The 72,089-nt window shown below is 38.2% G+C and overlaps 3 protein-coding genes, 1 long non-coding RNA gene and 1 other non-coding gene across 10 annotated transcripts; 4 read left to right on the forward strand and 1 right to left on the reverse strand.

Annotated features, from left to right (window-relative positions):
- The first annotated feature begins 33,710 nt into the window (after window positions 1–33,710).
- Window positions 33,711–34,697, forward strand: LOC114924437 (pentatricopeptide repeat-containing protein At3g09040, mitochondrial-like). Its single transcript, XM_072202015.1, has 2 exons — window positions 33,711–34,300; window positions 34,364–34,697. The coding sequence occupies exons 1-2, from the start codon at window positions 33,711–33,713 to the stop codon at window positions 34,695–34,697; spliced, it is 924 nt and encodes a 307-aa protein (XP_072058116.1).
- A 1,587-nt stretch (window positions 34,698–36,284) lies between these two features.
- Window positions 36,285–37,135, forward strand: LOC112709041 (pentatricopeptide repeat-containing protein At3g09040, mitochondrial-like). Its single transcript, XM_072202016.1, has 2 exons — window positions 36,285–36,785; window positions 36,845–37,135. Exons 1-2 carry the CDS (start codon window positions 36,285–36,287, stop codon window positions 37,133–37,135), a joined length of 792 nt encoding a protein of 263 aa, XP_072058117.1.
- Window positions 37,136–37,231: 96 nt separating this feature from the next.
- Window positions 37,232–38,329, forward strand: LOC140175100 (pentatricopeptide repeat-containing protein At3g09040, mitochondrial-like). Its single transcript, XM_072202017.1, has 2 exons — window positions 37,232–37,513; window positions 37,799–38,329. The coding sequence occupies exons 1-2, from the start codon at window positions 37,232–37,234 to the stop codon at window positions 38,327–38,329; spliced, it is 813 nt and encodes a 270-aa protein (XP_072058118.1).
- A 4,493-nt stretch (window positions 38,330–42,822) lies between these two features.
- LOC112710744 (uncharacterized) lies at window positions 42,823–50,846 on the forward strand. 6 transcript variants are annotated; one of them, XR_011865585.1, is made up of 6 exons: window positions 42,823–43,364; window positions 43,475–43,592; window positions 43,711–43,923; window positions 46,839–46,880; window positions 49,710–49,747; window positions 50,197–50,846. It is a non-coding gene; the product is annotated as an uncharacterized lncRNA (long non-coding RNA). The 6 variants fall into 6 exon arrangements; XR_011865586.1 differs by having other exon boundaries at window positions 50,189–50,218; XR_011865587.1 differs by lacking the exon at window positions 49,710–49,747.
- Window positions 50,847–71,284: 20,438 nt separating this feature from the next.
- LOC112714016 (small nucleolar RNA R71) lies at window positions 71,285–71,388 on the reverse strand. Its single transcript, XR_003158974.1, has one exon. It is a non-coding gene; the product is annotated as a small nucleolar RNA R71 (small nucleolar RNA).
- Between the last annotated feature and the right edge of the window lie 701 nt (window positions 71,389–72,089).

Here is a 72,089-nt window from a genome sequence, read left to right on the forward strand (position 1 = left end):
TTTAAAATGCAAAATCTAACTTCCCATTAACTGTATTTTCCACATATTCATGCATCCTAAATTTGAGTTCAGAACATATGCATTGATACCAACACTTACTTTTGGGGCATTTTGTCCCCTTTTTATTATTTGCTCTTTTCTTTTTCTTTTTCACTTTTTTTAATGCATATGATTAAAGTATTGAATGCAATAATATGTGCTCAACTATTATTTTACATATTTTCACTAAAATATACAACACCCAATTATTCAAACCAAATATTTTCAAACCCAACTTCCCCACACTTAAATCATGAGCACTTTTACTAGTCTAAGCTAACCAAGGATTCAAATTAAGGACATTATTGTTTTTCGCTTAGAGTTAGTAATGTGCTAAAGTAAAGAACAAATGGGTATATTAGGCTCAAATTGGTTTGCAAAGGATAATGAAAGGGGTAAGACCATATGGGTATGTAAGCTTAGTGAAACAAAGGCCTCAATCATATCAGTGCATGCATACATCAAACAATGGAAATATAAAATTAAGCAAGACAAAGATCACAATTTTAGAGAGAAAAACACACACCAAAAATAAAATATTGGTTGATAAAATGCAACCAATCAAATAGGCTCAAAATCTCACTGGTTTTGTGTGTTCGAGCTTTAAACTATGTTCCAAAATAAGATTTCTTCAAACAAGTTTTTCAAAAAGTTTTATTCAAATTAGTGAAATACTATAAAAGATTTCTTGAAAAAGAAAATATTACTTCAACCAAGTGGTAAAATATGCACAAAATAAAACAGACATATAATAAAACATGCAAATGCAACAATGAAAAACAAAAATTGGTGTTGAGAAGGGACTAACGAACCCGTGGAGATTGGTATCGACCTCCCCACACTTAAAGATTGCACCGTCCTCGGTGCATGCAAAGATGTGTAGGTGGCGGGGGTTGTGGTTCCTCAGCTAGTACTCTCTTGTTCCTTTCCTTGCCAATGGTATGGGAATAGCTTTCTCTTTACCTTTCTTGGTGGCCATCCTGAAAGGAAACGAGGAAAGATATTAGCATTCAAGGGTTATAGCAAGGAAAAGAATAGGAAATATGGTAATCAATGCACAGGTATGGATAATGATGTGAACACATGGTCATGACTACATGTGGCAAATCAACAATGGAAATATAGCAAGTGCATGTGAGGAAAATTGAATGCAAGGTGTTTATTGGCATGCCGGCAAAGGGCATGAGTAGCATAGGTCAAGCATTCAATGTCTAAATTAGATTACCAAGTCTCTCAAATTAATAATATGTTTGTAAAAACAATTATATTTAAATAATAAAGTAGAGAAGGGGTTATATGAAAAGCAGGCATTTAAAGTAGTAGATTTAAAAGAAATCTAAAAATAGTGCAAAATGCCATATGGGCATTTTCACAAACACAAAGCATGCATAGTAAATAAGGTATGGAAAATATTAATTTAGAACATGCAAGCACCCTTATAATAATATATAATTTGTTTAAATAAATCCCAAATAATCCATAAGCAAAATATGGGAAATAATGACCCAAATAAATTTCCAACACCAATTAAAAGAAAAAAAGAAAGAAAAAGAAAGGAAGGAAGGAAGAAATAAGAAGGGGAAGAAAAGATTTAGATTTTGGGAAGAAAAGAGAAGATATTTTGGCTGATCTGGATAAGCTGTGCGGCGCAGGCGACGCGAACGCGTGAGTGACGTGTTCGCGCGGTTGGCGCTATTGTCAAGTGACGCGGCCGCGTGGGGCACACGGTCGCGTGAGTGAATTCGTGCTACTAGCGCGAGGGTAGTCGCGCGCTCGCGCAACTTTCTGTTTGAAACTCATTTTGCCAATATTTTGGGTAACGCGGCCGCGTGGGTGACGCGATCGCGTGATAGGCCATATTATGGGGATTGACGCGGACGCGTGGGGCACGCGTTCTCGTGGCAGGGCTTGTGCTACTAGCACGAGTCCAGCCCAATTCTAGCGCAACTTTCGGCCATACACCCTTTTTACGTCGAATTTGTGGCACGCGTTCGCGTGGGTGACGCGAACGCGTGGGAGGCATTTTTCCCACATGACGCGGACGCGTCAGCGACGCGGTCACGTGGATCAATTTTTGCCGAAGGCACGCCTCTAGCCACGCTCTCGCATGACTCTCTATTCAATTTGTTTTCTTTCCAACGCACCTATGACGCGGATGCGTCGGCGACGCTGTCGCGTCGGGTGCGATATTTTTTTTATGCAGTATGCAGAAATGCAAAATGCAATGAATGTCATGCAAAAATTTCAGGTTCAATAAAAATTCAAAAACAGACTAAAAGTAAAACTAAAAAGAGAACGATCATACCATGGTGGGTTGTCTCCCACCTAGCACTTTTAGTTAAAGTCCTTAAGTTGGACATTTGGTGAGCTCCCTATTATGGTGGCTTGTGCTTGAATTCATCCAGGAATCTCCATCAATGTTTGCAAATCCAATATCCTCCGGGATCCCAAATCTTGTTTCTACACCCGTCTTCAAGTTGATTATCATGATTCCATCTGGGTGGTTCAGCTTTAGAATTGTCACTGAAGCGTCCAAACAACTTCCTAGACCCATTCAATTGAGCTTTACACCAACTTTTGCGTTTAAATTTTGAGCTTCCAACCATAATGAACCTTGCAGGACAGATCTTACCACTGACCATCTTCTTCTTACTCTTAATGCCACAAAGAGCTCTAAGTTGACCATCCGTCTCCAGTAGCCCGTATTCAAGTTGAATTAAAAAGCTAAGGGATATGAATTTTACCCACTTGAATGTTGTGAAGGATGATGGCAACTTCGGGGGAGGTGTTTCTAATGAACGTGCAAGCTCCACTCCCTTGTGCTCCTCTTCGACATCTGCCACTTCTTTGTAATCTTCAATATCAACCTCTTCCTTTTGGTGAATTTTTTCCAATTTAATCTCTTCTTCATTGTTCACCAAGGGCATGGGATGTTGTGCTTCTTCTTCTTTAATTTCCATGTCAAGTCCAATGGGAGAGGATTCAAATGTAGAGAAGAATTCATTAATGATTGAATCCATCTCTTGATCGTCTCCTTCAAAGTCTTCAACTATGATATGCTTTGGAGGTTGTACACCCTCCTCAACATCAGCTTCAAACGTCTTTGAAGGATGCTCTATAACTTGACTTTCCCATGGAGGTTCAGCATCTCCTAAGTCTTCAACCACTGCCTCCTCTTCTTCTTCAATAATTCCGGCTTTCTCCACTTGTTCCAATACCAAATCGTGCTGCTCCCTATCCACCGGAGTGCCCAATTTCTCCTTCCTGCTATGTTCTTCCGTAGATTTCCCACATGAAGCCATGGGGGTTCTTTGAATGTCCGAACGTCGGAAAGGTAATCGATTTCTTGCTTGATCCAGGTATTTAAGTATGAAGTCGTATTCATCCTTGATGATTTCCTGTTCAACCATTTCTTCACCTTCAAGTACAAAATCCTCCTTGTTGTCTTCTTTCACTAGTTCTTCAATCACACTGTCAACTTCAAGGGTCTCTACTACCTTCACCTTTAGTGCCTCCTCTAGCTCCTTATGAAGTATGGATTCACGAAGATGATCCTCTCTCTCTTGTTCCATGTCAATAGTATCAGTGGGATCATGTTGCTCTTGGATTGATGGATGTTGGCGCTCTTCCATGGATGGTGGTGATGGGATGGGTGGATTATTATGTGGTTGAGATGGAAGTACAGTGGAGCTTGAGGGTTGAATATTGGGTGTAGAGGGTTGGCCCATGCGGGATATAAGTGCTTGAAGAGTAGAGGTGAGACTAGTGATAGAGGCAAGTTTGCTTTCTATGGAGGTTTGGGGTGGATAGGAGGGTTCATTTGTTGGGAGAAAAGGTTCATAACACGGAAGTGGTTCCTCTTGATAAGGATATGGAGATGGCGTATATTGAGGTGGTGGTTCTGGGTATGGTTCATATGGTGGTTGGTGTGGTGAATAAGGATTGGGGTCATATGGAGGTGAATGGTGGAAAGGGGCTTGAGAGTGTGGTGGTTCAAAGTTATGTTGTAAGGATGGTCTCTGAGCATACATTGGGGCTTGTTGGTAACTACTAGGCGATCCACCATATCTATCAGCTTGGTATGCATTGCAGGATGGTCTTTGTCTGTGATATCTAGGAGGGTGTTGTTGCCTAAAGGGTTGATCAGATCCTCTTGGCTCCATCCATCATTGATTGCTTTGACCTTGATGCATATTCCTGTTATAGCTTCCATTCCTTACAACAAAATTAGAACTAGACTCAAAGCGAGAGGGGTGAGAATTCATAGTAGTTATCAGAAATAAGGGGGAAAAGAAGAAGCAAATAAACAAGTAAAAGAAAGATATTTACAATAACCAATAATAAGGCACACGTTTGCAATACCCCAGCAACGACGCCATTTTGAAGAACTGAAGATTGATGGTTCAGAAGTTATAGTAAACTCTCGTTGTAAGTATAGTTACTAAACCAGGCAATCAACCTTTCTTACAAACGTTTTCGTTGTCACAAGTAATAAACCCTTTTTAAAATTGTTAACCGAGTATTCAAATCTCGGGTCGTCTTCTCAAGGAATCACAGGGAGGTTTATTCTTATTATTGGTTACGGGTTTTGTAAATTGGGTTTTGAAAGTGGGGAACAAGTAAATTAAAGGACAAATAAAATAAATGATTAACTATAAAACAAACTTTTGGAAAGATATGAAAATTCGGAAGTCCTATCCTAGTTACTCCTATAAGAATGGAAATTAATCCCACTTAGTTAACCTTTGTGTAAGCAAGGGAAAATCAAGTGAACCAATTGGTTGGATTTCCCAAGTTCTAGCCAAATCCTAAGGAAAAACTAGAGTTAGTGGAATTCCAGTTAATTAGCCGACATAACAATCAATCATGAATAGTTGATAACTCAAGAGCTTCCAGTTAATCAATTTAAAGCCAATAATATAAAAAGCTAAAATTAAAATCATAAATATCTGGAATACCTCAAATAACATTCATTCAAAGCAGTCAAATTTAACATGAAAAATATTCATAAGCCAATTGGGCAACATAAATCAAACATAAATAAAAGCATTAAAGTATCTCAAAGTAGAAGAGAAATATAAAGTAAAAGAAATATTGAACCTGTGATGAAGAAGAAATAAATCCTAATTTCTAAAAATCCTAATCCTAAATCTTAAGAGAGAGGAGAGAGCCTCTCTCTCTCTAAAACTACATCTAAAATTCTGGAAAGTGAATTCTGAGTCTCCTCTTCATTCCTCCACTTTACAACCTTTAATCTGTGCTTTCTGGGCCGAAAACTGGGTCAAAAATAGCACAAAAATCGCTGGTTTCAAAGTTTGGTACGTACAGGTCGCGGGAAAGTGACGCGGAGGCGTCGTCCACGCGTTTGCGTGGATTAGGGTTCACAGATGCGACACGTCCGCGTGGAGCGCTCGTTCGCGTCGCCTACCTGTATGGCCACTATGGCAAATTATATATCAAATTGAAGCCCCGGATGTTAGCTTTCCAAATCAATTGAAATCGCATCATTTGGACCTCTGTAGCTTTAGTTATGAACATTTGAGTGCGAAGAAGTCAGGCTGGACAGCTTAGCAGTTTCTTCAACTTCTTGTATTCCTTCCACTTTTGCATGCTTTCTTTCCATCCTCTAAGCTATTCTTGCCCTGTAATCCTTGAAATCAATTAACACACATATCAAGGCATCGAATGATAATAAGAGAGGATTTAAATAAAAGAAAATAAAAGCCAAAGAAGCATGTTTTCAGTCATAGCACAAAATCAGGAAGGAAAATATAAAACATGCAAATCATATGAATAAGTGGGTAAAGAGTTGATAAAAACCACTCAATTGAGCACAAGATAAACCATGAAATAGTGGTTTATCAGTGACACACTTGTAATCACATATGGTCCCCTCCACCGAAATTTTAATTTCCCAGGAACAATCTGAGCCTAGAGTTAAATAGCAGAACCTTCTGTCCTGGCTCAAAGACTCTGGATGACAGCTTCTTGTCATGCCACCTTTTTGCTTTCTCCTTATAAATTTTTGCATTTTCGAAAGCATTGAGTCTGAATTCCTCTAGCTCATTCAACTGGAGAAATATTTTCTCTCTAGCTAACTTGGCATCAAGGTTTAGGAATCTGGTTGCCCAGTAGGCCTTTTGTTCCAGTTTCACTGGCAGGTGACAGGCTTTTCCATACAAAAGCTGGTATGGAGAGGTCCCTATAGGAGTTTTGAATGCAGTTCTGTATGCCCACAGAGCATCATCCAGACTCCTTGCCCAATCCTTTCTACGGGTATTTACAGTCCGTCCCAGGATTTGTTTTAGTTCTCTATTTGAGACTTCATCCTACCCATTTATCTGTGGATGATATAGAGTTGCCACTTTGTGGTTAATTTCATATCGGATCAGAGCAGAGTCAAGCTATTTATTACAGAAATGAGTCCCTCCATCACTGATTAGTATTCTAGGGACACCAAATCTGCTGAAGATATGCTTCTGGAGGAACTTCAGCACTATCTTAGTATCATTAGTGGGTGTTGCAATTGCCTCCACCCATTTAGATACATAGTCTACTACTACCAGAATATAAGTGTTTGAGTATGATGGCGGGAAAGGCCCCATGAAGTCAATACCCCATACATCAAACAACTCAATTTCTAAGATCCCTTACTGAGGCATGGCATAACCGTGAGGCAGATTACCAGCTCTTTGGCAACTGTCACAGCTACGTACAAACTTTCAGGAGTCTCTATAGAGAGTAGGCCAGTAGAAACCACATTGGAAGACTCTTGTGGCTGTCCGCTCACTTCCGAAATATTCTCCATATTGTGATCCATGGCAATGGCATAGGATCTTCTGTGCCTCTTCTCTGGGCACACACCTACGGATTATTCCGTCTGCACATCTCTTAAAGATATATGGTTCATCCCACAAGTAGTACTTTGCATCAGTAACTAGTTTTTTGTTTGCTGCCTGCTGTACTCTTTGGGTATGAATCTTACCGCTTTGTAGTTTGCAATGTCTGCAAACCACGGTACTTCCTGAATGGCAAAGCGTTACTCGTCTGGGAAGATTTTAGAGATCTCAGTAGAGGGGAGGGACGCACCTTCTACTGGTTCTATTCGGGACATGTGATCTGCTACTTGGTTCTCTATCCCTTTTCTGTCTCTTATTTCTATATCAAACTCTTACAGAAGCAACACCCATCTTATGAGCCTGGGTTTTGAATTCTGCTGTATGAGTAGATATTTGAGAGCAGCATGGTCAGTGTATACAATCACTTTTGATCCTACTAAATAGGATTTAAACTTGTCAATGGCATAAACCACTACAAGTAGCTCTTTTTCTGTGGTTGTGTAATTCTTTTGTACGTCATTTAGAACACGGCTGGCATAGTAAATGACGTGCAGAAGCTTGTTATGCCTTTGTCCTAATACTACACCAATAGCATGGTCACTGGCATCACACATTAATTCGAATGGTAATGTCTAGTCTGGTGCAGAAATGACAGGTGCTGTGACCAACTTAGCCTTCAGAGTCTCAAAGGCCTGCATACACTATGTGTCAACGACAAATGGTGTATCAGCAGTTAGCAGATTACTCAGAGGTTTTGCGATTTTTGAAAAATTCTTTATAAACCTCCTGGAGAATCCTGCATGTCCCAGAAAGCTTCTGATTTCCTTAACATTGGTAGGTGGTGGTAATTTTTCAATTACCTCTACCTTAGCTTGATCCACCTCTATTCCTTTGTTCGAAATTTTATGCCCAAGGACAATTCCTTCAGTCACCATAAAGTGACATTTTTTCCAGTTTAAAACCAGGTTAGTCTCTTAGCACCTTTTCAGAACAAGTGCTAGATGATCAAGACAAGAGCTGAATGAGTCTCTAAATGCTGAAAAGTCATCCATGAAGACTTCTAGAAATTTTTCTACCATATCAGAGAAAATAGAGAGCATGCATCTCTGAAAGGTTGCAGGTGCATTGCACAGACCAAATGGCATACTTCTCTACGCAAATACACCAGATGGACATGTGAATGCTATTTTCTCTTGATCCTGAGGATCTACTTCAATTTGGTTATAGCTTGAATAACCATTCAAAAAGCAGTAATAGTCATGTCCTACTAGTCTTTCTAGCATCTGGTCTATGAATGGTAAAGGAAAATGATCCTTTCTGGTGGCTGTATTGAGCCTTCTGTAGTCAATATACATAGCCACCCTGTAACTGTTCTTGTAGGAACCACTTCATTTTTTTCATTATGAATCACTGTCATACCTTCCTTCTTTGGGACAACTTGGACAGGGCTCACCCAGGGGCTATCGAAATAGGATAAATAATCTCAGCCTCTAGTAATTTAGTGATCTCTTTCTGCACCACTTCCTTCATGGCCGAATTTAGCCGCCTCTATGGTTGAACCACTGGCTTAGCATCATCCTCCAATAAGATCTTGTGCATGCATCTGGCTGGGCTAATGCCCTTAAGATCATTTATGGACCACCCAAGAGCTGTCTTGTGTGTCTTTAGCACATGAAGTAGTGCTTTCTCTTCCTGTGGTTCTAAAGGAGAGCTTATGATCACAGGAAAAGTTACATCCTCTCCCAGAAATGCATATTTCAGGGATGGTGGTAGTGGTTTGAGCTCGGGTTTAGGAGGCTTATCCTCTTCCTGAGGAGTTTTCAGGGGTTCTTCTGTTTTCTCTGGTTCTTCCAAATCAGGCTGAACATCTTTAAAGATGTCCTCTAGCTCTGATTTGAGACTCTCAGTCATATTGACTTCTTCCACCAGGGAGTCAATAATATCAACTCTCATGCAGTCTTTTGATGTGTCTGGATGCTGCATAGCTTTGACAACATTCAACTTAAACTCATCCTCATTGACTCTCAGGGTCACCTCCCCTTTTTGGACATCAATGAAGGTTCGTCTAGTTGCTAGGAAAGGTCTTCCTAGAATGAGAGTTGCACTCTTGTGCTCCTCCATTTTCAGCACTACAAAGTCAATGGAAAAGGCAAATGGCCAAACCTTGACAATCATGTCCTCAATTACCCTGATAGATATTTAATGGAGCCATCAGCAAGTTGGAGGCATATTCGGGTTGGTTTGACTTCTTCAGCCAAGCCAAGCTTTCTGATAGTGGATGCAGGTATTAGGTTGATACTTGCCCCAAGATCACATAGAGCTATCTTGGTACAAGTACCCTCTAATGTGCATGGTATCATAAAGCTTCCAGGATCTTTAAGCTTCTCTGGTAAGCTTTTCAGAATGACTGCACTACATTCTTCAGTGAGGAAAACTTTTTCAGTTTCTCTCCAATCCTTCTTATGACTTAAGATCTCTTTCATGAACTTAGCATAAGAGGGTATTTGCTTAAGTACCTCTGTAAACGAGATCTTTATTTCAAGAGTCCTGAGATAGTCTGCAAAGCGGGCAAATTGCTTATCCTTTTCCGCTTGGCGAAGTTTTTGAGGATAATGCATCTTGGCTTTATATTCCTCAACCTTAGATGCTGCAGGTTTATTTCCTACAGAGGTGGTTGGAGAAGCCTTCTTAGGAGGGTTACTATCAGCACTTACAGGTGTCTGATCTCACATTGGCATTTGAACGCCAAGATCAGGGGTTGGATGGACGTTTAACACCAATTTTCCACCCTTTTTCTGGCGTTTGAATGCCAGAATTATTCCTCTCTGGGCTCTTACTGTCCTCAGAGGGATTTTGGGCAGCGGTTTGCTCATCCTCTATCAGTTGTTCCTTCCTTGACTTTTTGCTGCTTTGAGTTGAGGTATTTAATGTCTTCCCACTCCTTAAATGAATAGCTTGGCACTCTTTTGTTATTTGTTTGGATAACTGTTGTTTTGTCTGATTCAATTATGTTTCCATATTCTGGTTAGCATCTTTGGTTTCTTGTAGCATCTCTTTGAATTCTGCTAGCTATTTTTGTTAGAAAACATAATTGCTGATTGAGTTCAGCAACTTGTTTTGGAGGACCAAGTTCAGTGGATACTGCCTTAGCTTCTTCTTTCATGGAGGACTCATTGCTTAAGTACGGATGCTGATTTCTAGCAATTGTATCAATGAGCTCTTGAGTCTCTTCAATTGTCTTTCTCATGTGTATAGATCTACCAGCTGAGTAGTCTAGAAATATTTGGGCTTTTTCTGTAAGCCCGTAATAGAATATGTCTAACTGCACCCATTCTGAAAACATTTCAGATGGGCACTTCCTTAGCATCTCTCTGTACCTCTCTCAGGCATCATAAAGAGATTCATCATCCTCTTGTTTAAAGCCTTGGATGTCCAGTTTTAGCTTTGTCATCCTTTTTGGAGGGAAATATTGATTCAGGAATTTGTTTGTCAACTGTTTCTATGTTCTTATGCTGGCTTTGGGTTGGTTATTTAACCACCTCTTAGCTTGGTCTTTTACAGCAAATAGAAACAGTAATAATATGTAGACATCCTGATCCACTTCCTTATCACGTACTGTATCAGCAATTTGTAAAAACTATGCCAGAAACTCAGTAGGTTCTTCCAGTGGAAGACCAGAATACTGGCAATTTTACTGCACCATGATAATGAGCTAAGGATTTAGCTTAAAAGTGTTAGCCCTTATAGGGGGTATACAAATATTACTCCCATATGAAGCAGTAGTGGGGTTAGCATACGACCCCATAGTCCTTCTGGACTGTTCATTTTCACTTAGGTCCATGATGGAGAAAGGGAGATGATGTGGATTGGAGATAGAAATATTATATTTATTATTTAATTTTTTTAGAAAACCTAAAATAAAAGAAGATAAAATAAAATAAATGAAAGATTTTGGGTGAGGATTTTCGAAAAATGAAGAGAGAGAAAGTGGTTAGGAAGTTTTAAAAAAGATACGATCTTAAAATTTTAAAGATTGAAACTTTCTTAACAAGAAAATACCAAACTTAAAATTTTTCAATCAATTTAGTGAACCAAGACAAGAGATTCGAAAATTGTATGTAAGAAAAAGAAAAAGATTTTGAAAAATTTTATGAAGGATTTTCGAAAAAAATAAAAAGAGAAAATTGAAAAAGAGTTTGTTTTGAAAAAGGTTTAAGAAGATAATTTTAAAAATTGAAATTTTGACTTGACTAACAAGAAACTACCAAATTTTAAAAATTTTGACTAAATCAACTCAAGGAATTCGAAAATTATGAGTGAATAAAGGAAAAGATATTTTTTATTTTTTTGAATTTAATGAGGAAAGAGAAAAATAATAAAAAGACAGAAGACTTAAAATTTTTTAGATCTAATGCTGCTTATTTTCGAAAATTTGAAGGGAAAACACCAAGGAACACCAAACTTAAAAATTTTAAGATCAAAACACAAAAAAAACTCAAGAATACTTTGAAGACTCACAAGAACAACAAGAACATAAAAAGAACACCAAGAACACTTTTTGAAAACTTTTTAAGGTAATAACAACACAAGAAACACCAAACTTAAAAATTTTTATACTATAGGCACTAATAATTCGAAAATACACAGGAAAAACAAGGAAAGACACCAAACAAGAATATTCAAAGATCAAACAAGGAAAATAAACAAGAACAACTCGAAAAATTGAAAGAAAATAACCACATGCAATTGACACCAAACTTAAAACATGAAACTAAACTCAAAGAAAATTAAAGATTAATAAAGAAAAATGATATTTTTGAAATTTTTTTTGAAAAGAAAATAAAAGACTCTAAACCAAAAAGACAAATTTTTCCTAATCTAAGTAACAAGATGAACCGTCAGTTGTCCAAACTCGAACAATCCCTGGTAACGGCGCCAAAAACTTGGTGCACGGAATTTGGATTCACACTTTTCACAACTCCGGTGCCACTAACCAGCAAGTGCACTGGGTCGTCCAAGTAATACCTTGCGTGAGTAAGGGTTGATCCCACAGAGATTGTCTGCTTGAAGCAATCTATGGTTATCTTGTAAACCTTAGTCAGGAGATTAATAATGAAAAGAGTTTTGTTTGTAAAAAGTAAAAGAACATGAAATGAATAATACTTGTTATGCAGTAATGGAGAACAGGTTGAGGTTTTGGAGATGCTCTGTCTTCTGAATCCCTGGTTTCCTACCGTTGTTTTCTTCACGCACGCAAGGCTCCTTCCATGGCAAGCTGTATGTTGGTGGATCACCGTTGTCAATGGCTACCATCCGTCCTCTCAGTGAAAATGGTCCAACTACGGGTTTCGTAGGGCTAATCACCTATTGGTTCTCACTCGTGCTGGAATAGGATCCATTGATCCTTTTGCACACTGTCACTGCGCCCAACATTTGTGAGTTTGAAGCTCGTAACAGTCACCACTTCCCAGATCCTACACAGAATACCACACACATGGTTTAGACTTTTCGGATCTCAAGAGTGCTGCCAATTGATTCTAGCTTATACCACGAAGACTCTGGTTTCACGGATTTGAACACTCTGTTGTCAAGAGAGGCAATCAAACTCGTGAACCAGGAACCCAAGAGATACACACTCAATCTAAGGTAGAACGAAAGTGGTTGTCAGTCATGCGTTCATCAGTTGAGAATGGTGATGAGTGTCACAGATCATCACATTCATCATGTTGAAGTGCGAATGAATATCTTAGAATAGAAACAAGCGTGATTGAATATAAAACAGAAATAATTGCATTAATCCATCGAGACTCATGGGGTTTAGAGACTCATGCCGTAGAAGATACAAATTCATATGTAAAATGTCATGAGGTACCAAATAAATCTCTAAAAGTAGTTTTTATACTCAACTAGTAATCTAGGTTTACAAAAAATGAGTAAACTAAGATAGATAGTGCAGAAATCCACTTTCGGGGCCCACTTGGTATGTGTTTGGGCTGAGCATTGAAGCTTTCACGTGCATATGCTATTCCTAGAGTTAAACGTCAGCTTTGGTGCCAATTTGGGCATTTAACTCCAACTTTTATGCCAGTTTTGGCGTTTAATGCCAGAAAAGGGTAAAAAGCTGGCATTTAAACGCCAGTTTGTGCTATCAAATCTCGGACAAAGTATAGACTATTATGCATTTCTGGAAAGCCCAAGATGTCTACTTTCCAACGCAATTGAGATCACACCAATTGGGTTTCTATAGCTCCATAAAATCTATTTCGTGTGTAGGAGGGTCAGAATCCAACAGCATCTGCAGTCCTTTTTCAGCCTCTGAATAAGATTTTTGCTCAGGTCCCTCAATTTCAGAAAGAAAATACCTGAAATCACAGAAAAATACACAAACTCATAGTTAAGTCCAGAAATGTGATTTTTGCATAAAAACTAATAAAAATATACTAAAAAGTAACTAACGCATACTAAAAACTACATGAAAATACCACCGTAAAGCATATAAAATATCCACTCATTAGACATGTATTATAAACGCTGGTTCATTAAAGATGCATGAAAAATCTATTCTAGCATGCCTTAATGGAGTGTGGTATCCATGAATGCTCTGATTTCAAGATATACTCTAAAAAATATAAAAGAAACTATTAATCTTCTTAGTGATATGCTGACATTGGGGCTCAAGACATCTGAAATTACATTTGCAAGCCTAATAGATGCTTGAAAGGGTTCTCAGGTAATTCCAAGGTTGCAGATCCACCATGCTATAGTTAAGAGGGGTCTTTTATGAGGTCGTGAGTTCTTAGGTACCTCTTTGTTGGGTATGTATATGGACTCACAAAGGATTGCAAATGCCAACTTACTTTTCTCAGAGTTTTTGAACCTTAAAATCATTGTTATGTGGACTGCTTTAATTTCTGACTACATAATTTGTGACTCACACTGATTTATTTGTTTTCTCACTACATGTACATTGGTGATTTAATATAATTAGGAGCCATATCTTATATATATTATAATTGAAGATGTGTCCTTCTATTTTATTCTTCTCTAATGTCTCATATTAAATCTTAAGAATAGGTACATCCAAGTTATGGAATAAATAATATAGCGAGGGAGTATGGGGCATACCAAATTTTGTGAACAAGGCCCCTACATGCTTATATTTATGCATGCAGAGTTTGTGACAAAGAGGAAGTGGAATCACTAGACAAAACTATTATAAATACTACCTAAGCATGGTAATGACTCAAAATTGAAAATATTATAGAGTACTTATAATAGGGTTACATTATCTAATAATTGCATTTGGAAATTGGAATAATCATTATGCCCTTTTTTGGAGTATTTTTGTGTTTTTATTTTAAGTGGGACTTAGAAAGACTGAATATGAATAAATTTTATAAATTTTTTTATAGTTTTTAGTCTAATTGCATTTGAAGTAACTTCCTTCTTCCAGTTCTTTGACCTTTAGGTTTGAAGTTATTAATTGTAATTAAAGCTTAAATTGTCTGGTGGAACTTTGAAGCTATTAGATGCACATTTCCAACATGTTTTTTAAAGCCTAAATTATTGTTCTAATTGCATTGGCGCCTATAAAACAGGGGATTAACTTTACTTCTATTGTAATTATTTTAGTACCATCCTTTTTTTATACTACTTAAAAAGATATTACTGAAATATAAGTGTCAGCGTCCTTAAAATTGTTGTCATTACCTAACCTATTGATTTGAAATAGTTACAAAGTTTATCTTTCCATGTTATTATTTTAGTCCTTAAGGAAGATTATAAAATTTGTCTTTTGCGTTATGATTTAAGTCTTTTAAAATAATAAAATTAACATATAGTGAATTAGTGACACAATATTTTATATGGACTAAAATTTGATTAGCCGCTAATTGTTTTCTTTAAATAGGGTCCTTACCCAATTTCTTTCTTTCATTTTCACAGCACGCAATACGCATCTATGCAATAGAAGCATTAACAAGGTACTTTTTGTTTGTTTGTCGATGCGTCTTGCAGTTGCACCTCAAGCCCAAGATTTCTTATTCTTAAGACCTTATTCACTAACCATTCAGCACTGCCCTTCCCCTTCTCCTCCTTCAATCTCACAAGTCTACGACGACCTTCTCTGCATTTGTTTCTGCTTACAATAAACTAAAACTAATCCCCATCACCATCACGACTATCATGTGTTCGACAATATTCCCAACCACAGCGACGGGAAAATGGCCAAAGTTGTTCATGCACACTACATTTCCTCTGATGGCTTCCTCGCAGGTGCTACCATCGATCTCTACACCACTGCCAGCAATGTCCCTGTCGCTAAGAGGCTCTTCCACCAGCTCCATCCCCGTCAGAGACATTTATTCGCTTATAATTCTATCATTTTCATGTACTCAAGGCATGGGTTATTCCAAAATACACTCTGTTGTTTCATTTCTATGATGCGTTTTGGATAGTTGCCTGACCAATTCACGCTCGCTATAGCTCTCTCTATTTGTTCAAAGCTCAGGAATGTTGAATTCGGCACGCTGCTTCACTCCTGCATGATCAAGGCAGGTTTTGTGTCCAATCCGTTCTGCCAGGGTGCTTTAATCGATCTCTATGCCAAATGCAGCTTTTTCTGCCATGCTAGTGCCAAATTTGACACCGCATTCCTCCTGGACACTGTTTCTTGGATGGCTTCTATTTTGGGATATGTTTGAGCTGGACTGCCGCAGGACGCTATCCAGGTATTTGACATAATGCAGCTAGCTTGCTGCTCTCCTAACCAGGTTATTTTTGTCACTGTTCTCAATGCTCTTGTGAATTTGGTTAAGCTGGATGTTGCTTGTAAATTGTTCCAAGACATGCACACTAGCAACTTTGTGGCATGGAATACGATGATCTCTGGTCATGATAAGAGGAGCCATCATAAAGAGGCCCTTGAGTTTTTTCTCAAAATTAGGAAGTGTGGTATAAAGTCCTCAAGGTCCATGATGACTGCGCATCATGTCATGTTTTTCTATGCTTTTTCATATCAAAATTATTTCATAATGCCCAATTATTGAGTATTTTTTGTGTTTAAGTTGTATATTGTTTTGATCTTTTGATTTGATGAATTTTGTAGAAAATGGTGGAAAAAGAAGCAAAAAGTACAAAATAAGCTCAAAAGAAGAGAAGAAGAAGTTTTGGGCGTGCCACTTGGTGCCTGGGCGTGGCACGCCAAGCTTAAGTTCTAGAGGAGTGCTTTTGATCCAGCACTATGGGCGTGGCACGCCAGGCCAATGAAACAGAGAAGAGTTACTTAACACAACACAATGGGCGTGCCACTTGGAGCTCTAGACGTGGCACGCCAAGCTTGGGAAGCCAAGATCTCAAAGAGGGTATGTCACTTGGTATTTTGGGCATGACACGTCAAGCTTAAGTTCCAGATGAGCAATTTTGAGCCCCACTATGGCGTGGCACGCCGTGGCATATGCCAACCTGACCTTCTCCATTTCAAATAAAGATATCTTAAGCTACACAACACCAAATGAAGTGATTCTAGTGCCATTAGAAAGTAGACATCTAGAGCTTTTCAACCATATATAACAATTTATCATGGACACTGGAATTGAGGAAGATATTGACCCCGAAATCACTAGGAGAAAAATACGTCCCTGCAGAGTTACCAGCCTGACCTCTTCATCTTAAAAGGAGCATAACTTGAGTTGTACAGGTTCCAATGATGTGATATTGGTGGCGTTGGAAAGCTGACATCAATAGATTTCCAACGATATATAATACTATATGGTGGATATGAAATATGAAGGTGAAAAAATCCATTATTTTAGCATTGCAAAACCTGGGCGTGGCACGCCAACTCGAGGGTGTGGCATGTCAATCCCTTTCCTAAAATGGGCATGGCACGCCATTTCTAATGGCCAGAGAGGAAGATTTATTGCATCATTGAAGGCGTGGCATGCCAAGAATGGGCATGGCGCACCAGTTTCACAACACAAGGGGCGTGGCACGCCGAGAATGGGCGTGGCACGCCGGGGTATTTGGCAGACTGACCTCTTCACCTTCAAATGGGCATAACTTGAGCTACAGAGATCCAAATGCGTTGATTCTAGTGGCGTTAGAAATATGACATTCAGGGATTTCTAATAATATATAATATTTGATAGTGGACATTCAATTTGAGGCCCAAACAACTCCATACTTTCAACGTTACAAAGTGAGTCACAATCCAAAGAGCAAATTCTATTGTGCGTGGCACTTGAACCCACATGCCAACTTTTTTCTGCAGCCCCAACCTTCAACCAAGCACACTCCAACTCTAATTCAAGCCACAATTATCAACCAATCAAGGCCACAAGAAGCATCTAGAATTATTCATTTTTATATCATTGTAATTTGCTTTCAATTTCATTTAAGTTTGTAATTTAGGAGAGCCTATATAAAGGCCTTAGTTTCATAGAATCAGGGGATGACCAATAATTCTGCTAGAGAGGGGACTTTGGACTCCCTCTTCTCACCTACACTTCTCTCCTCTTCCACTTTCTTACTTGTAAATATTTTAGTTATGAATCACTGACTCTTTCCATTGGGAAAGAGAGCTCTTTTGTTTTTCAATGGATTAAGTTGTTTTTATTCTTCTTCTTCTCTTCATCTCTCTTTGATTTACTAGAAGGAATTTCATTCTTCATGTTAGCATTCAATTAACTTGGGAAAGAAATTGAATGTATTTGGGTTTTATGTGAATCTTGGAAGACGAATCATAAAACCATGCTTGAAATTCTTTCTCACACTTGAGTAGATTTGGGTTTTGGGTTGGATATTGTGACATTTAATCTACCCACTACTTGGATTTATGAAGATGTGTGGTATAATCAAGGACCAAGCTTCATCTCTTCTCACGAGTAACTAGACCAAGGAATTGGCTATTGATTAAGATTGGGGAGATTGAGTTACCAAGGAGCTGGGACTCAATCACTCATGATTGCCAAAAGGTCAATAAGTTGCATGATTAAAGATGAGATGAAATCAATTAATCCGAAGAATACAATATCTCTTGATCCCAATGTTTATTTTATCTTTAGTTCTTATATTTACTTTATGGTCATTTATTTTCCAGCACTTTACTTTTTTGTACTTTACATTTATGCCATTTACTTTCTTGCACTTTATTGCTTTCCTTTACTTTTATGTCATTTACATTTCTTGTTGATTATCTCTCCTTAATGTTTGTCTAACTAGAATAATCAACTAACTATTACTTGCTTAATCTGTTAATCTCTGTGGGAATCGACCTCACTCATAGTGAGTTATTACTTGATGATAATTTGGTGCACTTGCCAAAGAACGGATTCATAATATGGGTAGTGAATTCCGGTCATCAAGTTTTATGGCACCGTTGTCGGGGATTAATTGTGATTAACAAACTACCGGTTGATTGATTTACTGGATTAGACATTTTTCTTTTGTCTTTGATTTCTTTTGTTTCTTTATTTTCTTGTGCTAACTAACTGTTTGTGATATTGCCTCACTAAAAATCCCTCATTTGTGACAAGGGAGATTCCAATTTCTTTTGGTGATTGTGTTAGTTACAGAGAATTTACAAGAAAGTATGGAGTATCCATCATATTTTGGTCAATCAACTTTCATGGAAAACTTTCTACCACCACAAAATGATTCATGTTATTATGCTAATGGTGGGTGGGAGTATCAAGAACATGAAATGGGGTGCTTCCCAGGCCACAAAATGGTCCATATTTTGATGAGTGTAATCACTACTCATGTTGTGGCTGGGAAGATCAAAATCAAAGAGATTTCACTTATTCATACCCCATTCATCAAGAGCCATCACCTCTTAATTATCCAACTTCACCTCCTAGTTTTACATATCCAAATTCTTCATCACTTGAGTATGCCTCAACACAAAATTCATTCCAAAACCCAAGCCAATCACCACAACCTACACAACCTTCCTTAGACACCCAAAGATTCTCAAAGATTGAAGCCCTCCTTGAAAGCCTTTGAGAGAATATAAAAATCATTAGAGAAATGGAAGAGAAGTGTACGGAATGTATAGAGGATTTCACCCAATGGTCTAGGATTTTTTTAAAAGAACACGAAATCTCTCTCAAGAACATTGGAATGCATTTAGACCAAATGATAGAAGAATTGGAAAAACAAGAAACATAGGCTACTAAAGGTGACAAATGAACATGCAAACTCAGTCCTAAAGGAAGCAATACAAAATCATGTAGAAGAAAGAGAGGAAGTCAATCAAGGGAGTCTACATTCCAATGAAACAAAGAGTTGCATAAAGGGTGAGTTCATTGAACCACCAGTTCAAGAAGCCCATGATGAAGAGGATACTCCCACCAGCACACAACAACTAAGGCTTGAAATCAAAGAAGTGAAGGCTATCAACAAAAGCACTAAAAAGAGGATGGTGACCAAGAAAAAAAAAGGACAATATCCAAGAAAAGGTCAACCAAAAGCAATCCCACCCCTACTCTAACAAGCAAGTCTACTCAAGCTAACAACAAAAGAAAGCTTACTAGGGAGAGGCACTCAAAACAAGGGCCATTGACTGGCCCCTCTTTCCTCTTGAGGTCATTCCTCTTAACCAATTGGAAGAAGAGGAAGAAAGCCATGATCAACATGTCAAACTAATGACATTAAAAGAACGCTTGTTGGGAGGCAACCCAACCGTAGGTAACATTTCCTTTCTTTGGTTTGTTTATTTTCAATAATTTGGCATATGATTGCATTCTAAGTTTGGTGTTACCATGCAACAATTTGATTTAGAATCTTCACTAAGTACTTGTATTATTCTAAAATGAAAGTGTCACACTAAGTTTGGTGTTACCACTTATGTTTCATGCAAAGTACCATGCAAGCACTACTTATTAATGCAATCACATTGTCTCTATTTTTACTTCTTGTGCCTTTATTCTATCCTTAGTTTGCTTGCTTAAACACATGCCTTACTTATAATTCATTGTTAAGACATTCATGACCCATCATAAACCCCATCACCACTATTTTATTTGTTGCTTGAGGACAAGAAATTATTCTAAGTTTGGTGTGGGAAGGGAAAGAATATGAGGCAAGTGACAACAGTGAAGATGAACTACAAGGTGGTAAAGCTCCTTTTCCTCTTATTTGTTTCCAGTATTTTAATTGCATGATTGTCTTCTATTTTCTTTGTATGCATGTGTGTTGTGAATAAGCATAGCTTGATTGCTGAATTGTAACATGTGCTATGACATTATGACTACCATCTTGAGTTTTGTGAGTTCTAAGTAATTAAGCATCATTAGCATAAACAAACAAGGTAATTAAAGAAGAAGTTAGCATGAGCTTATAAGTATTGGGAAGCTAGCATGACTAGTGTTGCTCAATTACATTTAAATTTGTTTAATTGAAGTTTTCATCTAGGACATTTTATGAAGCAAATGCAAATAAGGCAAGAAAAGAAAAGGGAAAGAATGAGAAAGCTGAAGGCTCTGAGTACCAATGACAATTCATTTGTCAAGTACTTGTGGTGTTTCTGTATTAAGCAAAAAGCTTGAAAACAAAACACTTAAGTCAAGGCTAGGCTCAAGTGCAAAGCACTCCCTCAAAGCTCAAGGCTCTGAGCATCAATGATTATAAAGTAAAGAAAAGGAACAAATGAGTTAAAGGAGTCCTCTAATTAAATGCTTGTGGTGCTTATGTATCAAGCAGTAATACTTTAAAACAAAGCATTTAGAGTTGTAGCTTTCAACAAATGGTGCAAAGCACTCAAGAAGATAAGCTGAGAAAAGAATGAAAAGCTTGTTTCAAGGAAGGAACATAAAGAAAAAGATTTCATAAAATGAGCTAGATAGAAGCATCAATCATTTGAATCTCTTTTGTGATTGTAGCATACATAAGAAACTAGCCAACCATGAACATAAAAATCGCTATTCTTCTCACCTTCGTTTGTCAAACTTTATTGCATGATTCTTGTTTGCTTGAGGACAAGCAAAGTTTAAGTTTGGTGTTGTGATGACTGCGCATCATGTCATGTTTTTCTATGCTTTTTCATATCAAAATTTAATTCATAATGTCCAATTATTGAGTATTTATTGTGCTTAAGTTGTATATTGCTTTAATATTTTGATTTGATGAATTTTGTAGAAAATGGTAGAAAAAGAAGTAAAAAGCACAAAATAAGCTCAAAAAAAGAGAAGAAGAAGTTTTGGGCGAGCCACTTGGTGACTGGTGTAACACCCTACCATACAGAGTCTTATGCTTAAGTCATAATTCAGAGATGGCAAGGTATTACGACCTCTAAAATAAAAATTTAGTATGTATAGTAGTATGAATGATTGATTATAACTAGGAGCCTTTGTAGAAAAAGGGGTAAACAAAAATCGCAACTCGAAAACGCAACACTCCGATCGATAACGTAACAAACGAGGATAACCAACGCGAGATTATATATATACAAAGGAGTGTCAAGAACAGGAATATCAAGACTCAAAATCCGGCTGCGAAGATAACCGGTCCGAGCATAGCAATATATACATATGATAAAATAAGGAAAACCCCAAAGGAAACCCAAAGGGACACAAAAACAGAAACCTAATCTCCAAAATCTCCCATAAGAGGAGTCATCACAGTTTGTATTATTTAATAGAGATAAAAGTATCTAAGCAAAACATATAAACCAAAACATAGCCTCGAGAACAAAGGATCTTCGCAAATCTAGAAGTCTCCAGCATGCCTCAGCGGGAAACCTCACGTCCTGCATCTGAAAACCACAAAATCCGCATGGGTGAGAACCAGAGGTCCCCAGCATGGTAACAGCTTCCACATATATAATACATAATAATAGAGGAAAGCCGAAGGCAATCCTAGAACTTCCTCTAGATAATATCAAAGCTTATAAACAAGCTAAACCATAAAGGGCATCTGACTAAGGATACTTCAGTCTAACTAATACTTCCCTTTCCAATTCCTTCTCACCTCCCAACCACCAGCAGGAGTATAATGTAGCAAACACAGTTATATCAAACAAGAAATATACAAGTAGGAAAAATTAAGGCAGTTAGACAATTAGCAAGTAATATGCAGTCAAATAGGCAATCTCAAACAATTCATATAGTATGCATATGATGAATGCCTGTCCCTAGTGGCTGATGATATCATCTGTCGGTTATCGAGCCAACCCGACAAGTCCTGGTGGATTGTCCCTCTGTCGTGTCTCCCCAACTTGAGTCATGCTCATTATAACTTGATCATAATCATGATCCATATCCATCACCCTCACTGGTGAATATTTATCCATCACCATCACTGGTGAATATTTTTGGGGGTGAGCTCGTCCGGGAATTTCACAGTGCCCGGCCACCCTGACGACATAGGGTCAACAGAGCTTCAAGTCTCGACTTGGAGCACGTGGTGGCTAGCCACTGCTTTCTCCCAGGGAAACTCTCATCTCCGATAATAGAAGTGCAACATTCACAATTCATTTAACAGCATATATATGCATTTATACATAGCCATAATCATGGCTCCGCCGTAACACGGCAATAATCCAGCCATCCGGCTCACGGTTAATTCCATAACCAGCCACCCGGCTCACGGTTAAATCCATAACCAGCCATTTCATTAACAATCACAGCCTTTCGGCCCATGGCATAACAAGCACTTCCACCACCATCCTCCGCATCTCACATAATCATGCTTGATCCTCATTGATCATTCATTTTTCCCTTGCTTCACTCGCAAGTTACCACATTCACTAGCCTTTCTTCTCATAGCTAGACATATCATAATGATTTAAGACATAAGTGGTGAGATCGGAGGCTTAGAAGTATGAGATTTGGCTTTTAAAACTCAAAATTCAACTTTGGGATGAAAACAGGGCCACGCGTACGCGTGGAGGCCTTAAAACTCATCGACGCGTAAGCGTCACGCACGCTAACGCGTGGATTGAAAAATAGCCAAACGACGCGCACGCATCAACCACGCGTACGCGTGGGTACTCTCGTGCCCCAGGCACAAAGCTGGCACAGTTTTCACACAACTCTCTGGAAAATGGCTGGGCATTGGGTGCAGCACAATCGGCACGCCCGCGCACATCACACGCGCACGTGGATGGCATTTTCCTGGAAGAACGCCGCGTACGCGCCAAGTGCGCCTACGCGCGAGGGGTCATTCTGCTAAAAATTTTCTAAGTTAAAAGCTACAGAATTCACAGATTTAAACCCCAATCTTCCAACGGACATAACTTCCTCATTTTAAATCATTTTTCACCCGTTCTTCGAACGGCACGGACATCCCGGATCCAATTTCATTTTTAAACAAATTTGGCACAAAACAAAGATATGTAGTCCAAGTTATGTCCCGTCAAAGTTTGCCCAAAAACCATATTTTTCATAAAAACCACAAAGTGCCATTTTCAAACATGCCATTTTCAACTCTTTTCAAAACCAATCAAAACATGCCAATTTCATCCCTTTTCTTTGAAATCAATCAATATATATCAAATTCAACATCAAGCCTCCTCAACTCACACATTGACACATTGCCACAATATACAAAATCACTATCTCATCATTTTAACCCACTTCACCCAAGTGGCTCAAACTCAAACATATTGACATATCATATACTCTTCCTCATGCCAATTCTCAACCACACCAATTCCAATAAATCATCATTGTATACAATCAATATCATACTCACCATCAATATGGTTCAACCCACAATTCAACCATAACCAATCATCAAGCATATATCACAACATGCATATTTCTCATACATCATACCACCAAGGTATCATTAATCATCATCACATATATGACCACATCATATATCTCAATCATTCAACAACATCAACCATTCAATGCCTATCTTAGGGCCTCTAGCCTAAGTATTTCCTACCACATTACATATTAGATACGGGAAACCAAAACCATACCTTAGCCGATTTCCCAAACTCAACCGAAGCACTTCCAAATCACTTATCCACAAGCTCTCAAGGCCTCAACACCTCCAAGAACAGATTTTTCACCACCAAATCCCTTTTTAAGCTTTTCAAAATCACCAATCAAGCTCCAATATTCACATATACACAACCTAAGCCACAATCATCATACCCATACACAACATCTCAATACCCAAACATCATAGAACAACCAAATTATACTAGGGTTGAGAATCTTACCACACCCAAGGTCCAAGGAGACAAGATTAACCTTCTCCTTCAAGAGAGTTGGGTCCTATAACATCAAAGAGCCCAAAATCTCAACATTTTTGCTCATAAAACTCGAAAACAAGGCTGGAATTTTGAAGAACAAAACGTAACTTACTTCAAGATTAATTGTATGGGTTTTGTAGAGCTCTCCACGGTGAACGCGTGGCCGCAAACAGAGCGGCAATTGGAGCTCTAGATCAAAAGTTATGGTGGTTTGAAGATCAAGTGAGAGAAAGAACTTGAGAGAGTGTTCTTCCTCCCCTCTCTTCAATTTCAGCGTGTATTAGTGTTGTGTGAGGAGAGAGAGTACTGAAAACTAGGGTTTTGGTTTAGATATGTTGGGCCAAGGGCCCACTTTGGGTCCGGTTGGCCCGGTTTGGCCCGTTCGGTCCAATCTTGGTCCGAATTCTATAAAATTGGTACCAAAATTCTCATCTCAATCTCCTCTATCACATTTAGCCACAAAAATCACATTTTGGGCTATCTAGAATAAATTTTCATTTATAGGCTAATTAGCCATTAATTAACCGGATTTTACATTCTACCCACCTAATTGGAAATTTTGCCCACAAAATTCAAATGCAAATACCTGAGAATAAATGCGGATAATCCGTTCGCATCTCCGACTCAAGTTCCCAAGTGTGTTCCTCAACACCGCCTCGACTCCAAGCCACTTTGACTAATGAAACCTCTTTTCCACACAACTGTTTGATACTATTATCATCAATTCTGACCGGAGCCACTGGAAGCGTCAAATCTTCCCTTAACTGAACCGACTCAGGTTCTAACACATGGCTAGCATCAGGAGTGTACTTCCGAAGCTGCGACACGTGAAACACGTCGTGCAGATTCAAAAGATGAGGTGGTAGAGCCATCCGATACGCCACCGGTCCAATCCTCTCTAGGATCTGAAATGGACCAATGTATTGAGGATTCAACTTCTTTGCCTTAATCGCCCTACCTACTCCTGTAGTCAGAGTAACCTTAAGGAAAACATAATCTCCTTCCTCAAATTCTAAGGGCTTTCGCCTCTAATCGGCGTAACTCTTTTGACGACTCTGCGCCGTAAGCATCCTATCACGGATTTTCTTGACTTGTTCAGTAGTCTCAGCTATCATTTCCGGCCCTAACAAGCTTTTCTCTCCAGCTTCATACCAACATAGCGGAGATTGACATTTCCTCCCATACAAGGCCTCATACGGAGCCATTCCGATGCTCGCATGATAACTATTATTGTATACAAACTCCACTAATGGCATATACCGATCCCAACTCGCCGGTTGGTCCAAAACACAAGCTCTCAACATATCCTCTAGTGTTTGGATCGTCCTTTCAGATTGACCATCTGTTTGAGGATGGTAAGCCGTGCTCAAGCTTAATCGGGTTCCAAAAGCTTTCTGAAATGCACCCCAAAACCTTGGAGTGAAACGAGGATCTCTATCAGAGATTATAGTAGCAGGTACACCATGAAGTCTCACAATCTCCTTTATGTATAATCGTGCTAACTCCTCAAGGGTGTAAGTCATCCGAATGGGTAAAAAGTGAGCTGACTTCATCAGTCGGTCCACAATCACCCAGATAGCATCAAAACCAGCCCTAGTCCTTGGCAATCCTGACACAAATTCCATTGCAATACTTTCCCACTTCCATTGCGGAATCTCTAAAGGTTGCAACATCCCGGAAGGTCTTTGATGTTCAATCTTTACCTTTTGACAAGTTAAGCATTTTGATACACATTCCGCCACATCATTCTTCATACCCGGCCACCAAAACATCGCCTTTAAATCATGGTACATCTTAGTACTTCCCGGGTGAATGGAGAATCCGCTTTTGTGTGCCTCCTTTAAAATATCTTGTCTCAAAGTGCCAACATCCGGCACAATGATCCTACCCTTGAATCTCCATAACCCATCTTTTTCTTCCGACACTCTCCACTGTTTTCCTTGCTCAATGGCCGGTAACACCTTCCATAAAGCTTCATCATTCTGATGAGCCTTTAGGAGTTCAGACTTAAAGTCACTTGAGATTTCTAATCGGCTCAAACACAAAGTTCCGGATACTTCTCGAGCACCAATTTTCAAACTCTTGAATCCCTTGAGCAACTTCTCCTCTTGAAGCATCATCCAAGCCGCATATAACGACTTCTGACTTAACGCATCCGCCACTACGTTCGCCTTTCCCGGATGGTAATGCAACTCAAAGTTGTAGTCCTTCAACAATTCCATCCACCTTCTCTGCCTCATATTAAGCTCTTTCTGGTCAAAGAGGTACTTCAAGCTCTTATGATCAGAGAAAACATGGAACTTAACCCCATAGAGGTAATGCCTCCACACCTTCAAGGCAAACACAACCACAGCGAGTTCCAAATCGTGCGTAGGGTAACTAACTTCATGAGGTCTCAACTGTCGTGAGGCATACGCCACCACATTATGATGTTGCATCAGCACGCACCCTAGACCCTTCAATGAGGCATCACAATACACCTCAAATGGCTCATTCGGCTCGGGTAACACTAACACAGGTGCAGTGGTCAACTTTTTCTTCAATGTCTGAAAGCTCTCCTCGCACTCAGGAGTCCAAACAAACGGAGTGTCTTTGCGGGTTAACTTTGTCATTGGCAAAGCTATCTGTGAAAAGCCCTTGATAAACCTTCGGTAATAGCCAGCTAAACCCAGAAAACTTCTTATCTCCGTCACGGTGGTTGGTTTCTTCCAATCCATCACAGCCTCCACCTTAGTTGGATCTACGGCTATTCCCTTCTTACTCACCACGTGACCCAAAAACTTCACCTCACTCTTCCAAAACTCGCACTTAGACAGTTTTGCATAGAGTTTCTTCTCCTTTAGAATCTGCAACACGGTCCTCAAGTGTTCCGCATGCTCTTCTTCAGTCTTGGAATAAATCAGTATGTCATCAATGAAGACAACAATGAATTTATCCAGAAACGGACGGAAAACTCTATTCATGTAATCCATGAATACCGCAGGAGCGTTCGTCAACCCAAAAGACATTACAGTGTACTCGTAATGACCATAACGAGTCCTGAAAGTGGTCTTAGGGATATCCTCACCCCTTACCCTTATCTGGTGATAACCGGATCGCAAATCGATCTTGGAGAAAACTCCAGCTCCTTGTAACTGATCCATGAGATCATCAATTCTCGGCAATGGGTACTTATTCTTTATTGTAACCTTGTTCAGCTGCCTGTAATCCACACAGATCCGCATACTCCCATCCTTCTTCTTCATCAGTAACACTGGAGCACCCCACGGAGAGACACTTGGTCGTATAAAATTCTTTCCTAACAAATCCTCTAACTGAAACTTTAACTCGTTCATCTCTAATGGTGACATCCTATAAGGAGCACTTGAGATTGGTCCCACCCCAGGCACCAATTCAATAGCAAACTCAACCTCTCGGTTAGGTGGAAACTCATCAATATCATCGAGAAACACTTCCGGAAACTCACACACAATCGGAATCTGTTCCAACCTTTGATCATCACCCAAAACGCCCGCAGTTAACAACATGATACCCTGACATTCGGTTCCGAAACAGTTCACTATCATCGAATTCAAGTAATAATTATTCACCACGACCGGCCATTCAGTATCTTCCGGCATAAAGTACACCGACTTTGTAGAACAATCTAGCAGAACATGGTTCTTTGATAACCAGTCCAATCCCAAGATAAAATCAAGACCGATCATCGGCAAGCAGACTAAATTAAGAGTAAAATCATGCTGCTTGAACCTAAAGGAAACTTCCGGGCATCCTAGCCTAGTTACCGTGGCTTCATGGGTAGCATTGTACACTCTTAGATCATAACCTAAAGTTACAATCTTCAGTCCTAACTCATGGGCTTTCTCAAATGCAATGAATGAATGTGATGCTCCCAAATCAAATAAAGCATTTAAAGTTTGACCAGCTTTTTCATAGTTACCTCGAATGAGTGTCTCAGATCCCTCAGCTCCTATAGCTGAGGTGGTGAACACCCGACCAGTCTGCTACGCCTCCCCGGCACCTTGTTTCTGTTTCTCCGGACACCTTGGGAGCTTATGTCCTGCCTTACCACAGAAATAGCACAAACCCCATCCGGCCATGCACGGGACTCCCGAATGGTGACTTCCACACCTAGCACAAGCTCGAGCACTCTGTAGTTGCTTCCCAAACCTTTTACCTTGGGAGTTGTTATTGTTGGGCCTCCTAAAAGATCCTCCCCGCTTGAAAGGCGGACCTCTAGGTGCAAAGCTCTTCCCTCGGTTCTGTGGAAATGATCCCTTGTGACTTCTTTTATCAACAGCTGCCTTCTTCACACACTCCTCAGCAACCCCACACTTGTTCACCATCACAGTGAAAGTTCTAATCTCTATTGGTCCCTGAGCTCCATTTCCGTCGTTGCCATGGTTGTTCATCTGTTGTCCAAGAGTCTCTACAGTGGCCTGCATAGCCGCAGTCATGCTCCCCAATGCCGCCACAAGGTCTACCGAATTATTCAAGTTGGCGCTCAATCCCGGATGGTTAGAACGGCCTCTCCCACGACCTCTACTGTGTCCACGAGGTGCCATCTGGTTCCTATACACACCAAACAATTGATATTAAGTTGATCAGTCTCAATATCGGAAGTCTAGTGCTTCAAAGTCCCAAATGCATGCTCATGAACGTTTATGCCAATTATATCAGGCAGATATACTAATAGCACATAACACACACACAGAGAATGCACAGAAGCATAGTCAGTCCATCCCTCAGGCTCTACAGGAATGAACTGCTCTGATACCATAATGTAACACCCTACCATACAGAGTCTTATGCTTAAGTCATAACTCAGAGATGGCAAGGTATTACGACCTCTAAATTAAAAATTTAGTACGTATAGTAGTATGAATGATTGATTATAACTAGGAGCCTTTGTAGAAAAAGGGGTAAACAAAAATCGCAACTCGAAAACACAACACTCCGATCGATAACGTAACGAACGAGGATAACCAACGCGAGATTATATATATACAAAGGAGTGTCAAGAACAGGAATATCAAGACTCAAAATCCGGCTGCGAAGATAACCGGTCCGAGCATAGCAATATATACATATGATAAAATAAGGAAAACCCCAAAGGAAACCCAAAGGGACACAAAAACAGAAACCTAATCTCCAAAATCTCCCATAAGAGGAGTCATCACAGTTTGTATTATTTAATGGAGATAAAAGTATCTAAGCAAAATATATAAACCAAAACATAGCCCCGAGAACAAAGGATCTTCGCAAATATAGAAGTCTCCAGCATGCCTCAGCGGGAAACCTCACGTCCTGCATCTGAAAACCACAAAATCCGCATGGGTGAGAACCAGAGGTCCCCAGCATGGTAACAGCTTCCACATATATAATACATAATAATAGAGGAAAGCCGAAGGCAATCCTAGAACTTCCTCCAGATAATATCAAAGCTTATAAACAAGCTAAACCATAAAGGGCATCTGACTAAGGATACTTCAGTCTAACTAATACTTCCCTTTCCAATTCCTTCTCACCTCCCAACCACCAGCAGGAGTATAATGTAGCAAACACAGTTATATCAAACAAGAAATATACAAGTAGGAACAATTAAGGCATTTAGACAATTAGCAAGTAATATGCAGTCAAATAGGCAATCTCAAATAATTCATATAGTATGCATATGATGAATGCCTGTCCCTAGTGGCTGATGATATCATCTGTCGGTTATAGAGCCAACCCGACAAGTCCTGGTGGACTGTCCCTCTGTGGTATCTCCCCAACTTGAGTCATGCTCATTATAACTTGATCATAATCATGATCCATATCCATCACCCTCACTGGTGAATATTTATCCATCACCATCACTGGTGAATATTTTTGGCGGTGAGCTCGTCCGGGAATTTCACAGTGCCCGGCCACCCTGACGACATAGGGTCAATAGAGCTTCAAGTCTCGACCTGGAGCACGTGGTGGCTAGCCACTGCTTTCTCCCAGGGAAGCTCTCATCTCCGATAATGGAAGTGCAACATTCACAATTCATTTAACAGCATATATATGCATTTATACATAGCCATAATCATGGCTCCACCGTAACACGGCAATAATCCAGCCATCCGGCTCACGGTTAATTCCATAACCAGCCACCCGGCTCACGGTTAAATCCATAACCAGCCGTTTCATTAACAATCACAGCCTTTCGGCCCATGGCATAACAAGCACTTCCACCACCATCCTCCGCATCTCACATAATCATGCTTGATCCTCATTGATCATTCATTTTTTCCTTGCTTCACTTGCAAGTTACCACATTCACTAGCCCTTCTTCTCATAGCTAGACATATCATAATGATTTAAGACATAAGTGGTGAGATCGGAGGCTTAGAAGTATGAGATTTGGCTTTTAAAACTCAAAATTCAACTTTGGGATGAAAACAGGGCCACGCGTACGCGTGGATGGCCTTAAAACTCATCGACGCGTAAGCGTCACGCACGCTAACGCGTGGATTGAAAAATAGCCAAACGACGCGCACGCGTCAACCACGCGTACGCGTGGGTACTCTCGTGCCCGAGGCACAAAGCTGGCACAGTTTTCACACAACTCTCTGGAAAATGGCTGGGCATTGGGTGCAGCACAATCAGCACGCCCACGCACATCACACGCGCACGTGGATGGCATTTTCCTGGAAGAACGGTGCATACGCGCCAAGTGCGCCTACGCGCGAGGGGTCATCCTGCTAAAAATTTTCTAAGTTAAAAGCTACAGAATTCACAGATTTAAACCCCAATCTTCCAACGGACATAACTTCCTCATTTTAAATCATTTTTCACCCGTTCTTCGAACGGCACGGACATCCCGGATCCAATTTCATTTTTAAACAAATTTGGCACAAAACAGAGATCCGTAGTCCAAGTTATGTCCCGTCAAAGTATGCCCGAAAACCATGTTTTTCATAAAAACCACAAAGTGCCATTTTCAAACATGCCATTTTCAACTCTTTTCAAAACCAATCAAAACATGCCAATTTCATCCCTTTTCTTTGAAATCAATCAATATATATCAAATTCAACATCAAGCCTCCTCAACTCACACAATGACACATTGCCACAATATACAAAATCACTATCTCATCATTTTAACCCACTTCACCCAAGTGGCTCAAACTCAAACATATTGACTATCATATACTCTTCCTCATGCCAATTCTCAACCACACCAATTCCAATAAATCATCATTGTATACAATCAATATCATACTCACCATCAATATGGTTCAACCCACAATTCAACCATAACCAATCATCAAGCATATATCACAACATGCATATTTCTCATACATCATACCACCAAGGCATCATTAATCATCATCACATATATGACCACATCATATATCTCAATCATTCAACAACATCAACCATTCAATGCCTATCTTAGGGCCTCTAGCCTAAGTATTTCCTACCACATTAAATATTAGATACGGAAAACCGAAACCATACCTTAGCCGATTTCCCAAGCTCAACCGGAGCACTTCCAAATCACTTATCCACAAGCTCTCAAGGCCTCAACACCTCCAAGAACAGATTTTTCACCACCAAATCCCTTTTTAAGCTTTTCAAAATCACCAATCAAGCTCCAATATTCACATATACACAACCTAAGCCACAATCATCATACTCATACACAACATCTCAATACCCAAACATCATAGAACAACAAAATTACACTAGAGTTGAGAATTTTACCACACCTAAGGTCCAAGGAGACAATATTAACCTTCTCCTTCAAGAGAGTTGGGTCCTATAACATCAAAGAGCCCAAAATCTCAACATTTTTGCTCATAAAACTCGAAAACAAGGCTGGAATTTCGAAGAGTAAAACGTAGCTTACCTCAAAATTAATTGTATGGGTTTTGTAGAGCTCTCCGCGGTGAACGCGTGGCCGCAAACGGAGCGGCAACCGGAGCTCTAGATCAAAAGTTATGGTGGTTTGAAGATCAAGTGGGAGAAAGAACTTGAGAGAGTGTTCTTCCTCCCCTCTCTTCAATTTCAGCATGTATTAGTGTTGTGTGAGGAGAGAGAGTGCTGAAAACTAGGGTTTTGGTTTAGATATGTTGGGCCAAAGGCCCACTTTGGGTCTGGTTGGCCCGGTTTGGCCCGTTCGGTCCAATCTTTGTCCGAATTCTATAAAATTGGTACCAAAATTCTCGTCTCAATCTCCTCTATCACATTTAGCCACAAAAATCACATTTTGGGCTATCTAGAATAAATTCTCATTTATAGGCTAATTAGCCATTAATTAACCGGGTTTTACTCTTAGGCGTGGCATGCCAAGCTTGAGTTCCAGAGGGGTGATTTTGATCCAGCACTATAGGCATGGCACGCCAAGCATTAGCATGGCACGCCAGGCCAACGAAAGAGAGAAGGTTTGCTTAACACAACACAATGGGCGTGCCACTTGGAGCTCTGGGCATGGCACGCCAACCATGGGAAGCCAAGATCTCAAAGAGGCATGCCACTTGGTGTTTTGGGAATGACACACCAGGCTTAAGTTCCAGAGGAGCGATTTTGAGCCCCACTATGGGCGTGGCACGCCAAGCATTGGCGTGGCACGCAGGGGAATATGCCAGCCTGACCTCATCCAATTCAAATGAAGATATCTCTAGCTACATAACTCCAAATGAAGTGACTCTAGTGCCATTAGAAAGTAGAAATCTAGAGCTTTCCAACCATATATAACACTTTATAGTGGATACTGGAATTGAGGAAGATATTGTCCCCAAAAATACAAGGAGCAAAACACGTCCCTGCAGAGTTACCAGCCTGACCTCTTCATTTTCAAAGGAGCGTAACTTGAGTTGTAGAGGTTCAAATGATGTGATCTTGGTGTGTCGGAAAGATGACATCAAGAACTTTTCAATGATATATAACATTATATGGTGTACGTTAAATATAGAGGTGAAAAAGGCCATCATTTCAGAATTGCAAAAACTGGGCCTGGCACGCCAGCTTGAGGGCGTGGCACGCCAATCCCTTTCCTAAAATGGGCATGGCACGCCAGGTCTTGGGCGTAACACGCCAGTTCTAATGGCCAGAGAGGAAGATTTAGTGCATCATTGAAGGCGTGGCATGCCAAGAATGGGCGTGGCACGCCAGTTTCACAACACAAGGGGCATGGCACGCCGAGAATGGGCGTGGCATGCCGGGGTATTCGGCAGACTGACCTCTTTAACTTCAAATGGGCATAACATGACCTACAGAGGTCTAAATGAGTTGATTTTAGTGCCGTTAGAAATCTGACATTCAGGGCTTTCTAACAATATATAATACTTTATAGTAGACATTCAATTGAGACCCAAATAACTCCATACTTTCAACGTTACAAAGTGGGTCACAATCCAAAGAGCAAATTCTATTGCGCGTGACACTTGAACCCACACGCCAACTTCTTCTTCCAGCCCCAACCTTCAACAAAGTCCACTCCAACTCTAATTCAAGCCACAATTGTCAACCAATCAAGGTCACAAGAAGCATCTAGAATAATTCATTTTCATTTCATTGTAATTTCCTTTCAATTTCATTTAAGTTTGTAATTTAGGAGAGCCTATATAAAGGCTTTAGTTTCATAGAATCAGGGGATGACGAATAATTCTACTAGAAAGGGGTCTTCAGACTCTATCTTCTCACTCACACTTCTTTGTTGGGCATGTATATGGACTCACAAAAGATTGCAGATGCCAACTTACTTTTCTCAGAGTTTTCGAACCTTAAAAGCATTGTTGTGTACTGCTTTAATTTCTGGGTATACTCAAAATGATTGCTATTACAAGGCCATAAATTCATACCGAGAAATACGGGACAACGGTATTTTACCTGATCAAGCAACATTTGTTTTATTTCTTCGAGCTTGTGCTCTCTTATCGGCATTGCAAGATAAGAAAGATATACATTCTCTAATATTTCACACTGGTTTTGACATGGATGAGTTAACAAGTCATGCACTCATAGACATGTATGCTAAATGTGGGGATGTAAAAAGTGTTGTGCAAGTTTTTGAAGAAATGGGTACTAAAAAGGATGTGATTTCTTGGAACTCAAAGATAGTTAGATTTATAAAATATGGTCATGCAGAAAGCGCTCTAAAGGTCTTCAATGAGATGGCTCACTCATGTGTTACACCAGATGATGTCACATTCCTCAGAGTACTCACTGCTTGCAGCCATACAGGGTAGGTTTTCGAGGGCCGTCAAATTTTTTATCTCATGGTGAACTGTTATGACATTGAACCCAGGGCTGATCACTATGCTTGCATTATGGATGTTCTTGGTCGCTGGGGTAATCTCAAAGAAGCGGAAGAGTTCATTGACAAACTAAATGTCGAACCGAATGCTATGATTTGGGCCAATTTATTGGGAGCTTGCCGAATTCATGGTGATGACATAAGGGGAGAGCGAGTAGCTAAGAACCTTATTAAGTTAGAACCTGACAATTCTTCCCTATATGTATTGCTTTCTAATATGTATGATGCATCAGGACATTGGAATGAAGCTAGATCTTTGAGGAGAACTATGATACAGAAAGAAATCCAAATTATGCTTGGGTGTAGCTGGATTATTGTAGGATAAAAGACAAACTCATTTGTTGCAGGTGATATATCACATCCTAATTATTCTGAGATTTCACATTCTTTAAAGCATTTGAATGAACTCATTAGAGACAACAGATTCCAAGATGATGGAATTTTACTTGTTGGTTAAATTTAATTTTTTACAGTAATAAAAAATCAAGCAATCAACTCAGAGTTGCATTCTGATAAAGAACAAATCGTACATATATTCCATTGTTCTAGCTTTCTGGCAAAGGGAAAGCGTTATATTATTATTTGCATTACTTATGAACTGTTTATTATGAATTTGTTATGCATATGTATGTGTTTGAATATAAGTTTCTGGTTAGAACTTAAAAAATAAAAAGTAAACCTTCACGTTACCTGGATTATGCTCCTATAATTTTATTCATATCTATATTTTTCTTGACTTTTAACACTTTAACAATCCACGTGAAATAAGTTCTAGACTTTTAATTTGTGACTCACACAGCAAGAAGCAATAGCTCCTTGTTGCTATGATGTTGCACTGATTTATTTGTTTTCTCACTACATGTACATTGGTGATTTAATATAATTAGGAGCCATATCTTATATATATATATATATATATATATATATATATATATATATTGAAGATGTCTCCTTCTATTTTATTCTTTCCTAATGTCTCAAATTATATCTTAAGAATATTTGCATCCAAGTTGGGGAATAAATAATAAAGGAAGGGAGTATGGGACACACCAAATTTTTTGAACAAGGCCCCCACATGCTTATATTTATGACGGCAGAGTTTGTGACAAAGAGGAAGTGGAATCACTAGACAAAACTATTACTAATATTACGTACACATGGTAATGTCTAAAGATTAAAAATTTTATAGAGTACTTGTAATAGGGTTACAATATCTAATAATTGCATTTGGAAATTGGAAAAATTATTATGCCCATTTTTTTGGAGTATTTTTGTGTTTTTATTTTAAGTTGGGCTTGGAAAGACCGAATATGAATAAATTTTATAAGCTTTTATAGTTTTTGGTCTAATTGTATTTGAAGTAGCTTCCTTCATTCAGTTCTTTGATTTTTAGGTTTGAAGTTATTAATTGTAATTAAAGCTTAAATTGACTCGTGGAACTTTGAAGCTATTAGTTAATATGTTTTTTAAAGCCTAAATTATTGTTCTAATTGCATTGGCACCTAAAAAAAAGGGGATTAACTTTACTTCTATTGTAATTGTTTTAGTACCATCCTTTTTTGATACTCCTTAAAAAGATACTACGGAAATGTAAGTGTCACCGTCCTTAAAATTGTTGTCATTACCTAACCTATTGATTTGAAATAGTTACAAAGTTTATCTTTCCATGTTATTACTTTAGTCCTTAAGGAAGATTATAAAATTTGTCTTTTGCGTTATGATTTAAGTCTTTTAAAATAATAAGATTAACATATAGTGAATTAGTGATACAACATTTTATATGGACTAAAATGTGATTAGCCGCTAACTGTTTTCTTTAAATAGGACCCTTATTCCTTTCTTTCATTTTCACAGCATGCAATACGCAACTATGCAATAGAAGTATTAACAAGGTGGTTTTGTTTGTTTGTCGATGCGTCTTGCAGTTACACCTCAAGTCCAAGTTTTCTTATTCTTAATACCTTATTCACTCACCATTCAGCATTGCCCTTCCCCTTCTTCTCCTACCATCTCACAAGTCTACGACGACCTTCTCTGCATTTGCTTCTACTTACAACAAACTAAAACTAATACTCATCACCATCACGACTATCAGGTGTTCGACAATATTTCCAACCATGGCGACAGGATAATGGCCAAAGCTATTCATGCATACGCCATCAAGCACGACATTTCCCCTGATGGCTTCCTCACAAGTGGCACCATCGATCTCTATGCCGCTGCCGGTAAAGTCCCTTTCGCTCAGAGGCTCTTCCACCAGCTCCATTCCCGTCAGAGACATTTATCCACTTATAATTCTATCTTTTTCATGTACTCAAGGCAACAGTTATTCCAAAATGCACTCCATTGTTTCGTGTCTATGATGCGTTTTGGCCAGTTGTCTGACCAATTCATGCTCGTTATAGCGCTCTCTGTTTGTTCAAAGCTTAAGAATATTGAATTCGCACGCTGTTTCACTCATGCGTGATCAAGGCAAGTTTTGAGTCCAATTCGTTCTGCCAAGGTGCTCTAATCGATCTCTATGCCAAATCGAGCTTTCTCCGCAATGCTAGCACCATATTTGACGCCGTAGTCCACTTGGACACTGTTTCTTGGACGGCTTTGATTTCTGGATATGTTCGAGCCGGACTACTGCAGGACGCCCTCCAGGTATTTGACAAAATGCAGATAGTTGGCTGCTCTCCTGACCAGGTGGTTTTTGTGACTGTTCTCAAAGCTCTTGTGAACTTGGGTAAGTTGGATGATGCCTGTAAATTATTCTGAGGCATGCACACTAGCAATATTGTGGCATGAAATGCGATGATCTCTTGTCATGCTAAGAAGAGCCATTATAAAGAGGCCATTTAGTTCTTTCTCGAAATGAGAAAGTGTGGTATAAAGTCCTCAAGGTTCACGTTGGCAAGTGTTCTTAGTGCAATTGCTAGCTTAGCTGCGTTGGATTATGGGTTACTAGTCCATGGAGAGGCTATCAAACAAGGTTTGGATTCTAGTATATATGTGGAAAGTTCTTTGATCAGTTTGTATGGGAAGTGCGAAATATTAGATGCTGCAAAGCAAGTATTTGATGTCATATTTGAGAAAAATATGGTCACTTGGAATGCCATGCTGGGAGTTTATGCACAGAATGGTTATTTCAATCATGTAATTGAGCTATTCCTTGATATGACATGACGTACCATTGAACCGGACGAATTTACTTTCACTAGCGTTTTGAGTTCATGTGCTTGTTTTGAAATCTTAAAAATTGGTCGTCAGGTGCATTCAGTAGTTATCAAGAGAAGTTTTGCAAACAATTTTTTTGTGAACAAAGCATTGGTAGATATGTATGACAAGGCTGGGGCTTTGAAGGATGCTAGGAAACAGTTTAGGCGCATGAAAATTTGAGATAACATTTCTTGGAATGCCATTATTGTTGGATACCTGCAGGAAGAAGAGGAAGCTGATGCTTTCAAAATGTTCAACAGAATGAGGTTACATGGCATAGTACCTGACGAGGTAGCTTTGGCAAGCATACTTAGTGCTTGTGGAAATGTTAAGCTATTAGAGGCAGGATTGCAGTTCCATTGCCTGGCAGTTAAGTTGGGATTAGAAACAAACCTTTTTGTTGGAAGTTCTCTGATTCACATGTATTCTAAACACTGGTCCATTGAAGATGCACGAAAAATCTATTCTAGCATGCTTGAATGGAGTGTAGTATCCATGAATACTCTGATTTTAGGATATGCTCTGAAAAATATAAAAGAAGCTATTAATATTCTTAGTGAGATGATGGCATTAGGGATCAAGCCATCTAAAATTACATTTACAAGCTTGATAGATGCTTGTGAGGGTTTTCCAGTAATTCTAAGGTTGCATATCCACTGTGCTATAGTTAAGAGGCAGATTCTTAGGTACCTCTTTGATGGGGATGTATATGGACTCACAAAGGATTGCAGATGCCAACTTACTTTTCTCTGAGTTTTTGAACCTTAAAAGCATTCTTATGTGGACTGCTTTAATTTCTGGGTGTACTCAAAATGATTGTTGTTACGAGGCCATAAATTCATACCGAGAAATGCAGGACAATAGTTTCTTCCTTGACCAACCAACATTTGTTTCAGTTCTTCGAGCTTGTCCTCTCTTACCAGCATTGCAAGATAGGAAAGAGATACATTCTCTAATATTCCACACTGGTTTTGACTTGGATGAGTTAACCAGCAGTGCACTCATAGACATGTATGCTAAATGTAGGGATGTAAAAAGTAATGTGCAAGTTTTTGAAGAAATGGGTACTAAAAAGGATGTGATTTCTTAGAACTCAATGATAGTTGGATTTGCAAAAATTGGTTATGCAGAAAGCGCTCTGAAGTTCTTCAATGAGATGGCTCACTCATGTGTTACACCAGATGATGTCACATTCCTCGAAGTGCTCACTGCTTGCAGCCATGCAGGGTGGGCTTTCGAAGGCCGTCAAATTTTTTATCTCATGGTGAACTGTTATAGCATTAAACCCAGGGCTGATCACTATGCTTGCATTGTGGATCTTCTTGGTCGTTGAGGTAATATCAAAGAAGCTGAAGAGTTCATCCACAAACTAAATGTCAAACCGAATGCTATGATTTGGGCCAATTTATTAGGATCTTGTCGAATTCATGGTGATGACATAACTGGAGAGCGAGCAGCTAAGAACCTTATAAAGTTAGGACTTGACAATTTTTTCCCATATGTATTGCTTTCTAATATGTATGCTACATCAGGACATTGGAATGAAGTGAGATCTTTGAGGATCACTATGATATAGAAAGAAATCCAAAAGATGCCTGGGTTTAGCTAGATTGTTGTAAGAAAAAAGACAAACTCATTTGTTGCAGGTATATCACATCCTAATTATACTGAAATTTCACATTCTTTGAAGCATTTGACAGTACTCATGAGAGACAACAGATTCTAGAAAAAAGACAAAATTTAATTTTTCACTGTAATAGGAAATCAAGTAATCAACTTATATTTGCATTCTAACAAAGAACAAATCATACATATATTCCATTGTTACTGCTTTCTCGCAAATGGAAAGAATTATATTATTATTTGCATTACTTATGAACTGTTTGTTGTAAATTTGTTATGCATTTCATGTGTTTGAATATAAGTTTCTGGTTAGAACTTAAAAAATAAAAAGTAAACCCTCACGTTACCTGGATTAAGCTCCTCTAATTTTATTCCTAACTATATTTTTCTTGACTTTTAACACTTTAACAATCCACGTGAAATAAGTTCTAAACTTTTAATTAGTGACTCACACTGCAAGAAGCAAGAGCTCCTTGTTTCTATGATGTTGCACTGATTTATTTGTTTTCTCATTACATATGCATTGGTGATTTAATATAATTAGGAGCCATATCTTATATATATTATAATTGAAGGATTTCTCCTTTTATTTTATTCTTCCCTAATGTCTCATATTAAATCTTAAGAATAGGTACATCCAAGTTGGGGAAAAAATAATATAGGGAAGGAGTGTGGGACACACCAAATTTTGTGAACATGGCCCCCACATGCTTATATTTATGCCGGTAGAGTTTGTGACAAAGAGGAAGTGGAATCACTGGACAAAACTATTATTAATATTACCTTAGCTTGGTAATAACTCAAAATTAAAAATCTTATTAAGTACTTGTAATAGGGTTACATTATCTAATAATTGCATTTGGAAATTGGAATAATCATTATGCTCATTGTTTTGGAGTATTTGTGTGTGTTTATTTTAAATGGGACTTGGAAAGACTGAATATGAATAAATTTTATAAGCTTTTTATAGTTTTTGGTCTAATTGTATTTGAAGTAGCTTCCTTCTTTCAGTTCTTTGACCTTTACGTTTGAAGTTATTAATTGTAATTAAAGCTTAAATTGTCTGGTGGAACTTTGAAGCTATTAGATGCACATTTTCAACATGTTTTTTAAATCCTAAATTATTATTCTAATTGTATTGGCGCCTATAAAACAAAGGATTAACTTTACTTCTATTGTAGTTATTTTAGTACCATCCTTTCTTGATACTCCTTAAAAATATACTATTAAAATGTAAGTGTCACTGTCCTTAAAATTGTTGTCATTACCTAACCTATTAATTTGAAATAGTTACAAAATTTATCTTTCCATGTTATTACTTTAGTCATTAAGGAAGATTATAAAATTTGTCTTTTGCGTTATGATTTAAGTCTTTTAAAATAATAAGATTAACATATAGTGAATTAGTGATACAACATTTTATATGGACTAAAATGTGATTAGCCGCTAACTCTTTTCTTTAAATAGGACACTTACCCAATTCCTTTCTTTCATTTTCACAGCACGCAATACGCATCTATTCAATAGAAGCATTAAAAGGTAGGTTTTTTTGTTTGTCGATGTGTCTTGCAGTTGCACCTCAAGTCCAAGGTTTCTTATTCTTAAGCCCTTATTCACTCACCATTCAGCACTGCCCTTCCCCTTCTCCTCCTTCCATCTTACAAGTCTACGACGACCTTCTCCGCATTTGCTTCCGCTTACGACAAACTAAAACCAATTCCCATAACCATCACAGCTACCATGTGTTCAATAATATTCCTAACCACAGCGACGGAAAAATGGCAAAGGTTATTCAAGCACACGACATTTCCTCTTATGGATTCCTTGTAAGTGCCACCATCGATCTCTACACCACTGCCGGCAATGTCCCTTTTGCTCAGAGGCTCTTCCACCAGCTCCATCCCCTTCAGAGACATTTATCCGCTTATAATTCTATCATTTCCATGTACTCAAGGCAGGGGTTATTCAAAAATACACTCTGTTATTTCATTTCTATGATGTGTTTCATGCAGTTGCCTGACCAATTCACACTCTTTATTTGTTCAAAGCTCATGAATGTTGAATTCGGCACGCTGCTTCACTCCTGCATGATCAAGGCAGGTTTTGAGTCCAATTCGTTCGGCCAGGGTACTTTTATCGATCTCTATGCTGCTTTCTCCACCATGCTAGCACCATATTTGACGCCACAATCCACTTGGACACTGTTTCTTGGACGGCTTTGATTTCTGGTTATGTTCGAGCTGGGCTACCGTAAGACGCCCTCCAATCGTTTGACAAAATGAAGATAGCTGGCTGCTCTCCTGACCAGGTTATTTTCGTGACTGTTCTCAATGCTCTTGTGAATTTGGGTAAGCTAGATGATACTTGTAAATTGTTCCGAGACATGCACACTAGCAATGTTGTGGCATGGAATGCGATGATCTCTGGTCATGCTAAGAGGGGCTATCACAAGGAGGCCCTTGAGTTCTTTCTCAAAATGAGAAAGTGTGGTATAAAGTCCTCAAGGTCCACGCTGGCAAGTGTTCTTAGTGTGATTGCCAGCTTAGCTACGTTGGATTGGGTTACTAGTCCATTGAGAGGCTATCAAACAATGTTTGGATTCTAGTATATATGTGGAAAGTTCTTTGATCAGTATGTATAGGAAGTGCGAAATGTTAGATGCTGCAAAGCAAGTATTTGATGTCATGTCTGAGAAAAATATGGTCACTTGGAATGCCATGCTGGGTGTAACATCCCGCATTTTTGAAAATCTAATTATAAATAAATTGTGATTTTATTTTATTAAGTTTAAACTTTATAATTTTAGAAATTATTTTATTGGAGATAATTAAATAGATTCGGAGATAATTTCATTTTAAATCAAATAAGATTCTTAAGTAATTTTCTATAATGGAATATTTTGTATAATTTTAGTAATTGAAAAATAAGAAAGAATTGTATGATTTAATTCAAGTAACTATTATTCTAAAAGGATTACGATTTATTTTATTAATTTGATATCTTATTTTATAAATTAGTCGATTAAGAATAATTAAATTAGTTTTATTAATATTTGGAGTTTAAGTTAATCAATATTCTTATGTAATTTTTATAATTGGTTATTTCATATGTTTTGGAAATAAAATTTAGTGATGGAAGTATTATATAATTTAATTTAAGTAATTTCTATTATGAATAAATTATGGTTTATTTTATTAATTTGAGCTCCTAGAGATTAATTTATTAGGAATGATTAAATGGATTTTTATAAATACTTAAAGTTTAAGTAATTTTATTATAATTAGATATTTTGTAAATAGAAATTAAAGTTTCGATAATAAAAAAATAATAAAGAGTTATATCATTTAATTTGAATAATTAGTATTGAGTTTAAACTATATTTTATAAAATGTAATTAGTATGCTTATTCTATAATTTAAATTAAAAATAATTGTTTGAACTCATTGATATATTAATAAATAAAATCTTATGCACTTTAAAAGTAATTTTTATAGCATTATATTTAAATTCTAAATTGTTATCCTCTCATAAATGTTTTGTAAAATTGTTAAATTACTCGTATATATATATTTTTCTTAGTCTTATGTTTCTTATTTTATACGTACTGTTAGTATCTAATACGTGTCCTTCCTAACCAATTAAACACACACACGCACCGGTATACTCATCTCCTCCTTATAACCCCACGTTTACCCATTCTTACCATTTATCTTCAAAAGAATGTATATCATATATATGTGGACAGCAAAATAAAAGGGGAAGCCAAAATTAGAGTGGGAGTGACGGAGAGGGAGAGTCCGAACCAAAGGGAGCCAGAGGATGAGAGGAGAGGACAGGGGAAGGGAAGGAAGAGGCGTTGCCGGTGATGAACACAGCCACCGTCGCAGCTTTCTGACCGCCACACCACCAAACCCTAGCCGTTATAGAGGAGAGGGTGATCGAAGTAGAGAAGCACCGCGTGAAGGAAGGAAGTTCCATCGTCAGCGCTGCTTTTAGGGGAAGCCGCTACCACTACGGCGGGGGAAACGAACATGGGAGAAGAGGTTTCGTTGATGCTGTCACAGAGGGAGAGGACGAGACGTGTGTGAGAGAGTGACGCGCCGAGGAGGGACCATTCCTCTGCCGCTGCCGCTGCCGGAATCTTCGGTCGCCGCCATCAATAGTGGTGAGTCAGTTAAACCCTAGCCATGAGAACCACCATCTCTGAACCTTTGCCGCTCTGTAAATACCCAGTATCTACCTCTGATGTTCTTGACTATGTTATGTTTGTTGGAGCTTGTCTCCATGGAGTTACTGGCGGGGTGTTGCTGCTGCCGGAACCACCGCGGGGTGCTGCTAGGAATCGCTGCTGCCCTGCTTCCGCTATACTTAGGTTTAACATCCATTGGCCTGGGTTAGCCTTTTCCCCTTATTTCTGCTCCAATTTCACGCTCTATTCTGCCGATTTCTTATTAAATTGCTTGTTCTTGTTTTAATTTAAATTTGGCCTGTGCTCCGTTTTAAATTACCAGAGCTGTTTCTGCCTTTCGATTCCATTGAATTCGAAATCTTCATTTCACTGCAACCATGGTCATTGTTGTGGAAGTTAATGCTACTGCCGTCCCGGTTGTGTTGAGATGTAGTGCTGCTGCTTTCTGGGCAGAAACGGTTGCGTGACTAGTAGAGGTACAGCCAGCTGTCTCGCAACAATTCTGCCAACGGTCTCTTGTAATTGCGACATCGAGGTAGGGGGTTTAATTAAATGGTTTTAATTTTAGAATGCCCGCAAGGTTTATTGAGTAATCTGCAAATAGTCTTAATTGTTGTGAGTGATTAATTGATGATATGAATGCTAAAATGTGTTTGTGAAGTATAATTGGAATTATTGATAGCGAAATTGATTGGTTGTGTGGATGTTGAATTGTGGCTGTGAATTTATTGAAATTGAGGATTTTGTGGAATTGATTGATCATGGGTGGAATATGAAATGTTGAAGAGTGATTGATGAAAATTCTGAATTTTGATGGATTATGTTGGAATTGTTGCTGTTGAGATGGTTTTATAATTATTCTATCGGTGATGGATTTAGTTGATGATTGACTGGAATTGGGTTTAGAGAATGTTTAAAGGATTGAATTTGAGATGTTGAATTACTTGCTGAACAAGCTGAACTTTGAAATTAAACGGCAACTTTGAAAGTGAGTTAGTAACTCTATAGTGACTGAAATTATAAGAATTGAAATGTTAAGTAAATTATATTAAGTGTAATTGTGGAAATTCAATTTTTAAGGTTTCGTATCAGTTAGAGAACTAGTTATGATTTTCTAAAGTTGAATTCCAAAATCTGAGTTTCTGCATAACTTCTAAACTGAGTCAGCAGTTTTGAAAAGCTATAACTAATTCTGTGTTTATCGGAATTGCGTGAAACCAAATCTGGGTTAAACTTGGGGATACAAGGAACTAAACTGGTAAATTTGAGACTTTTTCATTAAGTTTATGATTTATGGTAAATTTTTGAATTGGGGATGTCAAATCTGGTTTTTCTGCAGAACGTTTAACACAGCAGCAACTTGATTCCTTTAATAGAAATTCTGCACTTGGAATTTTGAAATGGAACCAATTTTAAATGAAACTTTAGTCCTATTATTTTTATGTCGTAAAATTTCAGAATGGTTGAACTTGCGGTTTAAAAGATACAAATTTTTGAAATACGATGCATTATGCAGCAAAGGCCAGATTCTGTTTTCTTAAATCAGTAAATTTGGAAGTTTATAACTTTTGAACCTGGTTGGATATCGAGGTGCAACCAATTGGAAGTAAAAATTAAGTATGTTTAGCATATGTGAAGTAAATTTCAGGGCTATCCATGTTTTAATGAGTAAGTTATGGCACTTGGAAGAAGATAAGTTCATTAAATTTTGAAACAGAATTCTGCAGAAAATTAGTTAGCTTCTAGGTTATATAACTTCTTCATTAAAAATGATATTGACCTGAAACCAATTGGAAAAGACACTTGGATGAGTGTAGTTGAACTGTATTAATTTTCAAAGTCATTGGATTTAACTTGGATTTTATATTGAATTTTGAATATCACATGCTGCTGCTGTTTTTCTGGTTTTACTCACTACAGAGCAGTCTCGGTTTTGCCTTTATTCCTAAGGCTAGAGAAACCAGAAAATTATGATCTTTAGTTTGTTAGAAAGCTTATTTTAAGACGAACGCCTGGACATAAAGTTTGCGCAATTCCGAGTTCATTTGCTATATTAAAAACAGAAAAGAAGATAGGGTGCTGGGAATGCTCGAGTAAGAGTTATGAGTTCATAAAACTAAAGATGAACCTTAGTGAAATATGGCTGTTTCAATGTTGGAATTTGCTTGTTTCTGAATTGAATTGATATTGGAAAGGTTAAAAAGAGTTTGGTGGATTGTTTGGTTGGGACCCGTAAGGGTGGCTAAGTCCTATTTTTAAAGGAGATTATGTCCGAATTTTTATAAAAGTATAAGGACTTAATCAAAGTCAATATTTAAGGTTTATTTAATGATAATAACTTCCATGATTCTTTTAAGAAAAGATTATTTGGTATATGAGATTGTTGGCAAGGGCGTGGGTCTTGTCCCGCTTGCGTATTTGTAATTATGAAAGAAAAAGGGAAGAGTAATGTACTTATTGTATGATTATCTGTTGCTTGAAGCAACCCAAGAGATGTTTGTTTGTTGCTTGAAACAACCCAAGAGATGTTTGTTTGTTGCTTGAAACAACCCAAGAGATGTCTGTTTGTTGCTTGAGGCAACCCAAGAGATAGTGTTTGCTTATTTGTTGCTTAATGCAACCCAAGAGATATTATATATATTTGTTGCTTAATGCAACCCAAGAGATATTATATATATATGTTGCTTAATGCAACCCAAGAGATATTATTTAATTATCTGTTGCCCTGAGGCAACCCAAGAGTAATTTTCCGTTCCCAAGAGTATATTTCCTGCGAGTAGAAAGCAGAGGCTGTCTCAATAGAGCTGCTAATAATTATATGCGCATTTATTTGAATGGAAAATCGTATCCGGGAAATCGTGGACTCGTGACCGGATAAATGTCGGGAAGGCAGGTGCTAACCGACACATGAGCTCATGGCCTGCACTAGGACTAGACATTCATCATATGCATCTATGTGACATTGTTTGGTTGTGTATATTGTAATTGGAATGCCTAAGTGAATAATTCTGTTTAACTGCTAATTGCTATACTTGATGTAATTGCTCTTGATTGTGTTTGAACCTCATTACTTGTGGTTGTAACTGATTGACTGGATTGTGGTGAATTGGATGTTGATTGAATTGCTTAGGCCTGAGGCCGTGATTGGTTTGTGTTTGAGGTTTAGTAAAGTATGAAAGATTAAGCTGGTTCAGCATAGACTTAATGAACCTATGCTTGGAACAAATTAGTCATTCATACAGTCTAGGAAACTTTTGAGAGTTTTATAAAGAAAATATGGGTTTAGGATTTTGAATAATTAACTAATGCTTTTAAAGAAGGTTAATTTTCTTTTAGATGTATCTGAATGAAATTAACTGTTTGCGCTTTATTCTTTACTTTTACGGCATTCTCTACCTCTACTGAGAACATGTGGTTTGGTTCTCACCCCCAAATTTTCCACCCTTTCAGTGACACAGATTTGAAGATGCAATTTGAAGCTGCGAGCGATTAGTAGGTTTTCTTTATGGTTTTAATTGCTTTCATAGAGTCCCCTCGCTCTTTTCCTTTGAAGTTTTATTTTATCAGAGGGGTAGGTATTGTATTTGGGTTTATATGACTTTCTATGTATAAGAATTACTATTAATAATACTTATATGATTGTATTATTATTTGCAATGCTTATCTTTGATACATGTCTTGAAAGAATAAAAACAAAATTTTCCGGAATTTTCTTAAAACTAAAACGCGAACTCGATATAAAGGCTCAGTAATTAAGTAGTTAATATTAGAAAAGGTCACGTAACGTTCTTTCTAGTAGAAATACCCTGACTTAAGCAAGGTATTTTGCTGGAAGGGATGTTACACTGGGAGTTTATGCACATAATGGTTATTTCAATCATGTAATGGAGCTATTCCTTGACATGACATGACATACCATTGAAGCGGACGAATTTACCTTCACTAGCATTTTGAGTTCATGTGCTTGTTTTGAAAGCTTAGAAATTGGTCGTCAGGTGCATTCAGTTGTTATCAAGAGAAGTTTTGCAAACAATTTATTTGTGAACAATGCATTTGTAGATATGTATGCTAAGGCTGGGGCTTTGAAGGAAGCTAGGAAATAGTTTGAGCACATGAAAATGCGAGATAACATTTCTAGGAATGCCATTATTGTTGGATATGTGCAGGAAGAAGAGGAAACTGATGCTTTCAAAATGTTCAACAGAATGAGGTTACATGGCATAATACCTGACGAGGTAGCTTTGTCAAGCATACTTAGCTCTTATGGAAATGTTAAGCTTTTAGAAGCAGGATTGCAGTTCCATTGCCTGATAGTTAAGTTAGGATTAGAAACAAACCTTTTTGTTGGAAGTTATCATATTGACATGTATTCTAAATGTTGGTCCATTGAAGATGGACGAAAAATCTATTCTAGCATGCCTGAATGGAGCGTGGTATCCATTAATGCTCTGACTTCAGGATATGCTCTAAAAAATATAAGAAGTTATTAATCTTCTTAGTGAGATGCTGGCATTGGGGTTCAAGCCATCTGAACTTACATTTGCAAGCCTGATAGATGCTTGTAACGGTTCTCAGGTAATTCTAGGGTTGCAGATCCACTGTGCTATAGTTAAGAGGGGTCCATTATGTGGTAGTGAGTTCTTAAGTACCTCTTTGTTGGGCATGTATAAGGACTCACAAAGGATTGCAGATGGCAACTTACTTTTCTCAGAGTTTTCGAACCTTAAAAGCATTGTTATGTGGACTGCTTTAATTTTTGGGAATACTCAAAATGATTGCTATTACGAGGCCATAAATTCATACTGAGAAATGCGGGACAACAGTATCTTCCTTGACCAAGCAACATTTGTTTCAGTTCTTCGAGCTTGTGCTCTCTTATCGGTATTGCAAGATGGGAAATAGATACATTCTCTAATATTTCATACTGGTTTTGACTTGCATGAGTTAACCAGCAGTGCACTCATAGTTATGTATGCTAAATGTGGGGATGTAAAAAGTGCGGTGCAAGTTTTTTATGAAATGGGTACTAAAAAGAATGTGATTCCTTGGAACACAATGTTAGTTGGATTTGCATAAAATGGTCATGCAGAAATCACGCTGAAGGTCTTCAATGAGATGGTTCACTCATGTGTTACACCAGATGATGTCACATTCCTCGGAGTGTTCACTGCTTGCAGCCATGCTGGGTGTGTTTCTGAGGGCCGTCAAATTTTTTCTCTCATGGTGAACTGTTATGGCATTAAACCCAGGGATGATCACTATGCTTGCATTGTGGATCTTCTTGGTCGTTGGGGTAATCTCAAAGAAGCTGAAGAGTTCATCGACAAACTAAATGTCGAACCAAATGCTATGATTTGGGCCAATTTATTGGGAGCTTGCCGAATTCATGGTGATGACATAAGGGGAGAGCAAGCAGCTACGAACATTATTAAGTTAGAACCCGACAATTCTACCCCATATGTATTGCTTTCTAATATGTATGCTGCATCAGGACATTAGAAAGAATCTAGATCTTTGAGGATCACTATGATACAGAAAGAAATCTAAAAGATGCCTGAGTGTAGCTGGATTATTGTAGGACAAAAGAAGAACTCATTTGTTGCAAGTATATCACATCCTAATTATGCTAAAATTTCACATTCTTTGAAGTATTTGACAGCACGCATGAGAGACAACAGATTCTAGGATGATGGAATTTTTCTTGTTGGTTAAATTTAATTTTTCACAGTAAAAGAAAATCAAGCAATCAACTCAGGTTTGCATTTTGACAAAGAACAAATCGTACTTATTATTTTGGTCTATTTGCGTTTGAAGTAGCTTCCTTCTTTTAGTTCTTTGACCTTTGGTTTGAAGTTATTAATTGTAATTAAAGCTTAAATTGTATGGTGGAACTTTGAAGCTATTAGATGCATATTTCCAATATGTTTTTTAATGCCTAAATTATTGTTCTAATTGCATTGGCACCTATAAAACAGGGGATTAACTTTACTTCTATTGTAATTATTTTAGCACTATCCTTTTTTGATACTCCTTAAAAAGATACTACTAAAATGTAAGTGTTACTGTCCTTAAAATTGTTGTCATTATCTAACCTATAGATTTGAAATAGTTACAAAGTTTATCTTTCCATGTTATTACTTTAGTCCTTATAGAAGATTATAAAATTTGTCTTTTGCATTATGATTTAAGTCTTTTAAAATAATAAGATTAACATATAGTGAATTAGAAATACAACATTTTATATGGACTAAAATGTGATTAGCCGCTAACGGTTTTCTCTAAATAGGGCCCTTATCCAATTCCTTTCTTTCATTTTCACAGCACGCAATACGCATCTATGCAATAGAAGCATTAACAAGGTAGTTTTATTTGTTTATCGATGCGTCTTATAGTTGCACCTCAAGTCCAAGGTTTCTTATTCTTAAGACCTTATTCGTCACATATATACTAGAATCCAAACCTTGTTTGATAGTCTCTCAATGCACTAGCAACCCATAATCCAACGCAGCTAAGCTAGCATTTGCACTTAGAACACTTGGACTTGAATGGTGAGTGAATAAGGTCTTAAGAATAAGAAACCTTGGACTTGAGGTGTGATATAAACCATTATTTTATGATTTATATTGTGTTTAATTGAGTAATTTTATCAAGTCTTTCACCCACTTATTCATATGATTAGCATGATATTCCAAGTCCTTCCAAAATTTGTTCTATGATTGAAAACTTGCTTCCTAAAGATCTTTTAATTATATATTTTTATTTTTCTTTATACCATTTGATGTCATGATCTGTGTGTTAAGTGTTTCAGGCTTCATAGGGCAGGAATGGCTTAGAGAATAGAGAGGAAGCTTGCAAAAATAGAAGGAAAACAAGAAATTGAGGAGATGACCAGCGAGAAGTGACGCGGCCACATGGCTCACGCGACCGCGCGAAATAGAGGAAATCGCAGTGACGCGCTCGCGTGCCTGACGCGAAGGCGTGGATTGGAAGCTGCACGAGTGACGCGAATGCATGGTCGACGCGCACACGTGGCACGAAAAACGCTGGATGACGCGAACGCGTGGACGATGCGGTCGCGTGACGTGCGCGATCTGCAAAATTTATTAGAATCGCTGGCCTGGATTCTGGGCCGCGTTTTAACCCAGCTTTCGGCCCAGAAACGCAGATTAGAGCCAGGAAACATGCAGAGACAAAAGACAATTCACATTCGGCATAATTTCTAGTTTTAGTTTCTGGGATCAAGAGAGAGAATTCTACCTCTTCCTCTAGGTTTTTCTTTACATTCATAGTTTAGAATTTGAAGATTTTGCTTTGGTTATTGAGAAGAGTCTACCTCCGAAACTGGTCATTCTAGTTTGTTTACTTACCTTTCACTTACTCTTTCATATCCTTAATTTGTCCAGAGTTACAATTGGATTATTTTTAGAGTTCATTTAATACAAGACTATTTTTATTTTTTAATTGATCTCTTTGATTATTGTTTATCATGTCTCTTTTTATTTCCCCTTTTAATTTTGTGAAGTCTACATTTATGATATTGGAGTAGTTTTCCAACTTGATTGGGAGTTGATTAAAAGGAGAACCTTGAGTTAGAATACTCAAGAGTTCAATTGTAATTGGTTCGTTGTTGGTTGGCTTGTTAGTCACTAACTCTAACCCTTCCCAAGGGAGAGGATTAGGACTTGTGAATAGAAGTTGACTATTAACTTGACTTTCTTTCATTTGTTGAGGGTTAAATAAGTAGAAATAATTACTAATTTTTAATTGATCTTGAGAAAATTCCAACAATGATAGAACTTCCGATTAATCTTCTCCCGGTCAAGATTTTATTTAAATTACATAAATTCTCTGATTTAATTTCCTATTTATCAAACTCAAAACCATTTTGGAAAACCTCTGATTAATAAAATAGCACATCTTTCTGCAACTCGTTGGGAGACGACCTGGGATTCATACTCCTAGTTTTTAATTCTAATTTTGTGACAACTCTTTTCTAAATTGACAAGTGGATTTTTGCTGTTTAAGAGCTGTACTTGCAAAGCTATTTTTCTTAATAATTCTTAATCTGCCAATTTCTGCCACGTCAATTTTTGGTGCCGTTGCCGGGAAGTTACAATAGAGTGCTAGTTTATTGATTAGAATTTATTTATTTGCATTTTATTTTATTTTGCTATTATGAGCTGCATGTTTCTTTCATTGAATGACGCATTCACTACCTGATCCAAGCTTGCAAGTATTTGATCCTGAGATTGAAAGAACTATTTCATGTATAAGACAAGCTCGGCGTCGGTTAGTCCTCTCCGAGGGCGAATCTGAAACGTCACTTAAGGAATAAACAAGCTCCTTTTCTACTGATTGAGTTGATTTACGTGCAGGTGACATGGTAGCACCTAGGAGAGTTACTATCCAGGAAGCTGGAGCCCCTGATTTTACACTGCAACCGTATCAAGCACATCACCCAGCGGTGGCTGCAGATTTTGAACTAAAGACTGCACTACTCAACTTGATGCCTAAGTTTCATGGCTTACCTGTTCAAGAGCCTATCAAGCACCTTAGGAATTTCCAGGCAGCCTGTTCTACTATCAAGCGTGATGGTGCAGATAAAACTTCTATTCTGTTAAAAGCCTTCCCGTTCTCTCTTGAGGGAAAAGCGAGAGAGTGGTACTACGCCCAACCTAGAGCGACTATTGCTAACTGGGATACGCTTAGAAGGGAATTTTTGGAAAAATTCTTTCCAGTTGAAGTTACTGATAGATTGAAGAAGGAAATTTCCATGATTGTTCAAGGCGAATCCGAGACTCTCCACAAATATTGGGAGCACTTCAAAAATATTTTGGAAGCATGTCCCCACCACATGATTGAGAAGTTAATGTTGATTGGCTACTTCACACAGGGCTTGAAGCCTCAAGATAAGACCACATTGGAAGGTGCTAGCAATGGGTCTATGAAAAAGTACAAGACCACTGATGAAGCATGGCAATTGATTAGCGACTTAGCTGAATCCACTAGGAATCACAAGCAAAGGCAAAGCAACTCCAAAGCTATTACAGAGGTATCCTCTAGCAAAGAGACTACTGCTCTAACTCAGAGTATATGTGAAATGACCAACTTAGTAAAGCAGATGCAGTTGAGTCAACAACAAGCTCAGCAAGCTCAGCCTTCTCCACCACAGCAAAGCCAACAGTTGGTTCCACAAAGAGTATGCGGGATCTGTGCTGATTATAGTCATTATACTGATGAATGTCCGCAGCTCCAACAGAAAGACAACACTGTGGCAGCCACTCATAACTTCTATGACCGCCCTAATCAAGGATACAATCAAGGTGGCAGCTACAACCATGGATGGTAGGACAATTCCAACCAAGGTTGGAGAGATAATTCTAACCAGGGTTGGAGGGACAATCATAACAAAGGAGGCAGAGATAACAATAGAAACTAGAGGTGGAATAATAATAACAACATCAGACAGCAGAATCAGAATCAAGCCTATAGAGCACCTCATCTAAGGCAGCCTCAAGCATCTCAGTAGACCCTTTAGATCACTTATCCCTCTTCATCTTCTAATGATGAGTTATTACAATCTATTGATGGGAGACAGCAGGCCATGGAAAACAACCTTACTTCTACTCTAAATGGTCTGAACTCTACCTTGCAAGCTCTTATATCACAGATTGGATCACTAAATAACTCCAACAATCGGCCTTTGAGCTCCAGTGGAATCCCCTCTCAACCACTACCCAACACCAAGGGTGGCATCAATGCCATTACCTTAAGGTATGGGACCACACTACAAGGGAGGAATCCTGAGGAGCCAAGCCCGCTAGAACATGCCCCAGCTGATGACATGGTTGAGGTAGAGGATGTTGAAGAAGAAGATGAAGCACAAGGCATGGCTGAAGCAGAAGCAGCCCAACCAAGGAATGCAGAACCCCAGCAAGCTGAAGCTGTAAGAGACGCCACTGCTATCCCATTTCCACACCTTACTAGGAAAGCCAGAAAGCAGAAGGAACTTGATCCCAAAATGGTAAAAATATTCAAAAAGGTTGAGGTAACTGTACCCCTTTTTGATGTTATTCAGCAAGTACCTAAATACGCAAAGTTTCTAAAATAATTGTGCATACATAAAGATAAAATTACTGAATTAGAAACTATTCCTTTAAGTAGTTCTATATCTGCTTTAATGGGAAATATACCTGAAAAATGTAGTGATCCAGACCCATGTATGGTCAACTGTACCATTGGAGGTGTGATATTTTCTGACTGTATGTGTGATTTAGGAGCGTGCGTGAGTATTATGCCCTTGTCTATATATAATGCTTTAAGACTCCCTCCCTTAAAAATGTCAGTAGCACGTTTTGTGTTAGCAGATAAAAGTATTATTACAGTGGTTGGAATTGCTGAAGATGTGTTAGTGAGCATTAAGGGGCTCACGTTTCCCATTGACTTCTATATCTTGGAGATGCCCCAAAATGACTCAGGAAAGCCTTTATCAATCCTGCTTGGAAGAAGTTTTTGAAGACTTCGAAGTTCAAGCTGGATGCCTTTTTGGGAACCTATTCTTTTGAGGTAGATAATAGAATAGTGAGCTTCAATCTGGATGAAGCTATGAAGCATCCCCCAGAAGATCACTCCATATTCCAATGCGACATCATTGATGAAATTATAGCTGTAACTTACCAGGAAGAAATGGAAGAGAGTCACATGGAGCAAGATCCAAGTGTAGGGACACCTTCTGAACACATTGAAAATTCGTTACCATTTTCACTAGCCCCAGATGATCCAGAGCCAAGCCATGAGCAGAAAATGGAATTAAAGCCCCTTTCTCCACACCTCAAGTATGCTTACCTTGAGGACAAGTAGAAGTTTCTAGTTATCATTGCGAGGGAACTCACTTCCCAACAAGAAGAACAAATGCTTAGTGTATTGAAGACGCATAAAAAAGCAATTGGATGGAGCTTAGCAGATATAGTAGGCATCAGCCCTCAAGTTTGTGAACACAGAATATTCTTAGAAGAAGGAGCAAAGCCTATCCGTCAACCTCAGAGAAGATTGAATCCAACTATCTTAGAAGTTGTCAAGAAGGAAGTAACCAGACTACTTGAAACAGATAGTATTTACCCCCATTTCAGATAGTGAATGGGTCAGCCCAGTGCAAGTGGTGCCCAAGAAGTCTGGAATCACAACAATAAGAAATGAGCAAGGAGAACTTCTGACATCCAGAGTGCAGAACTCATAGAGAGTTTGTATTGACTACAGGCGTCTCAACCAAGCCACTCGCAAGGATCATTACCCCTTGCCATTCATTGATCAGATGCTTGATCGCCTGTCAGGTAAATCTCATTACTGCTTTTTAGATGGTTATACAGGTTATTTTCAAACCCATATAGCTCCTGAAGATCAGGAAAAGACTACTTTTACATGTCCTTTTGAGACTTATGCTTATAAGAGAATGTCCTTTGACTTATGCAATGCACCAGTTACTTTCCAAAGGTGTATGATGAGTCTTTTCTTTGATCTCATTGAGACTTGTATGGAAGTTTTTATGGATGACTTTAGCGTATATGGTGATTCATTTAGCCTTTGCTTGGATAGTTTATCTAGAATATTGGATAGGTGTGTTAGTTCAAACCTTGTTTTAAATTTTGAAAAGTGTCATTTTATGGTGAAACAAGGAATTGTTCTAGGACATGTTGTTTCTGATACTGGTATCTCTGTAGACCCAGCAAAGGTGGATGTTATTTCTAGTTTACCTTACCCCTCCTTTGTGAGGGAAGTCCGTTTGTTCCTTGGCCATGCAGGTTTTTATAGGAGATTCATTAAGGACTTTAGTAAGGTATCACTACCCTTATCCAGACTACTTCAGAAAGATATTGAGTTCAAGTTCAGTGAGGATTGCAAACAAGCGTTTGATAAGCTAAAGACTGCCCTGACTCAAGCTCCGATTGTGAGGGGACCAGACTGGAGTCAACCATTTGAAATCATGTGTGACGCCTCCAATCATGCAGTAGGAGCAGTACTAGCTCAACATGAAGGTAACGATCCTTTTGTAATTGCTTATGCATCTAAGACTTTAGATGCTGCTCAATCTAATTATACTACTACTGAAAAAGAGCTTCTAGCTATTGTTTTTACTCTGGATAAATTTCGAGCCTATTTACTTGGTACTAAGGTAGTAGTGTACTCAGACCATGCAGCTCTAAAGTATTTATTAGCTAAAAAAGAGTCTAAACCAAGGCTAATACGTTGGATGCTATTGCTGCAAGAATTTGATTTGAAAATTAAAGATAGGAGTGGTAACCAAAATTTAGTGGCAGACCACTTGAGTCGCCTTGAGCACATTAAAGATGACTCCATTCCTATCAATGATACTTTCCCATTTGATAGCTTACAGGCAGTATCTGATGTAGTTCCTTGGTATGCACCTGTAGCTAATTATCTAGTTAGCCACACTTTTTCTCCCGATCTTACTAAGCATCAGAGAGACAAGCTGAAAAGCGAGTCCAAATATTATATATATGATGATCCATATCTATGGAGGTGTGGTGCTGACCAGGTAATTAGACGGTGTGTACCTCAATCAGAATTCCAATCCATTTTAGAGGCCTGTCACTCATCTGAGAGTGGAGGATATTTTGGCCCTCAACGAACAGCTAGAAAAGTTTTAGACTGTGGATTCTGGTGGCCTACTCTTTTTAAAGATGCTGCCGACCTTTGTAAATCTTGTTCTCCTTGCCAAAGATTTGGTAATATATTCAAGAGGGATGAAATGCCTCAACAAATTATGCTTTTCTGTGAAATTATTTATGTTTGGGGTATTGACTTCATGGGTCTATTTCCAAATTATAATGGTCACCTTTATATACTGTTAGCTGTAGATTATATTTCTAAATGGGTGGAAGCAATTCCGACCCGTACTGATGATGCTAACATTGTCGTTTCCTTTGTTAGAAACCATATTATTTGTCGCTTTGGATCACCACGAGCAATCGTGAGCAATCAAGGCACTCACTTTTGTAACAGGAGACTAACAGGATTACTGAAGAGGCATGGGATAATTCATAAAGTATCAACAGCCTATCACCCCCAGACTAATGAGCAAGTCGAGGTGTCTAACAGAGAGATAAAGTGCATACTGCAAAAGATAGTCAAGCCTCATAGAAGGGACTGGAGCACCAGGCTCCAAGATGCGCTTTGGGCATATCGGACAGCATACAAGATACTAATCGGGATGACCCCTTTCCGCTTAGTTTATGGAAAGGCCTGTCATCTCCCAGTTGAGTTAGAACATAAAGCCTTCTGGGTGGTAAAGGAATGCAACATGGACTATGAGAAAGCCAGAGCTGAACGGAAGTTGCAATTGTAAGAATTAGAGAGCCTTCACCTAGAAGCTTATGAAAACTCAAGACTGTATAAAGAGAAGGTGAAAGCTGTGCATGATAAGAATATCAAGAGAAGAGAGCTCCAACCTGGGGACTTAGTCTTCCTTTACAACTCCAGAATGCGGCTCATGCCAGGAAAGCTGAGATCCAGATGGGACGGTCCCTATCGAGTATAGAGGGCGGAGCCATACGGAGTCTTTCACTTGAGCCATCCTTCAAGCTCTGAACATATAAAGGTCAATGGACATCGCTTGAAGTTATTTCATGGCAAAAAGATGGCGAAAAACATGGAGCTAGAGATTTTCCTCTTGGAAGATCCACCCACAGCAAAAGACAGAGCTAGTGGAGCGTCCAACTTAAGGACGTTAAAACAAAGTGCTGGGTGGGAGACAACACACCATGGTATGATCGTTCATTTCCCTCTCTTTAATTTCCTTTTTCAATAACTCTTCTTAGTACTAGTGCCTATAGTTTGCATCTGCATTTGCATATTGCATAAAAAAACGCATGTGACGCGACAGCGTCGCCGACGCGTCCGCGTCATATATGCGTTGGGAAGAAAATAAGATTGAACAGAGAGTCACACAAAAGTGTGGCTGGAGATGTGCCTTTGGCACAAACTCACCCACGCGACCGCGTCACTAACGCATTCGCGTCGTTGGCGATGTAGCCTCCCCACGCGTCTGCGTCACTCACGCAAACGCGTGGCCCTGTAAAATCGATGTAAATGGGTGTATGGCAGTAAGTTGAGCTGGAGTTGGGCTGGACTCGTGCTAGAAGCACAAGCCCTACTACACGAACGCGTACTCCTCGCATCCACGTCGGTTTCAAAATATGGCCATTCATGCGATCCCGTCAACCACGCGAACGCGTCATCCTAAAATTTGGCAAAATGCGTTTTCACACAGAGAGTTGTGCGAACACGAGGCTGCCCTCGCGCCACTAGCACAAATCATGTCACGCATCCACGTGACCGACGCGCCCGCATCAATTCATCTAAGCGCTATTCGCGCGAACGCGTGACTCACGCGTCCGCGTCGCATGCGCCGCACAACTTATCCAAAGCTGCCAAAATATCTTATCTTTTTCTTCCCCAAATCCTACTTTTTCTATTCCCTTCTTATTTCTTTCTCCCCCCTTCTTCCTTCATTCTCACTTTCTATTTCCTCTTTCTCACCACCATTATCAAGGTTTTTCTTTTCTTCTTCCCTCCTTACTTTTCTATTCTTATTCTTATTTTTATGTTTTCTTCTTCTTTTTCTTTTTCCTTTCATTATCTATGTTTTCCTTTTCTTTTTTTTCTTTTTAAACCTTTTTTATTAGTGTTAGAAATTTATTTGGGTCATTATTTCTTATATTTTACTTGTGGATTGTTAAGAAATTGTTTGAAAATTATATATTAATTTTTATAGGGTGCTTGCATGTTCAATTTAATACTTTCAATACCTTATTTACCATGCATGCTATGTGTTTGTGAAAATGCACGTATGGCATTGTGCACTATTTTTAGATTTCTTTTAATCTACTACTCTAAATGCTTGCTTTTCACAAAACTCTTTTTATATTTTATTAATTAAATATAATTGTTATTACAAATATATTGTTAGTTTGACAGACTTGGTAATCTAACTTGGACATTGAATGCTTGATCTATGCTACTCATGCCTTTGCCGGCATGCCAATAAATACCTTGCATTTAACTGTCATCACATGCACTTGCTATATTTCCATTGATGACTTTTCACATGTAATCATGACCATGTGTTAACGTCATTCTTCTTTACTGTGCACTGATTACCACCCTTCCTGTTCTCTTCCTTGCTCTAACCCTTGAAGTTTTAACATCCTTACTCTTTCCCTTTCAGGATGGCCACTGGTGGACGAAATTGTGATCATCAACAATGGATCCAAAGACTTGGTGCTCTCAAACGTGAATCTCACTTTGTCACAACTCCGCACAACTAACCAGCAAGTGTACTGGGTCGTCCAAGTAATACCTTACGTGAGTAAGGGTCGATCTCACAGAGATTGTTGGTATGAAGCAAGCTATGGTAACCTTGTAAATCTCAGTCTGGCGGATTCAAATTGATAGTGGTTTTTGAAAAATATAAAGAGATACTTAATTAAATAATAAAGGATAGAAATACTTATGTAAATTCATTAGTGGGAATTTCAGATAGGTGTATGGAGATGCTGTGTTCCTTCTGAATCTCTACTTTCCTACTGCTTTCATCCAATCTTTGTCACTCCTTTCAATGGCAAGCTGTATGTAGGGCATCACCGTTGTCAATGGCTACATCCTATCCTCTCAGTGAAAAAGGTCCAAATGCTCTGTCACGGCACGGCTAATCATCTATCGGTTCTCTATCATGTTGGAATAGAATCCCTTGATTCTTTTGCATTTGTCATCACGCCCAACAATCGCGAGTTTGAAGCTCGTCACAATCATTCAATCCCAGAATCCTACTCGGAATACCACATACAAGGTTTAGACTTTCTGGATTCTCATAAATACCGCCATCAATTCTAGCTTATACCACGAAGACTCTGATCTCACGGAATAGAAGGCTCGGTTGTCAGGCAAGGGGCAACCATGAGTCGTGTATCAAGAATCCAAGAGATACGCACTCTAACTCTCGCTTGTAGAACGGAGTGGTTGTCAGGCACGCGTTCAAAAGGATAGATGTTGATGAGTGTCACGGATCATCACATCCATCAGGTTGAAGTACGAATGGCATCTTAGAACAGGAATAAATCAAATTGAATAGAAAGTAATAGTAATTGCATTAAAACTTGAGGTACAGCAGAGCTCCACACCCTTAATCTATGGTGTGTAGAAACTCCACCGTTGAAAATACATAAGTGATGAAGGTCCAGGCATGGCCAAGAGGCCAGCCCCGAAAATGTGATCACAGGATCAAAAATACAATCCAGGATAAAAATATAATAGTAAAAAGTCCTATTTATACTAGACTAGCTACTAGGGTTTACAGAAGTAAGTAATTGATGCAGAAATCCACTTCCAGGCCCACTTGGTGTGTGCTTAGGCTGAGATTGATTTATCCACGAGCTAAGGCTTCTCTTGGAGTTGAACGCCAAGTTGTAACGTGTTTTGGGCGTTCAACTCTGTTCATGACGTGTTTCTGGCGTTTGACTCCAGAATGCAGCATGGAACTGGCGTTGAGCGCCAGTTTACATCGTCTAATTACGAATAAAGTATAAACTATTATAGATTGCTGGAAAGCTCTGGATGTCTAATTTTCAATGCCGTTGAGAGCACGCCATTTGAAGTTCTGTAGCTCCAGAAAATCTATTTTGAGTGCAGGGAGGTCAGATTCCAACAGCATCAACAGTCCTTTGTCAGCCTCCTATCAGAGTTTTGCTCAGGTCCCTCAATTTCAGCCAGAAATTACTTGAAATCACAGAAAATACATAAACTCATAGTAAAGTCCAGAAATGTGAATTTAGCATAAAAACTAATGAAAACATCCCTAAAAGTAACTAGATCATACTAAAAATACCTAAAAACAATGCCAAAAAGCATATAAATTATCCGCTCATCACAACACCAAACTTAAATTGTTGCTTGTCCCCAAGCAACTGAAAATCAATTAGGATAAAAAGAAGAGAATATACTATAAATCCCAAAATATCAATGAATATTAATTCTAATTTGATGAGCAGGACTTGTAGCTTTTTGCCTCTGAATAGTTTTGGCATCTCACTTTTTCCTTTGAAGTTTAGAATGATTGGCATCTATAGGAACTTAGAATTTCAGATAGTGTTATTGATTCTCCTAGTTAAGTTTGTTGATTTTTGAACACAGCTACTTTTATGAGTCTTGGCCGTGGCCCTAAGCATTTTGTTTTCCAGTATTACCACCGGATACATAAATGCCACAGACACATGACTGGGTGAACCTTTTCAGATTGTGACTCAGCTTTGCTAAAGTCCCCAGTTAGAGGTGTCCAGAGCTCTTAAGCACACTCTTTTTGCTTTGGATCACGACTTTAACCACTCAGTCTCAAGCTTTTCACTTGGACCTGCATGCCACAAGCACATGGTTAGGGACAGCTTGATTTAGCCGCTTAGGCCTGGATTTTATTTCCTTGGGCCCTCCTATCCATTGATGCTCAAAGTCTTGGATCCTTTTTACCCTTGCCTTTTGGTTTTAAGGGCTATTGGCTTTTTCTACTTGCTTTTTCTTTTTTCTTTCTTTTTTTTTGCCACACTTTTTTTCCGCAAGCTTTTGTTTTTCACTACTTTTTCTTGCTTTAAGAATCAATTTTATGATTTTTTAGATCATCAATAACATTTCTCTTTGTTCATCATTCTTTCAAGAGTCAACAATTTTAACATTCATAAACAATAAGATCAAAAATATGCACTATTCAAGCATTCATTCAGAAAGCAAAAAGTATTGTAACCACATCAATATAATTAAACTAAATTCAAGGATAAATTCAAAACTCATGTACTTCTTGTTCTTTTGAATTAAAAATATTTTTCATTTAAGAGGGGTGAAGGATTAATAGAATTATTCATATCTTTAAGACATAGTTACTAAATACTAATGATCATGAAGTAGAGACACAAAACATAAACAAACATAAAGCATAAAAACAGAAAAAAAGAAAAAAATTAAGAACAAGAAATGAGTCCACCTTAGTGATGGTGGCGCTTTCTTCTTGAAGAGCCAATGATGCTTTTTGAGCTCCTTTATGTCTCTTCCTTGCCTTTGTTGCATGATCCCTAGTGATTTTGGTGCTCCTATCCTTAGTTGCTCCCAATAATTATGTGGAGGAACATGTATCCCCTGAGTTATCTCAGGGATTTCTTGATGAGGGAATTCCTCATGCTCTCTTGATATGCAGTCAAATGCTCTTCTACTGAGTTATGGACCCTTGAGATGAATCTCTCCATCTCCCATGACTCGGAGGTGGAAAATTTTTTTTGTCTTCTCTTTTCTCTTTTTTTTTTTTTTGAGGTTTCTCTGGCCTTAGGTGCCATCAATGGTTATGGAAAAACAAAAAAAAGTTATGCTTTTACCACACCAAACTTAGAATGTTGCTCGCCCTCGAGCAAAGAAGAAAGAATGGAAGGAGAAGAAGATATGGAGGAGAGGGAGAGTTGTGTATGTGTCGGTGATATGGGTGGGATTGGGTGGGGAAGAGATGGATGGATGTGAGTGGTGAACGAAAAACAGAAGGGATGACCATGAATGGAGAGAGAGAGAGGGTGAGGTAAGTGGGGATCCTGTGAGGACCACAGATCCTGAGGTGTCAAGGATTTACATCCCTGCACCAATGAGGCATGTAAAATGCCTTTCCATGCAATTTTGGCGTTTAAACGTCGAAGTGATGCATGTTCTGGGCGTTCAACGCCCATGTGCAGCATGTTTCTGGCGTTGAATGCCAGTTCCATGCTTGTTTCTGGCGTTCAGCGCCAGCTCTCCTCAGGGTGCATTCCTGGCGTTTAAACATCAGGATATTGCTTGTTTCTGGCATTCAACGCCAGATCCATGCTCTGTTCTGGCATTGAACGCCAGCCAGATGCTCCTTACTGGCGTTTAAATGCCAGTAAGTCCTTCCTCTAGGGTGTGCTTTTTCTTCTGCTGTTTTTGATTCTGTTTTTAATTTTAGTATTTTTTTGTGACTCCACATGATCATGATCCTAATAAAACACAAAAGAAGAAAAAAATAAAAAATAAAAAATAAAATTAGATAAATAAAAATTGGGTTGCCTCCCAATAAGCGCTCCTTTAATGTCACTAGCTTGACAGTGGGCTCTCATGGAGCCTCATAGGTGATCAGGTCAATGTTGTGGACTCCCAACACCAAACTTAGAGTTTGAGTGTGGGGGTTCAACACCAAACTTAGAGTTTGATTGTGGGGGCTTTGTTTGACTCTGTACTAAGAGAAGCTTTTCATGCTTCCTCTCCTTACCAAATAACTTGACATTTAGCTTCATGATGGATCCTAGATATTGAGCAACTTGCTCTCCAGTTACATCTTCATCCTCTTCAGAGGAAGAATAGTCTTCAGAGCTCATGAATGGCAGAAGGAGGTTTAATGGAATCTCTATGGTCTATATATGAGTCTCAGATTCCTTTGGATCCTCAATAGGGAACTCCTTCCTTCTTGAGAGACGTCCCATGAGATCTTCCTTATTGGGATTCGTGTCCTCTCTCTCCTCCTTGCATTCGGCCATATTGATTATATCAATGGCCTTGCACTCTCTTTTTGGATTCTCTTCAGTATTGCTTTGGAGAGTACTAGGAGGAGTTTCAGTGATTCTTACTCAGCTGGCCCACTTGTGCCTCCAGATTTCTGATGGAGGACCTTGTTTCATTCATGAAACTTAAAGTGGCCTTAGACAGATTAGAGACTAAATTTGCTAAGTTAGAGGTATTCTGTTCATAATTCTCTGTCTGTTGCTGAGAAGATGATGGATAAGGCTTGATATTGCTGAGCCTATTTCTTCCACCATTATTAAAGCCTTGTTAAGTCTTTTGTTGATCCTTCCATGAGAAATCTGGATGATTTCTCCATGATGAATTATAGATGTTTCCATAAGGTTCACCTATGTAATTTACCTCTGCCATTGCAGGGTTCTCAGGATCATAAGCTTCTTCTTCAGAAGATGCCTCTTTAGTACTGTTGGATGTATTTTGCCATCCATTCAGACTTTGAGAAATCATGTTGACTTGCTGAGTCAACACTTTATTCTGAGCCAATATGGCATTCAGAGCATCAATTTCAAGAACTCCCTTCCTCTGAGGCATCCCATTATTCACGGAATTCCTCTCAGAAGTGTACATGAATTGGTTATTTGCAACCATGTCAATAAGTTCTTGAGCCTCTGCAGGTGTTTTCTTTAGGTGAATGGATCCACCTGCAGAATGGTCCAGTGACATCTTAGAGAACTCAGATAGACCATAATAGAATATATCTATCATGGTCCATTCTGAAAATATGTCAGAAGGACATCTTTTGGTCATCTGCTTGTATATTTCCCAAGCTTCATAGAGGAATTCACCATCTTTTTGTCTGAAGGTCTGAACATCCACTCTAAGCTTGCTTAGCTTTTGAGGAGGAAAGAACTTAGCCAAGAAGGTCGTGACCAACTTATCCCAGGAGTCCAGGCTATCTTTAGGTTGAGAGTCCAACCATGCTCTAGCTCTGTCTCTTACAGCAAAAGGGAAAAGCATGAGCCTGTAGACTTCAGGATCTACTCCATTAGTCTTAACAGTCTCACAAATCTGCAAGAACTCAGTTAAAAACTGATAAGGATCTTCAGATGGAAGTCCATGAAACTTGCAGTTCTGTTGCATTAAAGCAGCTAATTGAGGTTTCAGCTCAAAATTGTTTGCTCCAATGGCAGGAATTAAGATGCTTCTTTCATCAAACTTGGATGTGGGTTTAGTAAAATCACCAAGCATCCTCCTTGCATTATTGTTGTTGGGTTCGGCTGCCATCTCCTTCTCTTGTTCGAAAATTTCAGAAAGGTTGCCTCTGAATTGTTGTAATTTAGCTTCTCTTAGTTTCCTCTTCAGAGTCCTTTCAGGTTCAGGATCAGCTTCAACAAGAGTGCCTTTTTTCTTGTTCCTGCTCATATGAAAGAGAAGAGAAAAAGAAAAGGAAAAGGAATCCTCTATGTCACAGTAAAGAGGATCCTTATTATTAGTAGAAGAAGAAAGGGGATAAGGATTAACAAGAAGGAATAATCCAAACACAAGGGTAAGGATAGGGACAGTGATTTGAGATGAGAAAAGGTGAAGAGAAGTGTTAGTAAATAAATAAATAAATAGAAGAAGATGAGAGAGAGAATTCGAAAATTAATTTTGAAACGGAGTTAATGATTTTCGAAAATTAAAGATGAGATAGAATTAAAATTAAAATTTAAAACAATTAGTTAATTTAAAAAGAATTTTGAAAAAGGGATGAGATATTTTCGAAAATTAGAGGGAGAAAAGTTGTTAGGTGGTTTTGAAAAAGATAAGAAACAAACAAAAAGTCAAATAGTTAGTTGAAAAAGATTTGAAAATCAAATTTGAAAAGATAAGAAGATAAGAAGTTAGAAAAGATATTTTAAAATCAAATTTTTGAAAAAGATAAAATTTTGAAAAAGATATGATATAAAAGATATGATAAAAAGATATAAAAAAAGATATGATTTTTAAGAAAAAGATATTTTGAAAAAGATTAAATTTTTAAAATTAAAATTAATTACTTAACTAACAAGAAACTAAAAGATATGATTCTAGAATTTAAAGATTGAACCTTTCTTAACAAGAAAGGAACAAACTTCAAATTTTTGAATCAATCACATTAATTATTAGTGTAATTTCGAAAATTTGAAATAAAATTAAGAAAAATATTTTGAAAATAATTTTAAAATTTTCGAAATTAATAAGATAAAAATGAAAAAGATTGGATGTTTGAAAAAAAATTTTTGAAAAGATAGGATTTTTAAAATTGAAAATTTGACTTGACTTATGAAAAACGACTAATTTTAAAAAATTTTGACTAAGTCAACTCAAATTTTCGAAAATTAGGAGAAAAATAAGGAAAATATATTTTTTATTTTTGAATTTTTAATTATGAGAGAGAAAAACAACAAAAATGACTCACAACATGAAAATTATGAATCAAAACTCATGATGCATGCAAGAATACTATGAATGTCAAGATGAACACCAAGAACACTTTGAAGATCATGATGAACATCAAGAACATATTTTTGAAAAATTTTTTATGCAAAGAAAACATGCAAGACACCAAACTTAGAAATCTTTAATGCATGAACACTATGAATGCAAAAATGCATATGAAAAACAATAAAAGACACAAAACAAGAAAACATCAAGATCAAACAAGAAGACTTACCAAGAACAACTTGAAGATCATGAAGAACACTATGAATGCATGAATTTTCAAAAAATGCAAGAGATTTTTAAAACATGCAATTGACACCAAACTTAAAAATTGACACAAGACTCAAACAAGAATCACAAAATATTTTTTATTTTTATGATTTTATGATTTTTTTGTATTTTTTTAATAAATTTTTTCGAAAATATTCTTTAGAAAAACGAAAATAAAGAAAACTTTTTTGAAAGATTTTTTTGAAAAGTTTATGAAATTAAAACAAAAAGAAAATTACCTGATCTGAGCAACAAGACGAACCGTCAGTTGTTCATACTCGAACAATCCCCGGCAACGGCGCCAAAAACTTGGTGGACGAAATTGTGATCATCAACAATGGCTCCAAAGACTTGGTGCTCTTAAACGTGAATCTCACTTTGTCACAACTCCGCACAACTAACCAGTAAGTGTACTGGGTCGTCCAAGTAATACCTTACGTGAGTAAGGGTCGATCCCACAGAGATTGTTGGTATGAAGCAAGCTATGGTCACCTTGTAAATCTCAGTCAGGCGGATTTAAATTGATAGTGGTTTTCGAAAAATATAAAGAGATACTTAATTAAATAATAAAGGATAGAAATACTTATGTAAATTCATTAGTGGGAATTTCAGATAGGTATATGGAGATGCTGTGTTCATTCTGAATCTCTGCTTTCCTACTGCTTTCATCCAATCTTTGTCACTCCTTTCAATGGCAAGCTGTATGTAGGGCATCACTGTTGTCAATGGCTACATCCCATCCTCTCAGTGAAAAAGGTCCAAATGCTCTGTCACGGCACAGCTAATCATCTGTCGGTTCTCGATCATGTTGGAATAGAATCCCTTGATTCTTTTGCGTTTGTCATCACGCCCAACAATCGCGAGTTTGAAGCTCGTCACAGTCATTCAATCCCAGAATCCTACTCGGAATACCACAGACAAGGTTTAGACTTTCCGGATTCTCATGAATGCCGCCATCAATTCTAGCTTATACCACGAAGACTCTGATCTCACAGAATGGAAGGCTCGATTGTCAAGCGAGGGACAACCATGCATCATGTATCAGGAATCCAAGAGATACGCACTCTAGCTCTTGCTTGTAGAACGGAGTGGTTGTCAGGCACGCGTTCATAAGGATGGATGATGATGAGTGTCACGGATCATCACATCCATCAGGTTGAAGTACGAATGGCATCTTAGAACAGGAATAAATCGAACTGAATAGAAAGTAATAATAATTGCATTAAAACTTGAGGTACATCAGAGCTCCACACCCTTAATCTATGGTGTGTAGAAACTCCACGTTGAAAATACATAAGTGATGAAGGTCCAGGCATGGCGGAGAGGCCAGCCCCCAAAACGTGATCACAGGATCAAAAATACAATCCATGATGAAAATATAATAGTAAGAAGTCCTATTTATACTAGACTAGCTACTAGGGTTTATAGAAGTAAGTAATTGATGCAGAAATCCACTTCCAGGGCCCACTTGGTGTGTGCTTGGGCTGAGATTGATCTATCCACGAGCTAAGGCTTCTCTTGGAGTTGAACGCCAAGTTGTAACGTGTTTTGGGCGTTCAACTCTAGTTTGTGACGTGTTTCTGGCGTTTGACTCCAGAATGCAGCATGGAACTGGCGTTGAGCGCCAGTTTACGTTGTCTAATTACGAATAAAGTATGAATAATTATATATTGCTGGAAAGCTCTGGATGTCTACTTTTCTTTTCCGTTGAGAGTGCTCCATTTGGATTTCTGTAGCTCTAGAAAAACCATTTTGAGTGCAGGGAGGTCAGATTCCAATAGCATCAACAGTCCTTTGTCAGCCTCCTATTAGAGTTTTGCTCAGGTCCCTCAATTTCAGTCAGAAATTACCTGAAATCACAGAAAAATACACAAACTCATAGTAAAGTCCAGAAATATGAATTTAGCATAAAAACTAATGAAAACATCCCTAAAAGTAACTAGATCATACTAAAAATACCTAAAAACAATGCCAAAAAGCGTATAAATTATCCGTTCATCAGCCACCAAGAAAGGAAAAGAGAAAGCTACTCCCAAACCACCAACAAGGAGAGGAACAAAAAGAGCATTAGTGGCAGAGCCATCTTCAACTGCAGTTAAGCCCTCAACAAAAAGAATTAAGAGGACTATAAAGGTCAATGAAAAAGAGAAAGCCTTCCCAGCAAAGGACACTGCGCGATTTTCCAACCGCTACTGTGAGCAGATGTTCCCCATCCTGGAAGAAAGGAGTTACAACAACGAATACCTTCTTATCCTCCCAACCCGTATTACTAAATTTGTTGAGCCGCAAATTGAGCGACGACAATGGGGATTCCTATAAAGACAGCCACGGCAGGTTAATCTTTCATGGGTAGTTGAATTCTACTCCAATTTCCACTTGCCAACCCTGCAGTCTGTCTATGTCCGTCAGAAGCAAGTACCCATTACAGAAGAAGCCATTCAATGAGCTTTAGATCTTCCCCCTGCTCCAGAAGGATTGGACGCATTCCAAGAAGCCTCACTCAAGCGCCAGACATACTAATTCGACTGGGACGTTGTTTTCAACATTATCACACAACCTGGCAGCAGCTGGATTTATGGATACCATCGTTCCTGACCGAAGGGAATATCGGCTTCCGCACTTACCTTGGAAGCTCGCGTATGGGCACAGATTATGTCCCATTATGTCTTTCCAAGCACTCATGAGTCCTCATTCACTGCAGACATGGCCGTTCTACTATGGTGCATCCTTACAGACCAGCCTCTGAACCTACCAAGACACATCCGGAATGCCATGGGACACGTACAAATTGCGAGCAACTTACCTTTTCCCGCCTTGGTCTCAGATCTTGTCTCAGCAGCCGAGTCTCCTACAGAGCTGGGGACACCAAAGCCATGCTTCCACGGGATGATCAGTACGTCCCTAACAGGAAGTATCTCAGGCCACCAACAGTCACTACCAGCCAATCCGCAGAACAAGCTGCAGACATTTCTCCTTCAACACCACAGGCACCTTCTATAAGTCAGCTGCTCCATCAAATACTGGAGAGGTTGGACCGGCAAGAACAGAAAGCGAAGCTATGAGAGCGCCGCAACCAGCGCCGATTCAAATACCTCAGGGAGCTACTCACAGGCAATCACAGACCTGACAAAGACCTAGACACTCCAGACTCCACTTCCTTTACCAGCACAGGGAGCCATGACGGTCCCGACTATAGAGATACCGCTACCAGCCCACCTTTGTTCCTGACAGATGGCACCGAGGACGGTGTAAAGCCTTAAGTGTGGGGAGCTCGATCAGTACCTGACTTCCGGAGGTAATTTCTCTTCCCTAACATCAATAAAGTAGGATATTTAGTCAGTTTTTCTTTAGGATAGATTGCATAATAATAGGTTAATTGCATGCATGTTCTGCTTGATTGAAAAGATAATAAGTTTCTTTTAAGACCCAAATTTTTTATTTTTTTTCACTAATTTAAATCAAAACATTTATGTTAGATTTGTTTGAAGTTGTAATTGGAACATAGCTTTTGAGCTAAAGGACACACAATCTGTGAGACTTTGAGCCTAAATACATGGTTACATTATTTAACCATAACTATTTTATTCTTGTATGTTTACTTCTCTATGATTGTAATTTGAATTTTATTTTATCTTATATGTCCAATGTTAATGTGTTATTTGCATGCATATGATTGAGGCCATTATTTGTCTAGCTCACTTATCCCAAATAAGCCTACCCTTTAAATTACCTTTGTTAGCCACTTTGAGCCGTTTTAATCCCATTTGTTTTACATTTTACCACATTACTAGCCTTAAGTAGAAAAACAATTAAATATCCCAATTGAATCTTTGGTTAGTTTAAGGTAGAAATTGTGTGTTAATTGAGTATGGGAAGATTATGGGAACAAAAGTTAATAAAGGAATGTGTCATGATAAGATAATGGAAATTTGGGTACCTACTCATGTGAAACTATAAAAGAAAATTAAAAATCTATGTGCATTGATAAGTCCCATGATCTTCAAGTTGTTCTTGATAAGTCTTCTTGTTTGATCTTGATGATTTCTTGTTTTGTGTCTTTTGTTGTTTTTCATGTGCATTTTTGCATTCATATTTTTCATGCATTGAGTATTTTTGTTGTTTTTCTCTCTCATAATTAAAAATTCAAATATCAAAAAATATCTTTTCCTTATTTTCCTCCAAATTTTCGAAATTTTGGGTTGACTTGGTCAAAAATTTTCAAAATTAGTTGTTTCTTACAAGTCAAGTCAAAATTTCAATTTTAAAAATCTTATCTTTTCAAAATCTTTTTCAAAAATCATATCTTTTTCATTTTTTATATAATTTTCGAAAATTTCAAAAATTATTTTTCAAAATATTTTCAAAATCTTTTTCTTATATTTTTATCAAATTTTCGAAAATTAGCTAACAATTAATGTGATTGGTTCAAAAATTTGAAGTTTGTTACTTTCTTGTTAAGAAAGGTTCAATCTTTAAGTTCTAGAATCTTATCTTGTAGTTTCTTGTTAGTTAAGTCTTTTTAAAAATTAAATCTTTTTCAAAATATCTTTTTATTAAAATTTTTATCTTATCTTTTTATCTTTTATCTTATCTTTTTCAAAAATTTTATCTTTTTCAAAATTTGATTTCAAAATATCTTATCTAACTTCTTATCCTCTTATCTTTTTCAAAATTTGATTTCAAATCTTTTTCAATCAACTAACTAACTTTTTGTTTGTTTCTTATCTTTTTCAAAACCACCTAACTACTTTTCCCTCTCTAATTTTCGAAAATTCTCCCTCTCTTTTTCAAAAATTCTTTTTGTTTTAAATTTTAATTTTAATTATATTTTGTCTTTGATTTTCGAAAATTACTAACCTCTTTTTCAAAAATTATTTTCGAAATCTTCCTTCTCTTTTCTTCTATTTAATTATTTAATTACTAACACTTCTTTTCACCTCTCTTCATCCTTCTTCATTCTTCTACCCCCTTCTGCTTCTACTAACATAAAGGAATCTCTATACTGTGACATAGAGGATTCCTCTTTCTTTTCTTGTTTTCTTCTCTTTCATATGAGCAGGAACAGGGAAAAAGGCACTCTTGTTGAAGTTGATCCAGAACCTGAAAGGACTCTGAAGAGAAAATTAAGAGAAGCTAAATTACAACAATCCAGAAACAACCTTTCAGAAATTTTCGAACAAGAGAAGGACATGGCAGCCGAAAATAATAATAATAATAATGCAAGGAGAATGCTTGGCGACTTCACAAAGCCAACGTCCAAGTTTGATGGAAGAAGCATCTCCATTCCTGCCATTGGAGCCAATAACTTTGAGCTTAAGCCTCAACTAGTTGCTTTAATGCAACAAAACTGCAAGTTTTATGGACTTCCATCTGAAGATCCTTATCAGTTTTTAACTGAGTTCTTGCAGATCTGTGAGACTGTAAAGACGAATGGAGTTGATCCTGAAGTCTACAGACTCATGCTTTTCCCTTTTGCTATAAGAGACAGAGCTAGAATTTGGTTGGATTCACAACCTAAGGATAGCCTGGACTCCTGGGATAAGCTGGTCACTGCCTTCTTGGATAAATTCTTTCCTCCTCAAAAGCTGAGCAAGCTGAGAGTGGATGTTCAAACCTTCAAACAAAAAGATGGTGAATCCCTCTATGAAGCTTGGGAAAGATACAAGTAGTTGACCAAAAGATGTCCATCTGACATGTTTTCAGAATGGACCCTATTAGATAAATTCTATTATGGTCTCTCTGAATTTTCGAAAATGTCATTGGACCATTCTGCAGGTGGATCTATTCACCTGAAGAAAACGCCTGAAGAGGCACAAGAACTCATTGACATGGTTGCAAATAACCAGTTCATGTATACCTCTGAGAGGAATTCTGTGAATAATGGGATACCTCAGAAGAAAGGAGTTCTTGAAATTGATGCTCTGAATGCCATATTGGCTCAGAACAAAATGTTGACTCAACAGGTCAACATAATCTCTCAAAATCTGAATGGGCTGCAACATGCATCCAACAACACTAGAGAGGCAGCTTCTGAAGAAGCTTATGATCCTGAGAACCCTGCCATGGCAGAGGTTAATTACATGGGTGAGCCTTATGGAAACACCTATAACCCATCATGGAGAAATCATCCAAATTTCTCCTGGAAGGATCAACAAAAGCCTCAACAAGGCTTTAACAATGGTGGACGCAATAGGCTGAACAATAGTAAGCCATATCCATCATCTTCTCAGCAACAGACAGAGAACTCTGAACAAAACAATTCTAATTTAGCCAATATAGTCTCTGATCTGTCAAAGGCCACTTTCAGTTTCATGAATGAAACAAGATCCTCCATTAGAAATTTGGAGGCACAAGTAGGCCAACTGAGTAAGAAAGTTATTGAAACTCCTCCCAGTG

Source organism: Arachis hypogaea, chromosome 9, assembly GCF_003086295.3.
Source record: "Arachis hypogaea cultivar Tifrunner chromosome 9, arahy.Tifrunner.gnm2.J5K5, whole genome shotgun sequence".
NCBI classification, from domain to species: Eukaryota; Viridiplantae; Streptophyta; class Magnoliopsida; order Fabales; family Fabaceae; genus Arachis; species Arachis hypogaea.

Excerpts from the sequence above, each read along its gene's own strand:
- LOC140175100 (XM_072202017.1), top strand. The coding sequence starts at position 37,232 with ATGAGAAAGTGTGGTATAAAGTCCTCAAGGTTCACGTTGGCAAGTGTT. Across the intron at positions 37,514-37,798 it reads AGAATGGTTATTTCAATCAT|GAAGAAGAGGAAGCTGATGC; the intron begins GTAATTGAGCTA and ends GGATACCTGCAG.
- LOC114924437 (XM_072202015.1), top strand. The coding sequence starts at position 33,711 with ATGACGAATAATTCTACTAGAAAGGGGTCTTCAGACTCTATCTTCTCA. Across the intron at positions 34,301-34,363 it reads ACTGCTTGCAGCCATACAGG|GGCTGATCACTATGCTTGCA; the intron begins GTAGGTTTTCGA and ends CATTGAACCCAG.
- LOC112709041 (XM_072202016.1), top strand. The coding sequence starts at position 36,285 with ATGCGTCTTGCAGTTACACCTCAAGTCCAAGTTTTCTTATTCTTAATA. Across the intron at positions 36,786-36,844 it reads TGCTCGTTATAGCGCTCTCT|GCAAGTTTTGAGTCCAATTC; the intron begins GTTTGTTCAAAG and ends TGCGTGATCAAG.